The 70,390-nt window shown below is 41.3% G+C and overlaps 2 protein-coding genes and 1 long non-coding RNA gene across 4 annotated transcripts; all 3 read left to right on the forward strand.

Moving 5' to 3' along the window:
• The first annotated feature begins 9,310 nt into the window (after window positions 1–9,310).
• Window positions 9,311–10,265, forward strand: LOC130598673 (uncharacterized). The gene is made up of 2 exons (XR_008972056.1): window positions 9,311–9,454; window positions 9,945–10,265. It is a non-coding gene; the product is annotated as an uncharacterized LOC130598673 (long non-coding RNA).
• A 1,400-nt stretch (window positions 10,266–11,665) lies between these two features.
• Window positions 11,666–24,149, forward strand: SAMD13 (sterile alpha motif domain containing 13). 2 transcript variants are annotated; one of them, XM_057408336.1, is made up of 4 exons: window positions 11,666–11,709; window positions 13,522–13,606; window positions 17,732–17,843; window positions 22,987–24,149. In XM_057408336.1, the coding sequence occupies exons 2-4, from the start codon at window positions 13,554–13,556 to the stop codon at window positions 23,128–23,130; spliced, it is 309 nt and encodes a 102-aa protein (XP_057264319.1). In that variant the 5' UTR covers window positions 11,666–11,709; window positions 13,522–13,553; the 3' UTR covers window positions 23,131–24,149. The 2 variants fall into 2 exon arrangements, with proteins under 2 accessions (XP_057264319.1, XP_057264318.1); XM_057408335.1 differs by lacking the exon at window positions 11,666–11,709 and adding an exon at window positions 12,050–12,099.
• On the forward strand, window positions 17,732–50,949 carry DNASE2B (deoxyribonuclease 2 beta). The gene is made up of 7 exons (XM_057408337.1): window positions 17,732–17,843; window positions 41,277–41,429; window positions 45,118–45,295; window positions 46,542–46,623; window positions 47,694–47,855; window positions 49,386–49,583; window positions 50,118–50,949. The coding sequence occupies exons 1-7, from the start codon at window positions 17,827–17,829 to the stop codon at window positions 50,471–50,473; spliced, it is 1,146 nt and encodes a 381-aa protein (XP_057264320.1). The 5' UTR covers window positions 17,732–17,826; the 3' UTR covers window positions 50,474–50,949.
• Window positions 50,950–70,390: the final 19,441 nt, after the last annotated feature.

The following is a 70,390-nucleotide window of genomic DNA, read 5'->3' on the forward strand; positions in this document are numbered from 1 at the left end:
TGGTCACACAGATATAAGTATTTGGGCTTAATTGTTTTGTATACTCTCACCAACTGACTTAAAAGATACCGCTATCATGTGCTAGCTTTGGGCACTTTTACACATTTAATTCAATGTTAATAATCAGTGGCTCAGCACTTTTTTGGGAGTTGCTTTTAAACTTATTCATCGTAGTTTTATTTGTACACTTGATTCTGGCTGTCTCAGTGACCTGTCTTAAAACAGCACATCTAAACAATTTAAACTAGACTCATATTTTATGATCAATTTACATGCATACAAGGATGAATTGTTTTTAAAGAAAATGAGCTATATTGATACATAGCCATTGTATTTGTTTGAATGCCAATGCAAATACACCACTGGCATTCCCTCCTTTTAATCTGTATGGCACTCCTTTAAGAAAAGCCTTTGTAGACATTTTACAAAAGAATGAGAGACGTACCATCAACATTCTGTATGTTTAGGTTGTTGAGCATTTTTGCACAACGTCATTAGGAGGCTGATACTGAATGCAGTCTTTGTCCACCCATATTTACATATGTGCAAGAAAAGTATAAGATACTTTGCTGTAGCAAATTTTATGTAACAAAGATATATCGTCACATTAATAAATTTAAAGAAATCCTTTGTATGAAAATGTTAAAATCTTTTGTATTTCATTTAGACCAAGGACATGCTGCTGTATGCTAGCTGTATGCGATAAATTCTACAGTAACTTTGTTGTCGTTTATGAACTTTAAAAGATTTTAATAAATGTTGGAGATCACAATTTGATTCTGTTATGATTTTAATTTTCAATCATTACCTTTATAATTCTAGTAAGGATCAGAGTTTTTTTTCTGTTTTGTAAAATACTGTTATCATTCATCTTGCGTGTACAATAAGACAAAAGTCTAGGATTGGTTCTGACCTGTCTGATATCCAGATTAAACTCTACATGGGCATAAGTGGAAAAGTCATCTTAACACCGTGATATTATGCTACTTTTTTAATTTTATGAAAATCCTGTTAGAAAGTAAAATACTTTTCCAATATGGCATAATAGACTTCAGTATGGAAATGAGATTCTATTTTGGAAAAGGAGGGGAAGTGTGCAATTTCCAAGGCATTAGTGAGTACATTTGACAATGTGAGTATTATACAACCCTCTCATTTAAACACAGTCATAAAATATAACTACAGAATATTATGTTACCTGTATTTAATTTGAAAAATCCTTTTCACAATATGGAAAAATTGTATATCTATGACAGTAGAAGCTTGTTAATTTTACACATTTGAGGAATTAAGTGTTGAACTATATGGTATATTTTAATTGTATTCTAGTTGTATGTAACTTTCATTTCCAACATAAAGGATTGTATCTCATTAAGTAAATTGCTTTTTTTATTATCTTGTCAGTTGCATTAAAACCCTTATTTTTAAATCCTTTAAAGTATTTTACTAATTTTTGCAAATAATTAGATGTTTTTAAGTGCTGCAATAGTGTGCAATATAGTAAACATTTATATACAGAAGTGCAAATTAAATTATGTACAACACTTGTGCTGCTTCTTTGTGAATCAGAATATTGTATGATGAGAGTCGTTGCATCTCCCCACACACTGCAAACAGAATTTGAAAATCGGAGGAAAAGGTTATGAAACATACCGTTCATATTAGCTGGGACACATTAAGCTTTACACTGAGGGTTTGGAGAAGATGGTACGGAGAATATGAAAGGCACTGTGAGATCTCAGTGAATTAGACATCATAGACAATCAAAAGTAAGCAAGGTGATCATTAGCAGCAATATTGTTTGTCTTCATATTTTCACCTTCAGACTGGATGCTTTTTATTCAAGATAATTGCCTGGTTTTAAACTGTCTGCAGATCCTGCTGTACAAACTTTGTGCTATGTCTCATTGTGCTGTGAAACAACTGATAGAAGTAAAGACTGTTCATGGTCTTGGCATTGTCTGTCTTGAGGCTTTTTCTGCAAGTGGTGTTCAGAGAGGCTCTGGTACCTGCTCTCTGTAAGGCAGCTCCTCCTCTTCCCGGTTTTGGAGCAGAGCTTCGGCCTTTTTGCCTCTGCTGCTATACGTATGACTACAGACTGTGGTTTTGTGTTCTTCATGGTTTCGTGGTACAAATGCTGTATTACATTTTGAAGACCTTTGTACTTTTTCTAAAGCTGGACTAAGAAACTGTAAAAAGGTTATCTTCTGCTTTTATTACAGCTCCCATGCAAACATGGCATGTAGAGTAGCAGATTTGAGGGTGTCGTTTGAATCTGTTGCTGTTCTTCTTTGCTGCGTGTATGGAGGACTATCCCAGATAAGAATTTGAGAACCATTCCATGAGAAACTGGTAGAAAGACAATTCCATTCTCCAGGTGGGGTGTGTGTAGCTGATCTGGATGTGTATGACAAAAAGTTTTATGACCACCATAGTTTTACAAGTGTGGGTCTTGCACATATTTTAAGAATGTTTTTACTTAAGAGCTAGAGGAGTCAACTGATCTGAGGCTCTGAGGGAGGGATAAAATGAGTGAGGTCAGGTTGGGCAGTGATCACTTGCAGTAAAAGGGTTGGAGCTCCATGAGGATGTTTAAATGTCATATAGGTAGTAAATATTTGTCATCTTACATAGGAACTATGTAAATTGTTGCATTTTTTTAAAAGTATGAGATGGGCATCTCAAGATAGCTTCCCTTAACTTTGCAATTTGATAATGAATAAAGGTTTGATTTAGATCTGAAGTCTAGTGCCATTTTAACCTTTCATTGTTGGGTTGGAGGTGTGTACTACAAAAAAAGGGGTGCCTGCCTGAAGGAACTTGCATGTATTGGCAATGTAATTTATTCTTATAATTTACTACTGAAAAAGATTCCTACCTCAGTGGGATAGCGGCAGCTCGAGGCTTCCGTGAAGTCACTGGCTCATGAGCTCCCAGTGGTCTATTTCAAAGCCAGTAAAATTTCCTTCAGAATCTTTGATCTGGTTGTGCTGTTCCCTCCCTCAGAGAGTCAAATATAAATGTCTTTGCAAAAATGTATATCAAAAAATTGTGTTTATGTGGCTCTTTGCTTAACATTTTAAAAGCAACTTATTTGTGGTGTTCATTTGCATTAGCTGATGTGCAGTGAAGTGTGTAAGAAGGACCCAGAGACAAAATGGCACATTCCTTATTAGTGCTCAGCTTACAAGATCCGGATTTTGAGAGATCACACAGTAGCGATCTAGTATGTAGCTGCAAATTCTGCTGTGTTGAGAAGTAGTTTACCTGAGGGTGAGAGGTCATTGACAAGGCTGAGGTAGAGAAAATAGTTTGCTTAATGTGTGGGCATGGTGGCAGCACGGAAGCTCTTTAGGATGAAAAGTTCTAGTTGGAAGGAATTTGAGGACATAGGTCAGTGATCTGTTCCCACACATACACAACCACAGTAAAAAAATGTTTTTCTTTCCTGGGAGGTAGAGGTTATACGATTATTCGTATTGGAAGCCTTTGCTTCCAAGATGCAGTAGAAGATTGGAAAGGACAACTTTAGGTATATTGACACAAATGGAGCAAGGTCTCGGCAGCCTGGTGTGTAGTGTGGTATATTCAAGTCTGTCCAGTCGATTCCAAAAAAATATACCAGTCATTAGGGCAATGAAAAGTGGGGTGCTGGAAAGGCATAATTAACTTCCTGAAATTCTTCACCACCAAGATAATTTGATTCAATATATTAAAAAAAAAAACAAAAAAAAAAAACAAAACCCAACCAACCAACCGAAACACAAAGAAAACAAAAAAAAAACCCAGCCTAATCCAATCCAACACTTTTTCATTTACGTTTAGTGGCGTATCAATGCTTTAGTCTATGGAGCAATATCACAACAACTGTCTTCCACTGGAAGTATTGTTCTTTACTGTGTATCTGCATTGTTACTTGAATGTGTATACAGATCTCTAAGCAACATTTCAACAAAATGGATGTCCTTTCAATTTCTTTCATCTTTCTATTTAATGTTTGCATAAAGTGGGGATCTAGGCATTAGGACTTCATTAATGATAGGTAACAACTTGGATGAGTAAAACAGTGTAATGCACTCACAGATGTGTTGAGGTTAAGCAATCAATATTCAGTTTTTCATAAATGCCAAGAGTTTTTAAAACAATACCAAAAAAAAAGTGTCCCCAGGAATTATTACCATTATTCTCTTACCATATATATGAGGAAGTATGCATCTGGCAGGCTTGCTTACCAGTGGGAAAAGCTAAGAGAGGAGCTGAGCACGAAGCCTTAGTAAAAACATAATGTACAAGAAACAAGATCCTGGTGGCAGAATCAGTTACATGATATAATGTGTACAATCCAGTGATAAGAGTTTGTTAATGTTAGCATGTTAGTTTGTCAGGAGCATGGTTCTACTTCTATAGATGTTACCTGCTCTGTAGCTTAGGACATAATGCAGGGACTTGGCTTCAGGAGGACATCCGCATCAGGCAGGCACCTCCTGTTCCGAAAGTCCCCATAGCTCATTCATTCTGGAAGGGAATTTCAGACCAGGTCTGGGTTGGCTGCAAGGTACATTTCCTGCCAAGAGAAGTACTGCAGTGACTGCTGGGGGGGAAATAGCCCCTTAAAGTTTCAATATGTATTTTTCATTTTACTTGGGATTTGTACAACCCAAAGCTATGCTTTAGAGCATTCTTAGTATTATGTCTGAAGTTATTAAACTGGTCTTAATTCTGCAGCTACTTATTGACTAACAGAACTCAACTCTGACTTTTCTTGATTTTTCTTTTTTGTTTTCAGTGTTCCAGATTACTACAAAAACCTATACGAGATGAATCACGATTCCACCTTAGCTTCTCTAGAACAAAAAGCTCTCGTTGCATTCTTTTGCCAGTAGATGGCAGAATTTATTTATATGGCATAGAACAGTGTGTGAAAGAAATGTCAGCTCCAGAGCATGGTAAGAGCAAGAGGGGTGGAAGATAAATATTTAAGAGCAGTAGGGAATGAGAAATTCTGACTGTAGTGGTCACATAATCTGTCAGGTGATACATGCAACACCAACAACGAGTATTTGTTCTTTATGTATTAGTAGATTTTGCCTTTAATCCTTGCAGTATTTAAATACTTGCAATATTTTTCTGCTGATTTTCATATCAGCAAAAACAAGGCTTTGACACTAAATTGAACAAAAGCACTGTTTTCATTATATATTGTTGCATGTGCTGTATGAGAATTTCACTAAAATATCTCACTGATAAATCCTGTTTTCATGAGAGGCAAGAATCGGTGGGGCTGTTTAATAGCACACAGTCACATTTCTGTATTATATGCAGTTGAAAGTTCAGAAATACACTGCTTTTAGCCAAAGACTGCCACAAAAAAAAAGAAGAGAAAAGAAATTGAAAAGTGCTTTTAAGCTGGTTCATTGAATATACAGTATTTACAGTAGAGAGAATATAATTTTTTTAGAGTTGGATAAGTCTCTATTAATTGAAGCTACGTTTACAGGCAAAATGCATTTTCTTGAATTATGTGACCACCAGAGCAGTCAAGAGAAGATGAAGTTACAGCCTGTGTGTTCTTGAGAGCACCTCTGATCTCTCTTGAGCCTCATCAACCAATTTAGAGCTGATCAAATTCTTAAAAAGTGAATTTTAACTGTTACAACCTTAATGCACAACTTTTGAATGTCTGTCGTGCCTGACATGTGTGAGCATCTAGTTATATCAAAGGAGAGAGCAGAGAGGGGAAACAGGGCCATCTAATGTGTGTCTGGAACACTTCCCCTGCTGCAACAGTGGGTCCTTTCTTGCAGTCACTAGCAGTTTTGGCAACCACTTGCCAAACAACATGCGTGTCCTTTGATCTTTCATATTTACATAAAAAGCACAGGGTTGCCGTGATTTCTTTTGGCTTTCTCAGTGCCTACAAGCAGATAGAGAGCTCATAAGATCCACACTGGCACAGTGACTGAGATGTGCTGAAAACACCCTTCTCTGGGCCTGTGGTGCTTTCAGTGGGCTGAGGAGCAGCACCCTCCATGGAAGAAATGCCACATTCTGGTCTTCCACAACTGCTATCTGGCAGTTTTACCAGAACTGTAACATTGAAGGAAGATGACAGTATTTACCAGAACGTGTGCTTTACGAATCTTAGAAGTTACTTTACAGATTTTAGAAATCTGGATGTTTCTGAAGCAGGCTAAAACTGCCTGACTCTGGCTAACTCTGCCTGCCTACTGAGTAACTGGTGGAAAAACCTCACAGCCCTGGAAACTCACTGAATGGTCTGCCTGTGCACCTCTGAAATACCATCATTCCCCAAATGGCTGTGGTTAGCAAAGGTGGACACCCTTCAACAGTTTGCCACATCCAGGTGTGGCATAGATCTCTGTGCATGCCCAGAATATTTATTCAAAAGAAAACCATGAAGGAACAGACTAGTTCGGCTGGACTCCTGATACCAAGGTGGGTTTGTGTCTAAGCCTCTGCCTCTCTTTTCTTTATTGAGTGGATACATAGACCTGGATATTTGCAGTCTTGGCTTCTAAGAAAACCTCTTGGGGAGGTAGGTGATTTCCCGGTGGGAAGAAAGCTTCCCAGCAAAGTGGGGAAAACCTAGCAAGCATCAGCATGTTGTGCTTTTTCCTTTGCTTCACTTCATACAACCAAAGCACTGCCTTTCAGATTTTCCATAGATTTAACAGCTATTTCACTGAAATGTCTGAGCCATATTTATATAAAACATTTTTATTAGGCTGGATTCTCTTTTACAATGTTGGTATTTCATGTGAATAATTTTCATAAGCTTCTTGCTGCGTTATCACAAGCTAAGCAAATATGTGGCAGGTACTACTGCTAGTAGGAGCAGAATGAGTTGTGGTTTGTATGATGTTTTTTTCATATAAAGTATAAGCCTTAAAATAACAAGGGTTTAAGTCTGGACAGTAGCTTTATTAAATATGAGCTACTACTAGGATGAGAAGGAGCATAACAAAATAAGTAGGGCAGGAAATTCTCAGTGAAGTGGATATAATTCACATGCAGGAAGATTTATTTAAGCAATTCAGTCTTGCAAAACAGAGGAAGCAAAAGTAGGAAGGTGCCACTGGATTGCATTGCAGTCAGCTGCTGAACACATTCATTTTCAGCCTGGTGTGAAGAGGGTGCAACTCTAGTCATCCTATTGGAAATTCATGAAATTACCAAAAAAAAAAAAAAAAAGGGGTGGGGGTGGATAATGCTTGTTGTGTAAAAAGAACCTCAGCATACTAAAGCAAAGGTTTAACGGAGTCCCCATCAGAACAGAACGGGCTTTGCCATCCCGTTAATTACTGCCTTGTCAGCGAGGCAGAGCAGCGCTCCTCCCCGCCAGGCATGCAGGGAGCTGGGCTGCTGATGCGGCACTGTGCGCCTACAGAGATGTTAACCCGTGCACTGATCCTGAAACAGCGCTTTCACAAAACTTCCTGTGCATCTGTGGACCTCCATTTTAACCTGTGAGGGTGTACCCAGGTTACCATGTGGAGTACACATCCAGGCTGAATGGCTCTTGTGCTCTGACCTAGTATTTAAACACACACTTCAACTTAATTGCCTCAGAAGTGAATGCTGGGTTGGTAAAAGTCACTCTGCTGTGCTCTTGCTAAGGGTTTTCTGCCTTTCCTCTCCCCAGACTTGCTTTACACCAATGCTATCTTTGGCCTTTTGTCCAGGCTTTATGCAGCACTTCAGAGCAACATGGCAATGCTCTACCTTACAGAAAACCCTGGCAGGTCAGACACAACATAGCTTTTTAACAACCTTCCTGGCCAAGGCAGGAATCGAAGAGAGGTGCTTCATTGCTGGACTCTGCGTGCAAACTGAAGTACCTTGCTGGGAACTGTCCCTCATTCTTCTGTCCAATGCCAAAGCAGGGAAGGGAAAGCAGGACAATGGGTATTAAGCTGTTGATACGGTGGAGCAAGGTAAGATGCAAGCTTGAAAGAATATGGACTGGAGTGGAAAAGACCGTAACTAAGGAAAGAGAGTTTTCTGAGAGAAAAGTGTTGGAAAGGTGCAACCTGGATCACTAACAGGGACTTTGCCTCTTTCTGGGTGTACAGTAATTGCCAGGGACTCTGGAAAAGACTCTGTAAGTGTAGTGTGAAGCTAGGAGCTCTTCAGAGCAGACAGGGAAGGTAGAAGTTATTTCTGAGGCCCTACTGCACCTCACAGTGCAGCCCCAAATGTCTGCACCTGGGAGGCAAATGTACACAAAGAGGAAAGGGGAACAAGCTCAGAACACGCAGACCTTATTACAGAGAGGGTCTAAAAGGTCTATGGCCATTCAGACAGCTGAGTCTATATAAGCAAGTAAATACCACAGAAATTGAGAAGTCAATTATTAAATTAAACAATATTACTACAGGAACAAATAGGTCTAAACTGGTCATGTATTTTTCAAGTTGTAAATTGAAAGTTCGTAACCACCAGTAAAGGGGAGGTTGACACAGACTTTCTGCTTGGCAGAGTGGGATGAGATTTCTTACGGGTTCAAAACCAGCGCTACGTGCAGATGTGGTGGTGTGCCGGTTTGTGTGAGGTGGCAGGAGATAAAACTCTGCAGCCTGGAAGGTCCCTTTTTAGTCCTGTATTGCTAGGAAGGAAACAATGCAAAAGGGATTTTTAGACTGGAAATAGCTATAAATTAATTCCGTTTGAGTAGCAAGCATTCATCTTGAACCTGTGTCGCTTCCACATCTATGACAAGAATTACTTAAAACCAGTCTATGCCACGTTTGTTTCCCCTGTCCCCAGTGTTACATTAAGAGGGGTTGATGATTTTTTGGTCACTAATCACGTTTGGATGAAATCTCTCAGCATTTTGCCTATCTCTGGTTTACTCTCTTCCTCGCGGTGAGCAGCATTTCCAATCTGGCCGCCAGGAACCACTACTGATCACTGCCAGCCCCGAAATGTCTCCCTGAGCATCCCGAGGAAAAGCATACCGCCTTCCAGCGCTGTCGCTCAGTCAGCGGAGCAGCTGGTGCTGTGACAGCCGCGCCCCAGGCTCCACACCGGGGGTGCTGTGCCGGGGGAGGGCAGCTTAGCCGGGCTGCCCCTCAGGGACTTCAGCTCCCGGCAGGCCGCGCGGCTGGCAGCGATTGGCAGCGAGGTGCGCGGGCACTGGCGGGGCCGCCGGCCGTTACTGCCGCCTCGCGCCCAAGGCGGGCGTCGCGTGTGCGGCCTGTCCCCCACAGCCGTCTGTGTGCCCGGCGTTGGAACGTTGGGTCACTGACAGGGGAAATACGTGTTTTACACACGGATGCAACCCGTTCTGCTCTGCATAAGCCTAGTTTATGAAGAGGAGCTTTCCTCGCTTCCCTCAACGTGAAACCGCGCAAGCCCTTCGTTGTTTCCACGCTCCACTTGATCCGTGAACGGGTTTAGCCATGATTTTACCCAGGCTGTTGGAACAAGAAAGGTTTAAAGGGCTTTATTTTGCTCTGGGGGACCTGAAATTGCTTACCTGTTGCACAGTTAACAGGGTACTACGCTCTCCTTAGCTACACGTGCAATGCATTTTGTCTTCATGTGTTGCTGTCACTTCCAGGGACAAAAAAATATAATATTTTTCAGTAGAAAACTGGTGTTTTCCAATACCCACCCCCCAGGGTCATCAGTGTCCAGTACCTACTCTGATTTCTGCACATTTCTCCTCGTGTAACAGCAGAAGCTCAGAAACACGTGGAGTTGACCCCTTAATCAATCCTGGTCTTGCTTCGTTCCCTACATGTCCTGGAACTGTTTTTTTTTTTTTTTGCTAGAAGTGGGATGCAAATAGTCAAACAAAAGTCTAATTCACTTTCCTGTTTTGTCTCCCTTCAGGCGTAATCTCCTCTTAATTAAATTACCTTACTCCATTGAATGAAAATACAAACTACTGATCATATCCACATTGAATTTTTCCACAGCCTGTTTTCCTCTCTCTGCTGTTCAAGGTCTTTTAGCCAGAACGCACGCACTGTGTGAGCCTCACTTCAGATACTCCAAGGATTAATTGAAGAACATGATGGAAGGAAGGGGAGAGCGTGAGTAAAATAGCTGGTTTATATTTGTATCCTCAAATGTCAGTTCATTACCAAGTTAGAAACCAGCTGATGCAGAGAACTCATTATGGCTTCATTTAGAATGCTTATTTCTTGAGAGACGAAAAAGAATTCTTACTTGTCCAACACAGATATGCTACGTTCTACAGCACACTTTGGGATGTGAAGTAAAGAGGGTTTTCTTTAGGGTGCAGAATGTTTAATACTCTATTTAACTTGTTCATCTGAATTTATTTAAATTCAAAAGCAGTGAGGATTCCTCCTGCTCTCTGTTCTCAATGCTTGAGTCCCATTATTTGCATAAGTTTTGCGAACTTTGGTTATTTATTTGGCAACATGTAAGTCAGGCAAAATGAAATGGTTGTGGAAGTCACATCTATTGTCCTTTGCACGAAAATGGGCTTTTCCTGTGATTTTAGTGCTTGTAACTGTGTCTGGTTAGCAGTTACTTGACTCAGGTCTCTGCCCATGCGTGTAGCCAGGATGCACTCAGCTGTTTCTGTGAGTGAGACAGATGCAGGGTGCCTGTGCCAGCCCTATGCCTGCCCTGCTGCTCTGTCTGCGGGTGCCAGCTGGGGCACTTGTGGCACAGCGCCGTAACTTGCTCTGCAGAAATCGGCTGAAGTCACCAGCTCATTCCGTATGAATCCCCAGGTAGCTTATAATGTCCTATTGCCTCTTGGTGAACTGCAAGGGTGTCTTTTGACTAGGAGGGAAATTCTGCAAGTAAGACATCCCAAAATTTGTACTAACCCAGGCTGTTAAGGATGGTCAGAAGGTCACAGCCTCTGAGTTGTGGTTGGGACACAGCCCTGGTGTGGAGGGGGTCTGCAAAGCCCATGCATGGGGAATGCAGGGTGGGTTGGCTGGTATTACTTTCTTAATTTCCCTACTGCTGACAGCGTGTCATCCATGTAAAGCTTCTATGCCATTAGAAAACAGCCTGAATCAAGGGAAGTCTGGGAGAAGAAGTTTAAGAATAGTGTAATAAAAAAAGTGCAATGGAATGTGCCAACATTTGTATGAATCTTTGTGGGTGAGATTTCATTGCCAGTGGACCAGACGTAGTCAACTGTTTGCGTACACTTTGAGTTGTACCTCACTGCACAGCAAATCCCGTGGGTATCTGTGGGTCTCCTCGTGAAATAAGGTACGACGTTTATGTGAGTACGAGGTGTAGCTGTCCCTGGGAATCGCCGTCTCCATCTCCCTTTTTCCCCCAGTGCTGCCCTTCGTTGGTGCCCTTTCCTGTCACCCGGCCCCTGCTGATGCTCCAGTTCCAGAGAAAGCCAAGTGTCTGATAGCCACCTCCAAGTTGACGAACTTGTCCTAGAAACGAATTTTACGTAACTTTATCATTTTTTCCCGAGGTCTGGTTGTTCCCATTTCTCACCTTCTGTAAATTTCTTCGGCTCAGTACTGTATCCTTCAAAGAACGTCTGTGGATTTTTTCCCTTTTCCCCCACTCGTACCATTACTTCATACACCCCACTCGGTAGGAGGAGTAGAAATGTTTACACGGAGGTCCCAAGAAACTCAGGTCATGAATCTGGCACTGAGCGCTCCGCTCCGGCCCTGCAGCCGCCCGTGCCAGCAGCCCGCCTGCGCCCTGCCCGCGGCTGCCCCGCAGGTAAGTGCTGCCGGAGGGAAGCCGCTTCCCGGAGGGGTCGGTCGCTGCTCCCATTCCATCAGACTCCCTGGGGTGCCCTCCGCGGACCGGACGCCTGCGAGGAAGGCAGCTGCTGCAGGGCGGCGGGCGGGGGGGACCCCGCGGGCCCCCGGCTGAACGTGGGGAGCTGGGGAGGCGGTGCAGTGCTGCGCCTTTAAAACGGGCGCCATGACGCGGGCGGCGGTTGGTGCGGGCCGTGTGTGGCGGGCACGTCAGGCGGGCCGGGCGCCAGGCGGGGCTGCTGCCCGGTGTCAAACTGAGCCGCCTCAGAGCGCCCCGCTGCCGGCGGGGGGGCGGGAGCCGCGGGCTCCGGAGCAGCCCGTAGCAATGCTTTGGTTTAGTTGCTCGTAGGTAGGTTTTTCTGTCTTACTTCCCCCCACCCCTCACCCCCCCACCCCACCCCCCCCAGCCAAAAATTGACAATGTGGTGCAGTGCTGCCTGGCGAACGGTCTCAGAGATGCTTGTAAAATGGTGAACGCGTGCCACACAGCCCCGGAGGAGCTGGCTCCTCCCGCCGCGGGGAAGGGGAGAGCCCCGGGAGCTCCCCGGTGGCCGCGGGCTCCCTCCGCGGGAGGTGCCGTGCCCCGAGCCCGGGGTGGCCGCGGGTCCTTCGTGGCCGGGGTGAGGGACCTCCCGCAGGCGGACTGGCGTGGTTGTCGTTTTGCAGGCACCTCAGGTGAACCAAGAAGTGTTTCGAGGGAATGCGTTATTTGGTCAGCGGTGCAGGAAGAAGCATCTTTTCGATTAGTTTGTTACTGTTTTGCTGGTACTTTGCCTGCTGCTAGCTGTGTAATAAAGGGTCTTTTTTAATTTATTTTTTTTTAACAGCAATATTAATTGCTACCTTCTGGTTTTGTGAAGTTTTAGTTGAAGAGCATGATTTCCCTATTCTGTACTTCCCAGAGCTCTGTAACATTTCACTGGCATCCATTAATGCTACAGCAAGAGCATCCTGAGCCCTTGGTCAGTTCTTCGGTGCTTTCTGAAATAGAAATGGCTTACTTGAGAACAGAAAGAAAAGGCTTCGGTCATTTCTGCATGTTCTGTGGAGTGGTAGAAAAAGCTGTGTAGCGAAAGTATTCCAACACTCTGCGAGGAGGGAAACTGGATTTTCTCCTGTGTCCTTCGTGTGTTCCTTTCCTTTTCAGAGTCCAGTGTATGGTAGCTGTAGAAGACACTATGTTAGTGAACGAAGGATGGTCTTATGGATAAGATACAGATTTCAGGACTCAGGAATTTGGCACTCAATTCTAAACTCACCTTATGTGTGAAATGGGTGTAAGTCACTTTGTGCTGATCTGTATCCTGGATACCCCATTTGTAGGACAAGGCTATGAATTTCAAAACATCACATCTTATCCTCACTAGGGATAAGATCATACATCTGTTTGGATCCTCTGTATAGCAGGATGACTGAAAGCATAATAAGCTCCCTTGATATCTATCTATATATTGCACATCACTCTACACATATGGGTATAAAGTTTGATAAAATTTTTACCAGTTTCAGGAAGGATCAAATGTAACATTACCTTCCTTGATTTTTCAGGTGTGAAATATTTCTTGTGTTTGAAGCACAGGTGAGCATTTCCTAGTTCATTAGCTATTACCAGGTTTGACAGGCTTCTGAGAAAAACGGTCTTTTGACAGCACCTGTGCTCTCAAGTGGAAACATGGTTGTGTCCTGGTAGAATGCTTGTTCCTGTTACATTATGTTGCTCTTTTCATGCTACCAATAATTAAACACAATTTTTTCTCCCCTTATTGATCAGTTGCTGAAGTAAAAGAAACTTCTATCCTCCCCATGCTAACTGTTGACATGGAAAACAAGGAAAATGGCTCTCTGGAAGTCAAAAAGTAAGTGAATCCATAGTGTTCAGTTTATTTAAACAGCACATGGATTTTGATTGTAGTTTTAATTTGACCTAGTGTGACTGGCAATGATGGGCACCTCCATCTTTGCTTGCTTCAAGCCTTGCCTGTTCTCAATTACTTTTGTTGTATTTCAGCTTCAAAATGTAAGTGCCTTGGGAACTGAATCTACATGATATGTGGAATGGAGAGATGTAGAAGCTAGTAACTTAAGTTGGGGTACCTTTCTCCACTGATTTCTCCTCTCAATCAGAGTCTAAAACAAGTGGTAGCCAGTAATCAGTATTCTACGTCTGCTCACCTGTCTGCTAGTGGCTTTTGTAGAGGCAGTTCCTGAGGGAGAGGTGTGTCCTGTGTGGAAGTCTACTCTCTGTCTCATTCAGAAAGACATATGCCCTTCTCTGCTGACTGCCCAGCATTGCTGAGAAGTAGTAGCAGCAGCAGCGTGTGTCTTTAGTGTCAGTTCTCTTCTGGAAGATGTATTTTAAGCTGTTCACTGGAGAAGGCCTAAACTGGGTTTTTACTTCAGATCTAGGGTGAGAATAAAGCATAGACATGGCGTGCACTGCTCTACAGTTTTCCTTTAACGTGGTAGACTGCAGGCTAAGGGATAGGACCTGTTCTGGAGGCATTTCTGTATCCTCAGAGGTCAGCAATTCTTAAATCAGGGCTAGCAGTTCTCAATTGTGGATGTTATGATCTGAGAAGTGGAGTTCTGTGTTGAAAAATCTGGCCTTGCTGCTTTAAAGTTATAGAAGCTGTGGTAAGATAGATATATGCATATATGGATATATTCAAAGAAAACCCACAAACAAACAACTCCCCCCCCCAAAAAAAAAAAAAACAAAAAACAACACCACAACCAAAACACAAAAACCCCACAGAGAAACAAAACCAAAACAAAATAATAAAAAGAAATCAACAAACCAAAAAACCCAAAACCCAAAGAAGGGTACTGGAGTGAGTTCTTTGTCTTCTCAAACAGCAGCACTATTGCAAAGCTGCACTTCATTCTTCTCTTTCAGATCTCTTTTCCACAAACCTTCCAAGAAAACTTGACAATGCTTTGGCTTCCAGGCACTAGAGTAGTAGTAGTAATAATCACCATCACCATCATCACTTCAAGATCGTGGTAAAACACTTGATTATGACACAGCATCAAAAGATCTGCTGGCAGCCATTAAAATTGGCATACTCCCCCTTCTCCTGAGACACTGCTTACACCACACCAACATAAAATGCATTTTCCTATTCAGTGACTATGAATAAATTGTATCGTGTGTGTGTCCTTCAGAAGCCACCTTCAGTTGGCAGTCTTGCTGCTACAATGAGGACTCTATGGTGGGAGAAGAGAGGAGGCAGTCAGGGCAAGGACAGTTTACATTTAATCATTTCCCCCTAAGGCTTAGGTGATAAGGGTTCAACTACTGCTGGTAAAGTTGGCTTTTTAGATGGGGTTTGTATTTACACTGATCAGGAGCTGTGTTTTCTAAATGAACATTGTATGTGCATCTATCTACAAAGGAAGTACTTGGCACTTTCTTGAAGTGCTTATAAACAGCTTGGCTAAAATCTGTTTGTTCATAGCTATACCCTTGCAAGCCTTGCTGCTTCTGCCACATGATGGCAATAAAGGCACAGGGACAGTGGTGAAAAGCAGTCGAGCCTTATCTTTATTCATTGCCAGTGCATCTAGTATCTTGTTACAAAGCCTAAAATGCCAGTCCTCTTAAGATAATACAGCATCCAGAATGTCTGGCATAAATTGGTGTATGGCTATGCCACGGCTGTTACATGTTCCCTCTTCTTGTCTAAAGAATAGAGCCATGTGCAACAGCAGGGCAAGGAGGAGACAAAGTCTAGAAGCCAAATGAGCATCTGTGTGGGTAGGTGGGTTAAATAAAATCCAGTCTCCAACAGTCTGCCACATGCCTTTGAGTTTTCTGCAGCTGTAGCTGTGGAAATTGGCTCCACTTGAGGTCCAGCATGATGCTATTCCTTGAGGCAGGAACTTGCAATTATTTTCTGTGATTAGTTAACGACTAAGGTAGAGCCCCTGAACTCATTGCAGTTGAGCCTGGAATGAAGCTGGACCAAGCTGTAGTTCCATAATGGTAAAAGAAGAGCTACATGAACAACTAGTATATGTGGGCTGAAATACGAAATTGTGGGAAGGAGAGTTTGAGACCATATTTAGCTGGAAATTAGAGTGTTTCAGGAAGCAAGCAAAATACAATTAGGAGGTATTTTTACAGGTTGAATATTTTATTTGCTATTCAGGAAGAATTAAATTCAGTATCTTTTAGGATTTATTACGTTGTTGGTTTTACTTTTTAAATACTGAGGAGTTGGGGTTTTGTTTGTTTATTTTTAATTTTAAGTAGAAGATGAGTCATTGAAAGTGATAGTCTAGGGGAAAATACAAAGATTTAAATATAATACTTCAAATGCTGCCTTTACAAATATGTATAGGTTTTCTCTGCTGCTTTTCACGTTTTACTTCTTAAGCCTCAGAATGTGCACAACACCAAAAATCTTAATTGAAGATTGATAAAAAAACAAAGTTCAGTTCTGATAAGGTTGCATACTCTCATTTTCAATTTTGCTGAGTATTGCCTTTTTGTGTAATCACAATCTGTGAAGCAATTCATGAAGTCAGTCATTACTTGATGACCAAAAGTAATGGCCCTTTTGCTCATTGCTCTGAGATTTGTATATATTCCATGTGATAAGTGAAAGAAACTGCTTTTAGAAAGCGAAGTGCAGCATTCAGTGTGATATTGAGGTTGCAGTGTGAGTCCCTAGGACCAGAATTTTGTTGACGTGTTGACAGGTACATTCCAAAAGTTCACTGTATTCATGAGTCCTCCTTCCCAGGGCTGAGCTAGTTGTAGAAATTGGGATGTTGTAGAAATAGTGATGGGAGTAGTGTATGTGATTCTGTTCACTTCTTTTCATGGCTGGTTGGAAAAATGGTTGGCTCTTGATTCCCTCAGTTATTTTGCTGAAAGACATAAATCTAGGCAAGACAGAGGTGGTGACAGCTGGAAAAGAAAAATCTGAAGAACGGCATAAAAATGGTGTTAGCAGAGTACAATCTGTGTTTCTTTTCCAGCTGGTGCTGTTGAAAATCGAAGTCCTCTAAGCTTCAGGACCTGAAATGGACAGGATTCTGACATCTGCTCTGGTCTATAAGTTTTCAATTTGTCTACATTAGCATTATGGTTAAGCATGCAGAACAGTGCAGAAACATCTGGCATGGACTTTGCGACTTCTAGTTGAGAAGGAACTTCTTTAACACCTTTCTTTTGACATCTTGCTCTTCATCCTCCTAAATTGCTGTAGGAAAGGCAATCAAGCTGACTGTGTGTTTTTGTTACCAAGAATTTGCAGAAGCACAAAGGTCATCTGAGTTAGGGTGACAGCAGTTTAAGCATCAGAAATGCAGAATAAGGATAGTAATATGAATGACTGGTTGGTTTTGCTACTGTGGAAAGCAGTTGCCTAAGGTCAAGCACAGAAGGAATTCATTCTGACTGTGTTTACAAAAAGTCGATAGATTTGTCCACAGACGAGTCCAAAAACACTTTAGGGAAATTTTCAGTATTGAGCAATTAGTGCAAGTGGTGGTGTCTCTGGTTGGTTGGTATTGTTTTGTTTCGCAAGGTAAAGGTGGTTCCCAGTAGTTTCTGCCCATGTTACAAGGAAGTACAGTCTCATCTGGGAAAAGAATAACATCCACATACTGCAATTCTTTGTAAGTACTTGGTAGCTGAAAGCAAGTCTTGAAAGGCAGGTATTTGGTACCTCAGTCATGATAGTCTTTGTTCTCGAACTGCGAAGATCCTGACTGATTACCTTTGGCTGATGTGAAGATCCATATAGTTTATTCTTTTCTGAAGGGAGAGGTACCTCAGCTGTCCCCAGCATCAGGTCGCTGAAATGGAAGAGAACGGGTGTGGCTGTTCTGTACCAGGGCAGGGGGAGGTGTGTCAAAGGCTACTTTTCCTCGAGGAACAAGGAAGGAGGGAATGTACATGGGGTGTGCACAGAGAAGTAGCAGACACTGCACGCATTTAGTGATTACTTGTCTGGATTTGTACTTTGCAGTTCCATAGAGAATGGGAGACCTCCGGATCCTGCTGACTGGGCTGTTACTGATGTTGTGAATTATTTCAGAACAGCTGGATTTGAAGAACAAGCCAATGCTTTTCAAGAACAGGTAAATCTGTTAGGAAACACCTATTGACTGCCATCAGTTTCTCAAATGGCACATTTTTGTCAGGGACTTGGTTATATATTGTCAAATGGGAGTGGAAATCCCACATTAGTGGAGGGTAAAAATCTATGGGACTATGATCTCTGAGTAATAATATTGTTCAACAAGGTGTGAATAATGGATTGGAGTTTGACTAAGAAAGTCATGTGAAAAGTGATGAATATAAACAAATTTTCTGCCTTGGCCTCAGTCTTCTTGTACAACCCACTCAGTTTCACTATCTTGTTATTTAAAATGTGAGTGGTAATTCCCATCTTTCTTAGTGTATTGTGTAGATACACTTATGACTATTTATACGATCTGGAACACCTAAGAAGCAAGTAGCTTTTGAAAACCTAGGGTAACAAAGGGGCTGCTGGGTTGCATTGAACTTAACAGTGCAAGCAAACAGGAAAGGACAAGTTGGTAGTAACGGGGAATAATCTTTTTAGGCACTGGAACAGCATGTTTTTCTGAGAAAGAGGCTGGATCTTTGTTTCTGGTCCTTGTAACTGCTGGTGCTAATGGATGGCTTCTTTTGGTAGATTTGATGAGCAAAGAATTTTAATAGTTATATGGCCCCTTGCAACTCACCTGTCAGCATGCTGTTAAGGTGTATTACTGTGTGGAATAGGGAAGTTGGTTTACTTGTCCTACAGCTCACCTGCCCCATAGAGAAGAAACTTAACATCTCTAGATTGTCGGTTCAGCACCTTCGCTGGTAAGTCTGTAGGTTTGTGTGCAACTACCAGGAAATTATTTAAACAACACCTGTATCTAGCTATCAAAATAGATGTCTTGACCTTCCAAGGCACTGATCTAGTACAAGTTGTGGGCAGCTTTGTAGGGAAACTGTAAATCTAATGTGAAATGCCATTACTGTTGGTCAGGTTAATCGTGCCAACCTTCAGCACCTGGACAGTGAAGTCCCACGAGATTGGAATTAATGACTATAACAGTATCTAAATTTACCTCTTTGTTCTTGCAGGTCAAAAGCCTGGTGTTGAGTAGTTCTTTTGCAGGGTGCAGAGAGAGACTGTTTCTGCAAGTGCTACAATATTTTCAGAATTTGAAGATGGGTAAATAGGCAAAAAAATTGTTTAAGTATATCCATTCCAAAATACCAGCATCCTTGTCTCCTCCACTGCCCTGGAAATGTGGTTGGAAAAAACACACAGGCGGTGTAATTACAACCTCTGGGAGTTTTTTCCTTATAGTGGCAGATACCTCTGACTTTCATCAAATAACCTCTCTGCACCTCAGCTGGCTTGTCAATAATACTGCAGTATTACTACTCACCTAACAGCAGCAAGGTGAGACTAACTCATGAGGTCTGGCAAAGCAATTTGCAACAGTCTGCTGGAAAGCAGCATAGAAGTAGAGTGTAAAAGTTTTATTAGTATTCTGCAGTGAGGGCAAGCGGCTTCAAGAGGATAGCTGAAGTAAGCTGCTTTTTAGCAATGTGTTGCCAGGGCTCTGCTAGGGTAGCCATGGGCAGAAATGTGGCTGTGATTCCACTACTAACTTCACTTTATGCAAAGCCTTAGAGAGGGAGGCTAAAAGCTGCCATCAGGATGCAACCAGGAGATGTGGGGCAGACACTTACAGCAGATTTTATTGCCACATCCTTCCCTCACCATTCCCTTTGCAGCATGAGGAGCAGCAGGTACCTGGTCCTCCATGCCAGCTCTGCCAGCCCATTCCTTGTCTGCACCAGGAACAGTTCCAGGAATAATCCTGTTCCTAACCTCTTACTGGTGGTCGTGTTCACTTTCTTTTATGTTGTACACTAGTCACTGACTTTGTGTGCTTATGGCATTTGTTATCAAAATCCCCCAGGCCTTCCAGGTATGGCAGTGCTATCAGGTTCACTTTGAACCCTTAGCTGTTCTCAGTCTGTATAGTTACCAGGCATGCAGCTGAAGCTCTGTCCATTTTCATTTTAGTGCATTTCTACTGCAGCTTGCCTGGGTCCCAGAAACCCAAGTTAACTCGATCTGCTACTGCGCTGAATATGTACTAGAAGGGGAATGAGGTTGTAAATGGTAAAGTATTCTGTTTCACCTACAACAATGGGAAATTTTTTTTCACTGGTCTGCTTCAGTAGGGGTAGCACAATGGTTTCCTTACAAAACATCCATAGCTCAGAATGTAATAATGAGATCTGTTACTATGTTCAGCTTTTGCACAACAGTAACCGAGTCCACACTTTCTTTTGATGAATCTGAATGCATCTGGACTCACCCAAAGCAAGTGGCTCAAAGAATTTTTAAGACTGGATTTTTTTTCTCACGTTTTAAAGAAAAGGAGAAATCATTTTAAGTATTGCAGAATGTTTTATTAAAACTGTATTGTAAGTGCTGGTAAGAAGTGATGATTGTATGATGATTATACATTATTCCTTGGAATTTCACTGTTGTCATCAAGTCAAAAGAGCTCACTGATGAAAACAGATTCAACTGAAATATGTTGCCCAGTAACAAAAAAACCCATAACATCAGAAAGCAAATCAGAGAAGTCAAGAAGTTAGAGGCACACGATAACCAAAGAGGAAGGCAGAGCAGATACGGGATAAGGGTGTGAACACCTTCAGATAACTGCTGCCTCTTAGTACATGGCTAAGCTAGAAGCCCTGGGAGCCCATGGGGCTGTGGCTCACTCAAAAATTGAAGCTGTTTGCCATGTCTTGAGACACGCTAGTGCTATGCCTGACTTTTATTGTTGTCCAAGTGGCTTTTAGCCATTAGTATTATGATAGCCAGATAAGCCCAAGAAACCCAGTGTTAGTTTGATGGCCTCACTGCAATGCCTTACCAGAAGGGGAACTAGAGTTTGATGCTAGCTTGTGTCCACTGCTGCTTTCTAGCAGAGCTGTGGCATGGAGGAGCAAGTGAGCATGCTGGCTGCTCTGCTTTCATGTTATCTGTACTGTGAAACCTTGCAGTTCTCAGACACTTGGAGAAAGAGCAGAAATAATGCTGGGAGAATTTGAAGCAAAACTGGTCCTCTGGTCATTTACTGAAGATAATATGCTATTGCTGCTGAGGTTATCCTGGCACAATGGAAAATTACTGTTAGCTCTATTTGTGCAGAGAGGTCCCTCTACAGATGACATTAAAAAGGCATAACAAAAGCTGGCATTGAAGTTGCATCCTGAAAAAGTCCAGAAAATAGAGAATTAGCAGAGAAGAAATTTGGAGAAGTCACCAAAACATACAAAAGCTTACCTGGCACCAAAAACTGGACTAACAAATGTACAGAAGCAGGTTTAAGTGGAAAACTAAAAAGAAGTGGAAGAGCTTACAATACACACAAAGATATCATTCATTTCTATGCATATATGTTTAGAGAATCAGTTTTCTATTCATTTAAAGTTACCAACATTTCTAGAATCCATGGGGAGCCATGTGGAAGAAGAAGGGAAAGGAGTCAATGGTTTTTTCCTGTTCTTGGAGTTTGTCCAGTTGCAGGTACTGGATTTAATTCATTTGGAGGCAGTTCTTCCTCCATAGCATTGTTGAACAACAACAGAAAAGGCAACTTCAGGATAGGTCACAGCAATGAGCAAAACACTCGCTGGTGTAAAAATTCCCACAAAAACTATTGTGATGAATGGAAAAGAGAGGATAGAAACTGGTTTTAACTGTCATCATTCTCAGCAGTAACTGGAAAGAGGCACCTGATATAATTGGGTAAAAAGTTACTGGAAAATTTTGGAACTATTTTTACACTGTGCTCCCCTGATGGACCAGCAGTCATCATTTAAAGAAATTCCTACAGCTGACCTTTGGGTATGTTGTGGTTTGCCCATGTATTTTGTACCTACAATCATAAGAGAGATAAGAATGGACAAATTCATGCTGAAATCTAATAACTCTAATGTAAATCTTCCTCCTTTTATGTTGAGTTGTAATCAAGGATGGGATCTCTGACATTTCCAAGACAACAGTTAGTACTCCAAAGATGCTGCAGTGGGATAAATTGATGTGTGATGTTTATAATATTTATAAAAATACAAAATTTTGGCAATACATTGTCACGGACAGCAACAATGTATGCAAGCATTTGAACTGGTTGTTGGCTTTTGATAACAAATTTAATAGTTGTGGTTATTTTGTTCTTTTTCTTTTTTTTTAATTAAAAAAAGAATGCAACAGCAGAGTCAAGTTCAGTCCTTATAGCAGGAGAATGCCATAAAGCTATATACTGCTTTGGGCTAGGACAGCCCTAGGAGGTCTTGCTGTGTTGTGAGACACCAGTCAATGCATTAGCTGTTGCTCCTGTTTCCTGAGTAGTGCATTGTGATTGAACTGTAAAGATGTGTAAAGAAAAGAATGGTCCCATGTCTAAAACAGACATGGGAGTTGAAAGGTGTAGATTCTTTCTCTTTTGACCTTTGAGAAATCATTTACAGGTAGTTTTCAAATATACAACAAGGTTTTGAAGTAAAAAAACCAAACCCTAAAGCCTACAGGATTCTAATCTACATAGGTTAGAAAGGCAAGGTTTGAGGAAAAAACAAACAAAACACCACAAAACAATCAATCAAAGAAGTTCCCTCCCATTGTTGAGTTCCACAGTAGTCTAAATAGTAAATAGTAAAAGTAGTTCTAAAATTTCTGATTGCAGGAGTCTTCTCCTCCCTTCACCACAGGGCACATGGGAAGGTTGGCCTTTTAAAAAAGGCATCTGAAGTTATTAGCAGATACTGACTAGCCCAAACTTGCCTATTGCTGTCAGTGGTAATTCTCCTGGAATGCACTTTATAAGCTGCTTTCTTGAGAGTGTCCTTCTCTTAATGGCGACAGTTAGGCGATCTGCACATGTACCTGTTAATTTGAAATAGATTTACACAGACGGAATTTTGAAATAAAGCTTATTTGGGTTTTGTGCTTGACTACACAGTATTTATGCTTTAGTCAGCACAAGTAAGCACTTGAAAAGCCGATAGCAGAATTTAGCAGCTATAAACACAGTTTAAGGAAAATAAAAGCTACTATTTTTTTTCTCATTGATCCTCTGTAGTAGTCCTCCATTTGTTGCATGACTGTTCTCATCTGTTAGATTTGTACGTTTGTCTTTATAAACTCTTTAATTCTTCTTATAGGAAATTGATGGCAAATCATTACTCTTGATGACAAGAAATGATGTACTGACTGGACTTTCATTAAAACTGGGGCCTGCGCTGAAAATCTATGAATATCACGTTAAACCTCTACAGACACAACATCTAAAGAACAACTCTTTATAGCAAATTATCTAACTGGGGTCATGTTGTGCCTCAAACAACAAATAAGCAATTTGGTTTCATGTGGTGGAACTTTGTAAAGAGAAAATATATCTATTAAGAATTTAAACCAAATTATTATATATATCCTATTGGATAGAGTTGGCAATATACTATATACTGAGTCTGAACTGAGAGAAGTGGTGTGTATTTTTTACGTAGTACATAATGATTTTCTCTTTTAGGAAGTGTCAATGAACATGTTGAAATAGTTACATCACTGTATCCAGAACAAAAGAGAGGTATGTCAATCTCATTTTTGAGCCAGACATGTTCTTGATTTCACGAATTAAAATACCAAAAAACCCCAAACCCAAATAAAGTTTACATGCATCTTTGGGAGAGAGAAACCAATTAAGGTAGGTTTTGGTTTATACTAAAAACCTACTAAAAATATTGCTACTTGTAATTTTAGGATGGGACTGACACTTGCCAAGTCACCCTTTTTTGCAGAGGGTCCTATTTTGACCTTATTAAGGTTTACTCGTGCTGCAATGTTTAGAGCTGTGTATACAACTAACATAACCCCTTCGATAGCAGAAGGTGTTGCCAACAGGTGAAACTGGGTTGTGTATTTTTTGCTGTCCTTTAAATTTTCAGCTTGTTTTCACCTGGTTTTAATAGTAGTTCTATGTAAAGTATAGTTGTTTTTTAAAAGTTTGTGTTGCTTTGCAAAACAAAACAAAAAAGCTTTGTTTTATTCCTTTTTCTAATTTATGATAAGTTGTTTTTTAACATTATGCAGAAATTTGTAAAAAGAGTAAAATTCTGCACATTTCTAATATTGTCTGTCATTGGTGGTGTAATGGTTGATTTTTTTTAATGCTTTATTTAACAGTTTGTATACTTGTTTTAAAACTGAAGGAAGCTGTCTCATCACCATACATCTCTGTTAAAAGAGAGTCTTGTTCAATCTGTTTGTACCAGTTCCCTATTTGATAGGTTGCTTGCTATATCCCAATAAAGCATTGCTTATGTTTGGATTCAGTTTACTTTACAGATCTTTTACTTTCTCTGATTCTTTGTTGTGGTATATTTGAGCTCCTGGTTTTCTCCATTTTCACATTAAAAAGGTACCAAAACCAACTTAATATTCTATGTTCTTGTGATTACTTTTAATACCACCTACCAAAATATTTAAAAACAGAATTATTTTTGCTTTTTCTTATCTAGTGTTATATACTGCTGAAGGAGAAGCCCTGGTCACAGTTCACCAGTAGCATATGTGCTTCTCTTACCACATTCTAGAGCCATCAGTGGTGTAGAGGTGCTGTGCTGGCCCTAGTAGAGTAGGGTGATTTGCCTTAAAACGCCTGAGAGATGGCCAGCCCATGGTTTATCTGTGTCTGGGCTCACCATCTTCTGGGGCCATGAAAGCTTTGTGATGACCCCAGAAGCTGGGATGTGAGGTTGCATCAGTGAGGCTTAGCAAAGGAACCGGGAAGTAGGAAATAAGCAGGAGAGTGGTGAAAGTGGAGATGGTGTGGGAGGAAATAGTAAGGGGGTGCAACTGAGAAGGAAGAAGGTAAAAAGAGAGTGGTGCTTTCTGCCAAGTAGGAGCAGGATTCAGGAAGAGGAAGGAGAAGCTACTTTAATCTCCTGCCTAGGCGGGGGCCCTGCCTTTGTTTCTGACTTGGCCAGGCACAGGGTGTGATTGTTGATGCTGCAGTGCTAAAAGAGTTGCTTTTGGTTTTTAGAGTTGAGATTTGAGAAGTGGTAAAGCCATGTTAATAGGTATGCTGTACCTATTAACTTTTACTTAGGTAAAGCTCACATTATATGGTATAATGCATAAAGTATGCACAGCAGCATGCTTTCTTGTATACTTTTTGTACAATATATTTATTTGGAATTTGAGACACATGATAGGAGATGGGAATGTATTCACCATTTCTGTTTCTGTCCTTCATATTGTGCTCACTTCGAGTATTGTCTGAATTCTGCTTATGATTTTATTTGTATTTTGACAGTGTCCGGACATACCTACTGGAAGTAGGGATCTTCCGAAATATCTTAATAGAGATTTCAGTATGTTTATGAAAAGGATTATGTGAACTAGCTATGTGTCACAGTCTGGAGATGCCTACCAGCCCTTTTTTTTTGTAGGATTACTGTTGCAGGTGAATACATAGTGCTATGTTACTGAAAGATGAATTGAGTATTCGCTTTTTCTCCATATGCATGCTTGGTGTGGGATTAACACATTTCATGGATCTGTGGATGACATAAAATTAAAACATACTTATTCCATGAGTGAGTAAAATCTCTACTGTAGCTGCAAGAGCACATTTGGTGATTACTGAGCACTGTTTGTTCATTTAATATGTTTTAATGAACAAATGAGCTGCAGAGACATCCAGGTTGTATTTCCCTTTTGATCAGCTCCACTTACTGGTTTGTACAAGTAGAGACCTAATGGAAGTCTTGCTGCAAAATGTGAAAAGGAATTTGGAGGAGGTTGCTCAGAACCGTAACAATTACTTTTTTTAATGTCCCTGATCCATATTGTAGTTTCCTGCTGTTCTCTGAGCTTTCTAATGCTGCTGCTCACTTTGTGCAGGTGACTGTTCTGATTTTGTCAGTTACGTTCTCCTTGCTTTTTTCTGTGAGAATAAAAATCTTTTAAAAAGAGACTGGTGGCTTTGAGAGAGGAAGTCAAAGCCAGATTATTTTTAGCTCCCAATTCTCTTGCAGAAAACACAGCTGCTGTTGAGATGAGGAAGTGACTGATGGGCATTACTGGATACCCTGTCGATACTGCACTTCTGCAGTCACAGAGTTTGCAAGAATACACTTTATAACATGCCCTTAATGTGCCTACAGATAGGAGAGATCCTCCTCCTTAAAAGACCTCTCTGCTTTGGGTGGCAGTTAAGCTGCCACTGCCCAACTGCTCAGTTGATAGTGGGTGTGAGAGTGAGGATGGTCTCAGTGCTGCAGGTCTCTTCGCTGTCACGCTGAACCAGCAGTTTAGAGAGTGGCCTCCTTCTCTTAGAGGCAGTTTTAAAGGAGCAGAATAACATTCAGCTTCCCTGCTCTGCTGCGGGTCAGCACAAGAACAGAGACACGTGCTACAGCCAAGGTCCTCCTAATTCCCTTTCCCTCTTCTTACCCTTTTCATAATACCACTAGTGCACATTTATCAGAATCGTTCACAGCACTTTTAAAAATGATTTGAAATCAGTACAGATTTTTTTTTTTGTATGATGGTTGCGAAATATATATTAGTACTGTTCATCAGCTCTGATGTTCACTGTCCTCTCAAGCTGTGGATACACAATGCATAACATGTTCTCTTTGCATCTAAATATAGTACCAGGTACCACACGTAAAGCACATACAAGCCTCCATATGTATGGAGGCTGTGGCTGTGTCTATCCACCAAGGTCACTTTCTCAAGCCAGAGAAAACGGGTCTGTCTGCTTGCTGGTATTTCCCCTCCCTCTGTATTACTTTAAAACAGTTTGCTCTTATGTGATGCACTTGTTCAACCTGTAGAAAAAATTCTTTGCTTTTATAATTCTAGGACAAGACTCTGCATCTGTAGCAAAGGGAGCGGCTCCCCAAGGGTCACTCCTGGTTAGAAATGGTCAAGGCAAAATGTCACATTAAGTTCTCACTATCAGTGATTACTCACTAAATGAACTCTTCTGTCTTTTCACTGCTTTTTTCAACAGATTCAAGTTCTACCAAGTCCTTTACTACTTCCTCTTTTTAAAAATGAGCATTTAATTGGCCAGTTATCTTCAGCACTCCTCTTTTCACTGTCACACTTCAATTACAATCACAGTAAATTGAGAAGCAGAGGGTCTTCCTGCGAGTCTGGGGGAAGCTACAAATGTATTTTTCTTTTTTTTTTTAATGGCAATATTATCTAAAATTTGAAGGCTGAGTCTGAGCAGGACCAGAAAAAACATTATCTCACTTTCTCCACTCTGGTTCTTTGCTTCCAAGTCAGAACAGCAGTTCCTTCCTTTCCAGGAAGGAGTTTTGGTCTCAAAGTCAGGTACGAAATTGACTGCAAATTTGCTTGTCAACAATGTAACTAACCCTCACTGTCTCAGCAGACAGTGGGATGAATTGAGCAGCACAGAGAAAGTCTGTTCTGCTCTCTCATCTTCACCTCTGGGACAATTTACACAGGCAATGGATTGGCTTCTGCTTCCTCCAACAGAACAAGAGGACTTGACTGGTGCTGGGGAATGTCAGCCAGGAGAGCCCATCCATGTCCCATTCTGTCACACCAAAGGCCTCCATACACCTTCACCTCTGCGTTGCTCAGTTTTGACAGCAGCTTCCCCTAGGGGTAGTGCAGATGGCAGTGGCTGTCATCAGCCCGCAAAGGCAGTCTTCCCTTGGAGTAATAGGCAGACTGATTTAATACATAACTTTAATTCCTATTGGGAAGGCTGACTTCTTTTCAATATGATAATGTAACAAGTTCATTAAATTCTTTTTTGCTTAGCCCCTATAATTCGGGAATTGTTTGATTTAGTGATGCTCCTTTGGATCCCAGATACGTATTCAACTTACTCCCAGAATAACTATGTGGTAGATGCTGTAAATCTGGGGGGTGGAACTGTAGCCTAAAACACCTGGAGAGCCCAAGGGGAGCACCATGAAGACTCTAAGTGGCCCTTGGTTTCCATGTGAGAGTTCCACTGCTTCTGAAGGCTGCTGGTGAGTACAGGAGACCGCTGTTGTATTTATATGCTGCACTTGTGAGCATCTTCTTTAAAGGAGCAGTCAGCAGTTGTAACTGCTGTATCATCAGCTGATCTGCTGATAAAGCAACAACAAATGTCTTGGCATTGGCAGGCCTGCACTCATCTCAGGATGTTCTCTTCATCTTTCCAGATGATTGCTATAATCCAGCTGCCCCTCTATGAACACTGCAGCACTCGCTACACTGAGGAATGCCCTGACTTTGTAGCAGCTAAATCGTATCAAAAAAGGGAGGGAAGGCTCATCATTTGCACTGATGTCTGATTCAAGAGTAACATTGCTTTATCTTGTACTGGTGGAGTGCCGCAGGAGGAAGGAAGTAAAGAGTAAGGAACTTGTAGCTGAGTCTGTTCCCCAGCTGGTGGCCAAACCACAGGGAGAAGCGTGGAAGTGGGCGTGCGCATGGGTGTAGCAGTCCTGTTTCACAAGGATACTCCTCTTCTTCCTCCCTTCTGTATAAATACTACATGCCTTTTTGCCTGAGCTTCTCTACTTGGAAACACGGCAGGAGTACAAGGCCATTAAAACTTGAGCTCGTGACTTTTCCAGTCAGGTGTAGATGTTAATATGGGAATTCATGCCTAATGTCACTCTTGAAGGGTGGCAGAAGCCACCTTTAGTACTTGTGTACTCTGGGTTCTGTTGCTATGCTTCCCTCTGCACCAAAGTTTTCTCTACTCCCCTTATTTTTCTACTTTTTTGTCCCTCTGGTATTGTTTGGTTTGGGTTTTTGTTTCCAGCTGTGAAGTAGCCAGATGGGAGAGATACTGGCTAGATATATGGGAGAGATGTCCTCACTGATTTATTAATTTTTTTTTAATTATTATTTTATTTTCTGCGACTTTGATTTGTCTGATATTTTTTACTATGAGTGTATTTCCCCCCCTTTTTTTCCTCCCCCTCATCTTTGTGCTTATCTTCTAGTGTCTCTCTCTCTTCTGTTACCTTATGTTCCACTTCTAGGCTGGCTCTCCTGTGCACGTCCATCCATTGGGGCCTGGGCTACAAATGCTCATCCCCACAGGGAAGCACTTACTTGCAGCAATACCTGACCTGCTATGGTCAGCTAACAGGACTGAATGATTATGTTTGCTTCTGCCACAGAAGTCCATGAAGTACTCCTCCAGCTCTCTCTGGCAGGCACCTATAGGGTATGTGCCCCTTTCCTGGTTCTGTCCATCACTTGTTTTTTTGTGAGCCTGGCAGAGTTGAACTGCTTTCCTGGGGTGTAATTTGGTATGAACCTTGAGGAGGATGTAGCAGGCTTCAACTCAATGCAGTGGAGAGTTTGTAAGTCTGTAATAAATTTATGTAACAACTAACACCATCTTGTGTTGTTTCTTATTTGATTGCTATAGATTGGTCCTACATCATCAGATCTAGTAAGTGCAATTTATAATGTCTTTTCTAATTTATATGTATACCTTCTAATATGTATGTGTATATGGGACCAGCTTGCTATGAATGGTAAGGATCAATCTCAGAAAACAGTTTATATCGTAATTATAGCTGAGATGTGAGTTTACATTTTTGATCCTATATCTGGAGACATTTAATAGGTTTCCTTTTTAGGTACAGCTGTGCACTTTCAGGAAGAAAATAGCTGGCTGTTGTATGCACACAAATTGCAGAATTCTAACTTCAGAATTATTTATTTGGGGATTTCTAGCCAGAAAGGGATTTTTTTGGTCCCTTCAAAGGTTTAAATGTGGTTGGAAAACAGGTAGCCTGAATATATGTATAGAGTAATACAGCCAGTGAAGACAGATCACTTGTACTGACCCTGACAGTGATACTTTATCTCTGTTTAAAAAACTGGCTAATGAGTTTAGCTAGTGCATTTTATCTGTGTGATATTGGTTGGTTTTGGAGCATGGTCAGCAACTGAGAAGGATAGCTGTTGGACTGTCGTGGGCAGCTATCAGAATTGAACAGAAACAGGATGTGAAAGAATCAGACGCTAAAATGATTGTTTGCATACATGAAACACCATATTTCTTGGTAGAAGGCTCCAGGCCCTAGAAACTACTGGGATGTAGCCCAGGACCAGCAAAGTTCATGTTATCAGCAAGAAGTTGTATTTAAATGCTAATTCTGTGATCTGCTAGCTGCTGCTTATTTTCATCAAGTATGATTTCACCAGCAAAGCATCACTGCTGCCTCTGAGTAGAACACAGTAAACAACTTGAACAGCTCCTCAGGACAGGAACTGAAACAAAAAATATCTTTCAATTAAAATAATGCAAGTCCGTTGTGGAGACTGAATCTAATGAAGCCAGTGGAAACTTGGTCAGGTTTCAGGCCCAGATAAGTCTGGCTAAGTCCCATTTCTGAGAATTATTTATGCTATTTTTATGTGAATCTAATTGCATATGAAAAATTTGGCCTTCTTCCGATTGCTTAAGTACTTTCTTTAGAAGCAGTCTGCCCACGTAAGTGACTCGAGTTTTCAGTGCTGCATGGAGCTGTGCTGAAATGCCTTTACAGACTTGATGAAAATCTGCATGTCTGTAAAGGTTTACAGAAACCACATTGCATGAGTGTCCATGTGTGCTTGTTGCCACAGGAAAGTCTGAACAAACAAGTACTTGCTGCATTGTGTCCTTGTTCTGCCAGGAAGGTTAGTCCACTGTTACCTTACAAGCCCACAAATGAAGCACAAATAGTAACAAAGGAAACTTTCTGCCTAATACAATAAATTTCTCATAAGGTAGAGAGGAAGTGCATTGTGAAGATCTGCCTTGTTTAGAAAGAGGTAAATGCCAGAATATTCAGTAAGATCCTTTTTCATCTCTTTTTCCATCTACTGATAGTGAATTGTCATTTGGAACAGGACTGGTCACTTTTTGAGGTAAAACTGGCTGAACTAAAACATATTTCTTTACTTACAGTGTTTGCATTTCTATATAGGTAGTAAATGGTTTCATTTCTTATTTGGTAAATAGTCAAATACTAGTTTGTTCTTTTGATGTTGCTCTTTATTTGCCCTTAAAAGATACATTAATAAATTACAAGCACTTGAAAATGGCAGAAGTAGCAAGACATTAGCCCGCAAGTACAACACAACACAATCTAACGAGGTATGAAAGAATGTCCCTGGCAAAAGCTGAAAGTGTTGCAAATAAAACTTTTGGAATTTCCTAGTGACCAGAGAGCAGCATATCTGGGAGAGCCTCACTTTGTAATGTCATTTGTCCTGTTGTTTTTCAGGAGAGATCTCAGGCTTGTGAGCAGTGTCTTCCCTTTGCATCTGGTATGTCTTGCTCACCAAAGCAAGTTCCTATCTTACAAAGCACCTCAAAATGTCACACAGTGCAGGACATGCTCCTCATTTTCAGTGCCTGTGAATTTAATGATTGTACCCAGAGGAATGTTGCAGGTTTGCCAAACTGAGAAAGCACAAAAACAACTGAATTGTGGTTTTCAAAAGTAACTGGGCAATTCCCATTGGATTTGCACTTTGTCACATGGAATCTGTGAAAATGACACTCAGAAAATGAGAACAGTGTCTTGAAGCTGTCAGAAGTTCTGTTTCAAATATGGTAGCCTCAGTTTGCAAGATGAGAACTGTTGGCTGTATAGTTTTATCTCTATGTTCAAAGTTATCACCTGGCATAACTAAAGTAAGATACGCATTGTCTGTCTGTCTAGCTTTCTTCCTACCCCTCCCAAAAGTAATAGGGTTACTTAGGTTGATTCCTGCCTGCTCAGAAGTCATGAGTCATATCAGATTTAGGAAAACTATTTAATTAGATAGCCCAAAACCTCAAACACCTCAGGGATTAATATGAAAGTAGTTATATAGTAACTGTGTAGTCTGATGAGTAGCAGCAGGGGCCATGCAGTCAGAATACATGCAGAGAAATTAGTCAACAGCTGTTACTATTCACACCTCAAAGGAGATACGAGAGAGACTTTCATTTCTTTTCCTTTTTGTTTTTTTTTTTTTCTTCATTTCCTTCACAAAGAAATCAGTGTCTGATTCCCTGTGCAGTTACAGGGTCAGAACCTCAGCCCTGTAGAGCAGTGTGGCATTAAAGGGTCATGACAGGTTACGTCAATGAAACATCTGCTCTTGTGCCTGTATATTCATTTTACTAAAGGATCATTAATAAATAGAATATACAGAGTTGCTGATTTTACATGACAAAACCATGTTATAGACATTATCAAGTTAATTGTTTCATTAAGAGGTCTGGGAATAGCTGGTTTAAAAATTAATTTACTGTAATGTTTCCAGCTGGGATTTCCAAAAGAGCATAGGGGATTTTAATCTGCAGATCACACTGAGATTCAGGGACAGACTTTGATTTCTGAATTCCCGAGGGTCCTTCAGAAATCCTAATCTCAGGAGTTCATAGTGGGAAAATTAGTCAGCAATGGAAGCAGCCAATATGAAGTATATGTTGATAGGAAAGCCATACTACTAAGTTTATCAGGAAGGTGTGAGTGTAGTCAAGAACTTTAGTTTCTTTGGGCAGCTGCCAGTCCAAACAGATTTTGCCTTTCATCTTTTAGCATATGGACTTGTGCTTCTAAGAATGTCTTCCTGCCAAGTGTGCAAGCGCAGGAGCCATAAGGAGTTTCCACTGGAACCAGAACCTGAGGGAGACAAGCACAAAGAAAGAAGTCATTTCTGAGACAGGGATGTGCCAACAACATCACAGCAGAAACTACAGCTGTTCACCAATTCATAAAATCATGTCCAGGCCCTTTCCTTCTCTTACGAACATCAATGGTAGATGTTGTTATCTCAAGATAAAGTGGATCTATAATGTCCACCTGAAAGACAGCAAGGGTAGGACAGCAAAATCACAAGACTTAGGGAGGGTGACTAGAGCGTAAACACTATAGACCACTGATGCAAAATGGAATAACCCAGTTTCTCTCTGTCACACAAGGATAACATAACAGACTTTCAGCTGGGCTTGGCTGTCAGCTAGAGCAGCTGTGGAAGGAGAAGCAAATGTATCTCATCCCCTACATCTCTGACCCTCTGCCTGATCACAGGCTGATACCTTGTCCAGTGTTGGACCAATCTGCTTTGGCTCCTAACAGCTACAAAAACATCCCTTCACTGCTCCTGTAGAATGCTGATCTTCAGTCACTCGGTTAGCCTATGGTCTAGCTAATCTGCTTGTAACCCCACTGCACCAAGGATGTTCCCTGGCAGCTCAGTGCTGCCAGTGGAGCAGGAAGGGCCATAGTGGGCTGTCTTTTCACACTACCTGGCTATGTGAAAGGATGCCGTGATGCGTTCTGCTTGGTTAAAACTGCACAGGTTGATATTATAACCAAAAGTCAAAGCGCTGGTGAAAACAGGAATGATTTTTTTCAGATGGTAGTCTCTGTTACAGATCCCTTTGATAGACAAAGCATTCCACTGTACTCCTTTAGCTTTTCTCAACAACACAGAAAGGCAGTTATCTTTCCTGTGTAATCAGTGTAAATCTCTTTCAGAAGTAAGGTGCAGCTTTCACTGGGCTGGGAGAGAAAATTTGCTCCTTTTAACCCTGTTCTATGCAGAACTGCTGCTATGCCTTAAGGCTGAGTATTTCTAGAGTCCAGACAAGTTGTGCTTGCAGCATTTACTTACTTCTTTGTCATTGGTCAAGCCTAGATTCTTCATGTCTACAACATTATAAAAAGTGTTGTTCAAGACGACTTCTATGACTTGTACCTGAAACCAAGGCAATACATGAGACAATGAGTTAGGGCACCTTTCTAGCCAACAGTCTGCTGGTATTTTCACTCACTGTAAAAAAAAGCAATGCAAACACTCCCTCCCCACCCCATGTATGGGGTCTATGGAATGCGTACACAATGCTGTAGCACTCCTTTCACTTTTACTTATGTCCTGCCAAGCACTGAGTGATATGTTCTCCCCCATTGTGTTCACAGCTGGGGAGCAGCATGGGAACTTCTCAGTGTGTTCACGTTTTTTTCAGACCATCTAGCTGTACCACCAAACAATTTCCAGTCTTACCTAGAACTGCCAGAGGAAATACTAGCCTCATTTTGGTCTTCTCAAGTGGTCTGGTTAACATTCATTAAAGTAAAACATCAGCAAGAGGAATGAAAATACCTGTGGTACTTTGCAAAGGACGTGCATCTGGATGCAGTTGACAGTTTTCTGGTAAGAGGGTGAATATTCCCCACAGTCAGGTGGCCCAGCAAACGCTTCAAGGATACATTCACGGATTTTATTCCTAGAGGTAACACAGGTTCTTACAAAACCTCATATCAGCTGTCTGTTTAGATCCATAATGCTTTACTGTGGGTTTGCTGTTGTCCTTGTTGTTGGTTTTTTTAACATTTATTTTCTCTCTCTGTTCTGACGAATACATAGCACATGGAGTTTTATGGAAGAACAATTTCTGTGTCCTGTCATCTCCCCCCCCCCCCCCCCCGAGTTCCTCTCCCCTAGCTCTATAGTTCACTGAAAGTATTTAACAAATTAGTTGTTTGTTCCCCTGAAGTGCTCTGTATTGAACACTGAACTGTCCATTTAAATACTCTCTGTTGGTGAGCCATCAAAGAGAGGAGCACCCCCAAAGGGTGTCTCTCCCCCCCTGTACAAGTGATAACACTTCCACTGAGATCTGGGGTGTTGGCTGGTGCACAGCAACTGCAGTTCTCGCCCTTACAGCTGCTGTATTGTATAGAGGGACTTTGGGATCATAGGTCAGGTAATAAACATTATTTAATATGATGCATACCATATGCAGTCAAAGTCAAAGTCCTTGCATTCGCCATATGACCATTTGCAGAAGAGCTCTCCACATAAAATCCTGTCATTTCTTTCAGGAAGTGTAGTGTATTCATTCTTACAGAAGCCTTCAAATCCAGACTGTGTTGTCTTCATAAGTTTCAGGTCTTTAATTCCAGCAAAAACAACCAGAGGACCTGTGACCCAAAAACATGAGACAGTATGAGCTCCTTTTCAGGCAGTGAGAAAGAAACCTCTGTGTGCTTACTTATGAAGCTGTCTTTTCAGGACCTACTCATGTGCTCCTCTTGCAAGCCTAACTACTTTTAAAAATTACTTTCTGCACACAGATGTTAGCAGAGAGGTAAGAAACAAAACAGAAACTACTGCAATCAGAGTTCAATCTAGAAAACAGAAAACCCCTGAGCTGTAGTCAAGGAGAGCTGAGGACATCCCCTATCTCACCTCCTTGACATGCTTTGGGTTGGCTGTTACTGATCTGTTCAGGGGCTACTAATTGCTCTAAAGGGAAACTAAATAGGCTACTAGTGCTGCAGTGTACAGAAAAGATGTGGTGAGCCTTTTCTAACAACACAGACAAGCATAGAAAACTCACAGTGCAAAGACTTGGAGCCTCTGGCAGAAAGTCTGTTGTGAGTTTTGCATCCATAAGAACGAGAGGGCAAGGAGCCAATGCGAATCCTGCTGTTCAGCTAATTAGCAGGACCTGCCACCTATACAGATGCCACCCACAGGTTCAAACTGACTGGTTTTTCTTGCAGCCACTATTTATAAAATGTGCTGTTGTGGATCACTGCTGCATGAGTGGAGTATCATCTTCTGAAGACCAAGCAGTCAAAAAGTTGTGCTCTGAACTTTTTCTTCTGACAACCCTTTTGGCTGGCAGCTAAACAGTTTCACGTGGTCAGGTGTTTGGTGCACACCAAACTGATGATAGCTGAAAATTTCACTGACCAGAGCTGCCAAAAAAATGCAGATTCAGAAAAGAGAGACCTTGAGGCATGCAGGCTTGTTCAGAGCCTGAACAGATAGTCAGTGTCAGAAGCCCAGGGTGCTGTTTCTGTGCTGCTCTTGGTGCTCACACTACCTAGTTAAAAATTAATCCTTGAATATATGTGATGCATAGTAATCCTGCCTTGGACTAGGAAGACTGAGAGACTTGGTCTTGAAATTGTGTCTTTGCAGGATTTATACTGAAAATAATTCCATTGTGATCTCTAAATGACATGATTGTTTAGAGGTTTGGGTTTTTTTAAACTGCTCTGTCACTGGATGTTGTCAAAACTGCTTTTTGTGTATTTTTTCTCTTGTTTTTTTTAATGAGTCCAAGGAGATATATCCATAATTTTGGCTACACCCCCCTGCTGTTTACTAAAACTTTAATAAAATCTAAAGAAGAGACTGTCCTTGGACAGGATATTTTGGGGTTTGTCCAGATCTTGATGAATTCATTGCTTGGGTGTAAGATTGTAATGCAAAGGTATTAATGTATTGTAGATTCTGTCAGTGAACCTGGAGACATATTTATCTCCTATTCAAATCCATGGCCTTGTTAGAAAAAGCTACTTGTGATGAATGATTTACTGAAAGGCAGGCTGGCTGGCTGTGTAGCAATCACCCTGAAACTTGCACTGAAGAATATAATGCATAGACAAAGCTTCCAAGGTGAACAGCTCGTGCTGTGCTTTCAGCATTTTTTGCGCTGTGTCTTCAGGTGCCAAATGTTGACTCTGTTAAGTTACTTATGATGTTTTCAGTTTCTAAGAAACTCTGAGCCTTTCATCAGCAGATATAATGGCAAAAAAAGATAAGCCTGTAATTCTATTAAGTCTCACTGGGTTTCTTTTAATGATGAGAAAAGTGTTAAAAGAGGATTAACAGAAATAAATTTCTTTGCCTGGCTGATAGGTGCATAGGAGGATGCTAAAGATAGAGAAGGTTCTCTTATGAGAAAAATAAAACAGATTTGAAATCTTCTCTTCGGTTATTGTTCACCTAGGCAGGGAATCCTAGAGAAACAGCTAGAGGGCTACATGAAGGGAAGGCCAAGAAGGAAATGTGGTTTCTTCAGTAAGCCTTACAGGCTTGTTTTGTTTGTGTAAAACCTGAAATTGAAGAATTTCATGCTGGATTTTCAAGATGATGAAAAATTCATTTCAATCTGTACATTAAGAGCAGCAGCTTTTCAGGAAAGCATAAACTCTCCTTTATTTTTTAAATTCAGGTTTCCTTCTTACCATTTCCCAGAAACCAGTTTATACTATTAAGGCTGCCAAAAATACAGCAGTAGTTAACATAGCTAGTGTTAGGCTAAGAGACACTGGAGACATGTACGGGCTCTCTCTTCTCTTTCAGTAGGAACACAGGGATAGCACTCAAATGTGCCTCTCAGGACTTGTGTCCTGTCTGCCAGAAACTGGTCTCACCACTGGTCCTAACCTTGACACATTGGAAAACAGAGAGAGAGGGTAGGATGGGAAATAGTCCAAGTTACACTAGGGCAGTAATAGATAGGTACCGAACTAATGTCTAAATCCTCTAAACCCACTGTGTGAAATGATGTAGTGGTCTCAGTTCATTTCCTAGTAGTCTGAAAGGTGGGTTAAAAGAAACACTAACACAGTGAGATTAAATTTACTTTCATGTTGAGTCATAGCAAAAAGAGAGGATTTTTATACTCCCTTTGGAATGCCAATTTATGGACAGTTGAGCTTGAAAGCCTGTGTCTTTTAAGTATCATAAAACCATTAGTGAAGCCAAATGGTGCTTTGTTGATGCATGGCATACAAAACTAGTAAGTGCACTCTGAAGTATTTTCATGTGAAAAACTGTTTGCATGTAGACCTGAGTGCTCACCGTGTTCAAGCCAATCTGGTTCACAGCAATGAAACTGCATCTTGCTTAGAAATAAAACCAAGGCATGTTGACAGGGTTTCAAAAATAAGTGCAAACTAGGCAACTGACCTACAGTGTGAGGTTTCATGATGCATTCTCTGTAGGATAACAATAATAGTGAGACTGCAAAATATAGTATAATGTAAAAAGTAAGCAGACTATTCTCAGAATGCTATTAAACCCTGTCACAGCATATAGCACTTCTGCTGGATGTGCTGTTGAGCATTATTTGTTTAGGATATATATACACAAATATGAGCTACATTAGCTTTTCAGCCATGCCTCAGAGGTCAAGGACTGCCAAATTAGACTATAAAGGTATTCTTTGTTTTAGACCTCTGGAACAGTTTACTGTGCTGTAAGCCCTGTAACACCTTTAGCTATCTCTAAAACATTTTCACATCTCATTGGCAGAAATATTTACAGTAGGAGAAACTGCAAATTCTTTTCTCACCATTTCGGCACTGCTCAGCCTCACAAAAGCGGATCCCGTTAGGAACATGTATGAATGAGTGGATGTGGGGAACACCATTCTGCAAGATAAGAATTTACACTGTAATTTACATTTAAGTAAAAGTGCAGTAAATGCTATCTTAACTTGAAAACAAGAACGAAGAGAGTGATGAATGGCTTCAGAATAGCAAATGGAATGTATTGGTATTTTAGATACCTCTTCTAGACGTTGCCATGGTACTTCTTGAACGTAGGTTTTGACGTACGCCACTTGGCAAAATGTTGTCATGAAGTGTTGGCAGATATCTATAGCGAATTGTTCTAAAGTTGCTATCTAAGACAAAAACCAGAATTATTAAAAAGAAGCAATTACCTCGTGTATGAGAGCAGATTGTTCTGATTGTTACAAATATTTGGGAAGGATGGGTGTTGGTAAAAATACAGATTTCTCTCATTTTTGGTGTTGTACACTGTGCCTAGTCGTTTGATCAGCTTGCAGCGCACACTGCAAATAACAACTAGAGTCGTGTCAAAAATCTCCCATTCTATGGTATAACAATCTGCAGTCCTTGGAAAAACTGCTAGAGAAGCCTTCTGCTTTGAGGATACAATGCTGAAATAATCATAGCAATATTCTGATTAAGCTTTGCAGGCTAAAGGTGAGATTTCATTACTGAGACAGACAATTTACGCTACAGATTATCTTTATGATAGATGCAATTGGGGGAGGTAAGTACACATTTAACAGAATTAAGAAGACTCACACATACATTGAGACCTTCTGTTTAAAATGCTATATGGGGATAGTGCAGTATTATATGCTATTAAATTTAAAAAGATGGGTCCTCTACAACAAATCTACAAAAACTACTGCTAGTTCTGTGAGAAAATAAAAAGCTTTGGAAAACTAAGGAGGAGTCCACAGGATAAAGACTGGAGGAGGAAAAATTTTCTCCCAAATCACTGAAAGTCTCTAGCGCTGATCTGACATGTTAGTGGCAGGGAGATCCTTTTGTTGTATTTAGAAAGTAAAAGGTTATTATAACAAACACTTCCAAATGAAGTCATAAGAAACAGCAAGGTTAGTTAAAAAATAAAAAATACCCCATTTTTCTTGGCCAACACAAGGACAATATTCTTTATGGTGTCTGTAGGTATCACAGCAGAGTTGTTTCCATCCAGGTACTCATGACAAGAAGTCAGCCGGAGATGTGTGCACACTTCCACTTCTTTAACAAAGTGCTTCTTCCCTTCTCTATGAAGGCGAAGGAACTTAATTGTGTTCTTGCCATATTCACAGTTGAGGACTTCTACATCCTTGATCTACAGAGAAAATATATCACAGTTGTAATGGAATTTGACGGAAGCCTGAGTTATACTCAGTCAATGAAACAAACGATGTTTATGGCCTTTATTTCTGTGGTTACCTGAGATAATGGAAATATCTTCATTATAAATTGCAAAGTCCTGATGGGAATCAAAAACGCTTTTGAAAGCTATTATTATGTTAGTAGCAGCTGTGATAGAGATTTAAAAGTATGGGGGACAGATCATATGCCATGAGTAACAGTAAACTGGTCTGTCTTGTTCATTATCTTTGCGTTAGTCCTGTCTGCATAGACCTTCACTGAGTTTCCCCTCTGTCATCTCTTTCTGAGTCCCACATGTCCCAGTGCACTCAGTTACCGCAGGTGCAGCAGTGCAGAGGGCAGGCAGCGTTCACACCCGTGACCCCACAGGCAGTCTGCCAGGCCAAGCCTGCACCTCTGCATACATTTCCTGATGTTCCCTGGCACCAAGAACAAACTGTCACCACCTCTGGCTCCCAGCTCTTCCAGCTGCTGTCAGGCTCTGCATGTGCAATGTGCTCAGCCCTCCCTATTTTCATGCAGGGGCCAGCAAAGTTTGGTCAGTGACCCGCATGGCAGAGCCCCCCATTAGCAGGCAGAGCCCAGCATGCACTCCATGGCCCTAGGGCTGCCCCACATCATGCACCTTGGATGCACTGAGGCTGAGTGGAAGCAGTGAGTACCAAAGCAATTCTTCTGTGAGGGGGGGAGAGGTGAGCAGGTGTAAATCCCAAAGAGAAAATGGAGGCAGCTGTCACGTGCTTGGAATGTAGCGTGTTTTGTTAACTCCTCTGTGCACGCTGCAATTCCCAAGAGCAAGAAGAAAATACAGGCTGAGCTCATCTGGTTGAAAGCATTTCCTCACAGCACAGTTCTGATCTACAAAAGGGATCAGAAGCCAGTCTGAACAGCGAAATTCAGGTCTTGACCAACGTCTCCAAAATCCTGGCTTTCTGAGATCGCTTATGTTTGACTGTGTTTGTGCTAAGCCCTGTTCAGGTTTACCCTGCTGCTGTCAAACACACCCCATTTACACATCTATTACAGTGTTGGAGAGGCTATACTAGAAAGGAGATAAAATACTGCAGAGGTTGTGAGGATTTCTGATATGCTAAAATATCCAGAACTTACTGCACTAGATTTTCGCTAAGGCTGAAATATCCCATACTTGGTATCAACATCTTTTAATGTAAATCATCACCTTTTAATGTAAGCATAACGAGGAGGGAGAAAGAATACTTTACACAACAAAATATAAATCGAAGCTTTTTATGTGTGAGTTGCTAAAAGCTTATCAGATGTAAAATTGCTCAATTCAAGCATGTTTGCTCCTAAGAGACAGGCTAATGCACTTAGAAGATAATTTAAAAACCCATATTAACTAATTGAAAGCAAATTGCTGTGGCTCAGAGCATTTCTCTGCCTGCCAGTCCCTGCGGGCTCAGTCCCCACGGGCAGATGAAGGCCCCCAGAGCAGAGCACAGCTCAGCGCTTCACCAGAAACCATCTTTAAGGAAGGGTACAAAGCTGCGCTGGCTTCAAGGGCTGGTGCAGTCGCAGTGAGATGGTTTTGTTTTGCTTGTCTGAACACTGAGTTCTTTTCAGACTGTTGTAAAAAATTCATACTTCAGCCTTGCAGCAATGAAAGGAAAACAAAAAGGGTTTCCCTATCTGCGGCTTTGCTTTTTTTTTTTTTTAACAGAATACCGTAAATACTCTAAATAGTCAGAATAGCACCTCCTAAAATACGGGGGGAAGTTTCCTCAAAAACGTAACTTGACAATCCTTATTCTGCTATTTTATTGCCCATGAGCAGTTTCCAGTGCCTCATGGGAGCCCTGGCCCCACTGCCAGGACCTGGAAGCCTGACGTCCCGGCTGGCTCTGCTGTCCCGGGGTGTATTGGTTTCATTGCACAGCATCAGCTGACAGTTAATGCAACGCAGCTTCTCCTTTTAGAGCCTACCCAGTGCTCGCCCTGTGCAGCCGAGAAACCAAAATGCCCGCGAGATCTGCGTGGTGTCCCCATGCTTTGCTAGTGCTTCTCTGTTCCGCGCCCCTGTGGGCAGCTGAGATCTCCTGCAGGAATGAAAATGGGGAGGCAGTTGATTGGTAAGTAAATACCAGGCAGGGGAGAAACATTGGGTGAGTAAACAACACCTGAGATTACACCACTTGGAGTAGGTGGATCACTGGGAAGTAATGCATAGCAATCAGTGGTTTAATCCTGTTTGCCTGTGAGTGGTAGCTGAACTTTTCATTTGGAAAACCTAGGATAAGTTATTGAGATGTGATTTTGTTTCAGTGAACCAGCCACCGTACTGGTTTATGACTAACTGCAGAGTAATCACTGCTTTACACGGTGTTCTTGTCTCATCCGCAAAGGGAGTGTAACCTCTGAACGGGTGCCAAAGCTGCGCTCGCTGGCGGCAGCCCCTCACGTGTATCTCGCCCTTAGCCGTGTTGCTCCTACATGAAGAGCAGTGTGGAAGGACTTGTCCCCTTGCTGCCATAGCTGAGCCACCCCAGGAGGGATGTGAGGTGGGGACAGCAGTGTGGGAAAGCACCGTCTGCACCGTGATGCACCGTTCCCTGCCCCCAGAGCCACTGCCACGTTGGAACTGGTACCACCCCACTGCCAGCAGCAAGCCTGAGTTTGGGTTTTAAATGATTAACTGGATTAATATGCTTTGAAGATGAAAGACGCAAAGTATAATTACATGATATCCAGCAGAGGTTTAGAAAGTGAAATAAAGGCTCTTAAAAAAAAGAGCACAGAATCCTCACAGAGATAAATATCAACCGATGTCAAAAGTATCTCTCATGGAACAATGGTTAGTTTGGCTATAAATGATAAAAAAGTAGGTGCTATTCTCACGCACCCCTCCCCTTGCACACACAGCTAACTGCAGGGAAGGCAGGAGCTCCTCCTGGCGCAGCCAGGCTACTCAGGCGGGAGCATCAAGCAGGCTGTGCTCTGGATTGGCATAACATCAAATGTGAGGGTCTGGTCAATCCTTCTGACTTGTCACCCTTTCCAAGGCCCTTCTGGATGGTGTGAGTTTTCAGGAACTGTTATTTAGTGCAGCTATTCAACAGCTTTAATGTATGAGGAATTTCATTTCTCCACAAACTGCAATTATTCCTTGCAGAATGCGTCTGTTTGTGCTAAAGGTAGAAAAAAAAATCCAAGCCCAGACCAAAACACAAACAAACCAACCCTATTTACCATTCATTCCTTAAACACGTTTTTTGTACCCAAATTTTTTGAGAAATTCTTTGAAAACCGTGGCTAGGAGTAATTCACTGTGCCTCTGTCTAAACACCAGCAATGTGGGATCCATTCCAGGTGGGAACTGGGGGATCTGCCCAGCCAAAACTGTGTTCCCTTCTGACAAATTTAACAAGAAGGATAGGAGATTTCCTTTCCAATGTGCCATGAACGAATGAAAGAGGAACTTGCCTGTCTGCAGTGGTCGTCCTACTTTATTGACAAGAAATAGTCACCTTTTGCCTGACTCTGGATTTCGTTGCTATGAAGCTGATAGGAGAAGCAGAACTGAAACTGCTAAGAAATGCTTCCTCTTAACCAAAAGACGTCAATGCTCTTTCAAACAAACATGGCACTGCAGGTTTTATATCCAGTTAGCAAGAGCTTTATGTGAGTTCCTACTCTCCAGTGGTTTCATCCTGCAGCATTCCATAATTACTCAGTATTCATGCACCCTTCCATTTGCCACTGAACCAGAGGAATCACTTGCCCTATCTGAACTGATCCCATCTGTGCTCCCCAGCCATGCCCGTAGTGCTGGTGCTGGCAAAAGTCTCCCCTGTGTTTTCATTCCCCTCAGGATCTCATCCCACCACCTTCACTGCACCTCACGCAGGAGCTACCAGAGCAAACAGCCATAAGATCAGCTAAGGAGTGCACAGAGTCGTTCCTTTATTCATCCAAACTCACTGTGTTGTGTGGGAAGCTTTCCATGTGCATAAAAGCCAAAACTCTGCTTTCTGAGAAATGCTGAGTCAAGCACGGAAGCCACAGATGCATGCTCTTTGGGCTTTTGGGGGGAAAGGGGATGGAGAGAAGTAGTAAAGATGTGGTCAGAAGTAAAGATGTGATTATTTGGAGCAAGTTAGTGTTCAGTCACAAGCAAACAATGTGACAATGCTAATTGGGTATAAGCAGATTTGCCTTCTTTTGGTCCTCATGAAAATAACTTTCACTCTGCTCCTACCAGTGCCTAAGCTCTAGAGAAACTTTTGTGCACAAACAGCAGTGAAGACTTTTATACGACTTTAATTGCTAATACTGGCTTTCTGGAAAGGTCCAAACCATGTAACCACTGGGAACTGGCAAGTAATTTACTGATAGCTCAACTGCTAGCATTTCCATGAGCATACCTGCTAACATGGGTTTGCCAGATGCAAGGCTCTAAACGTCTGAAAGCATAAATCTTCCAATACAGTTCAAAGCAGTTTGGAAAGGCTTCAGATACTAATGCTTGGATCAGCTCATACTATTGTAGCTATTGCTGTTCCTCTCCTTTCTGAATCTTCACTTCAAATACAGGAATTGTTGTGGATCCTTGTACGTGTAAAGTTGTCCCCAGCCTTACTATCCAAATAATTTTATTCTCTTCTCTGTGATCTGTTATCAGCAACAATTTCTTCTGAGATATTTAAGGAACATCACTCAGTCACTGGCAGTGCAGGTGGATTACCAGGATCACCAGTGGTGTGTTTCTCCCCTGCCTATACATGCATGTTTCCCACCGATCGAATGTTCCTCTAGCAAAATGCTTTCCTGCCACTTCTTACCTGCTTTCAGAGCTGCCTTTCTGGACCAGCTCGAGACTGTAACTACACTGGGCAAGGCTTACTCCTCCTGCTATACTTGAAAGGTTAAGCGCAGTCAGGCTGCATTTTTAGTAAATAGTATAGGATTAAAAATAATGATACTCAGTTCTTACAATGACGTAAATAACAAATTACTCAAGTATGGCACTCAAAGAAAGGGTCTCAATTATTTATATTGCAATTAATCCCATGGACTTACACACTGGGAAAACCTGTTTACTTCATCAGGGACATTAGTATGAGCTGAGCCATTTGGTGACAATATTGAGTACTCAATATTTTGAGAATATGTATATATTCAAATAATAATCTTTGAGAAAAGAGTTGTCCTTCTGGCTAATGGTTTGCAAATAGTCTGCGACAGTTCAGGATGGTGAGAGTCTGTTATGAAAAGCAGGATTGGAATAACATGGCTTTATAATTATTTTATGGGTTTAATATGCAGTTTTATAATTCTAATGCACAATTTTATTTCACTTAGAGTTATATTTATGTAATATTAAATTTTAGGAGGTGTCCAGGTTGACCATGAGAATGTCAGGCTGAGTCTGGGACCTGACGTTCTTCACCAGAACCAGGAGTAGCAGGGATTTGATGGCTAAATGGGACTCCAAACCAGGGCTACCTCAAATTCTTTCAGGGTACCAACAGCAGTTCTGGCCACAGCAACAGCAGTTTGGTGCCGAATCAGCCTCCTTTGCTCGCTAAGAAGCAGAACAAATTTGTCCGCAGCAGTTGCGGTTGAACTGCTGCTGGTTCCTGCACTGGGTCACCACCTTGAGCTGAGACATCCATGCTGCATGCTGGTGGCACTGGTACCCCTCCAGCATAGGCACCCCCAGAATCACCCTTCTCTTAAATCCTCAGGAGGGGAGGAGGTGTTGATTTACACATTCAAACAGGATGGTTGTAAAATAACAACTGCTCTTCACTGTTGCAGGTTTGCTCTTTACAAGTTGCCAAAACATGTCAAAGGAGAGATACCCATGCTGGGGCTGGAATACATGTACATGGATGCCCTGGCTCCACAGTGGCAGCTCGGTAAATACCTTGTCAACATGACACAAGGCGCTCTGGGGCAAACACTGAAGCAGCTGTATGAGACGTATGAATCCCAGGCAAGTTACGTTTAATTACCATTTTGTTGGGATGCTCACTTGATATTACACGCAAATGAAATTAAACCAGCCAAAATAAGCACACAGAGGTATGGCCAGACCTGACAGACTAGATCTACTACAACACGTCAAGGGAAGCGTCTTGGCAGCTGGGAGGTTATTTGCAGTTTTGGCTGCAATTATAAATTGTTTTCAGACTCCTAATTTCTGGTCAAAGTGTTGCCCATCAAAAAAATTAGCATCGGTGCATAGTCCCAGTGGCTGCTTCTCTACAGTCCACACTGAGCAACATCTGAGCTGTGAGCTGGCTCTGAACTCAGACCAGGGCCAGTGGTGACTGTTACACTTGTCCTAAGCCCTCCCATGTATGTGTTTCATGCTCTGTCACAAGTCTGGGCTTTGATTTTCCCCCTGAAACCACTGTGATGCTTCAGCAGTGATAGGCTGCTTGTTAGGCCTTTGCTTTCTTTTACACTCACAGTCAGACACCTCATTTATATTTGTGTGAAGCGATTATAAAATACAACAAGATCTGCCTATAGTTATTTTTTTAGCACCTACATAGTACTCTTTGGAGCTGGGTGTGTCTTTGCGTATCAGCTGCGGGTTAGTGGTAGTGTGTCATGAATTTGTATGTAGAAGAGACTCCCCAGTGTCAGCCAAATATTGACAAACCAGTCAACTGTCCTGTTCCAGGCCTTGCTATAATTGTCATAAACTGTTCACAAACTCAAAGTACATCAGGAGGGGGAGCGTGTCCCAACTCCTTCGAAGTTCTCTATTCAGGGGGAATAAGGTGTGGCTGTATGCCAGTATTTTGCGAAAAGCAGTAGTTGCTTGTTCTTCACAAGAACACTTGTCAGTCTGTCGTTCCTTGGCAAACATTTTCACCAAATCTGGTTGCTAAATCAGAGAGGCACAAAAAAAAAGGGAGGAACTTCTTTGTGAGTGCCAAATAATCCCATTTAATTTGTCTTAGTGAGCCTGTCTGACCTCTTGAGGAAGATCTACTGCAATGACTGAGAGAACTTCCAACTTACATTAACCGGGACCCTAATGCTGAGTCTCCAGGTTTATTTTACTCTAACTTCTGCAGAGACTGTGTCAGCTGAATTGGGAGAAAGATCAGGCTCAGGATGTTCACACAGAGAAGTCCTGAATTCATCCTTCTGTTCCCAGCAGATGTTCACTTAAAAGCCTTCCTTTTACTCAATGTCGTGTTTCAGAAATGTGTGTTTTCCTGCAGAAGAACAGCACTGCGTATGTGATATACAACGATGAGGTCCCTCGATCAGACTCTGATAGGTGGAAAAGAGGACATACCAAAGGTACAGGGAGAGTCCCAAGCTATTATTTTCTCCTTTCTAAAGCTGCAGATAACATCTACTTGTCTGTTTGTCTATCTGCATATCTAAAATTTCTGCCTGTAGCAAAACTGGAGAATGGTTTCCATGATGTATGGTTAGTTACATAGTTATATATGCTGTGACTTCTGTTTTGGTTTTGCTATGCCTGTGCTGTGTTGAGGGTTTACGGACCCTTTGTTTTCAAGAGCTGAAACTCATATAGCTCCTCCCAGTGAGTACAAATCGCACTGTCCTGAGCCTAATGGCAGCAGCACTACAAGGTGTGAAGGGAAAGGCACCCTAAATATAACCCCCTTGTTGTGGTTTAAGCCAAACAAACCCAGGACACCCCTCCACACTTTCTCTTTCAGGGTCAAAAAACTGCTGCCAAGATCATGGAAGCACTAAAGTATGCAGTATAAGTAAAGCAAGTCTTTAAATAAGCATAAACTTTAGTGGAGGTCTAATTGTTTACTTGAGGAAGCAGATGGGGTTTGCCCATCCTGGCTTCAGGATTAACACATTTTGCAGGGCTGTATGTTCAGATTGCAACAGTGGGGACAACTCAGAAGCTGCGCTCCTTCCCAGAGCACCCTGCTGCAGGGGAGGCATTGCCCATCTCTCTGCTACTGCCCCATGGAAGAGGATTTGGTCTAGAAAGGAAGACACGGTGTTGATGGAGTCTCCTTCCCCTTATGCAGTGAATCTATGAAGGGAAGGAAAATGAGCAGTGGTGAAAGCGTCACAGCCACTAAATCAACAGACTTTTTGAAAACAAAATTTTAGGCAGAGAAAGAGAAGGGTTTTGAAAAGATTTCTATTTCAAAAGGAACATGGTGGTAGTTTGAGTTTGGCTACGTAAGAGAGAATTAATGTAATTTTAATACAATATTAGTTCTCCTTTAATCCATTAATCCAGAGCCAGTTTACTGTAGACATAAATGCACTAAGGTATGGTGTCTGCAGCAGCAAATCCAAAGTAGGACACAGCTCTACTGTCTCAGGGCTTTTTCCTCCTTAACTCATTTACAATAACCTTTTTTTTTTGACAGGATTTCTGCTCTTGGACAAATCACAAGGATGCTGGGTGATTCACAGTGTGCCCCTGTTTCCTCCCATCCCTGAAGATGGTTATGGGTATCCAGCTACTGGGGAGATCTATGGACAGACAGCCATCTGTATAACCTTCAAATATGACCAGTTCACTGAAATAGGTCTGAAAAGCTTCCTCCTGAGAAAGCCTTTGTCCCACCACACCTCTCTGACTGCTTTCCTTGAGGCTTTGCCTCAAAAATTGCTTGTTCTTGTCCTTCACGGTCAGATTGGGAAACCAAAGTGGGCCCTTACAAACAGTGTTCTTGGCTTCAGTCATGTTTATCTAATGATTTCCTCTGTGAATGTGGGAAATTCACTCTTTGACTCCATCTCCCCATGGGAACTATTGGGGTAATAATAGTCACAAATGCTTATTGAGTCCACACACACAAAATACTTTGGAAATATAAAGTAGGATGATTAATCACTTTGAACAGTAATAGCTCGTTCAGCTGCAACTGTCTGCGGTTCTAAAAATGTAATGCAACCACTGCTTGAGCTGGAGGCTTGACTTGTCAGGAGTTATGAATATGGAACAAATATCACCCAAGATTTCTCCAGGTACTTTTTGCCACATAAAATACCAATAGTATAAATAAATAATTAAAACCAATATATATCTATGTATAAAAAAGCCAATAAACGCAAACCCCAAAATTCGTACCTGTAGAATTCAGAACAATCTGATAGTGGTCTCTGGTACTGAAATCCTTAAAAGGGACTATCAACAGGCATTACAAAAGGTCATACTGGCTTGTTCCTTAATGCTTTTCACACTGTTTCTCACTCTTTCCTCAGTTACAAACTTCAAATGGTATTAATGAAACATGTACAGTGTGCAAATTGCCAGGCTGGCCACACCTCAGAGCTATCAAAACCAGGTTCCTGTTTGTGGAAGTGCATCTATGCATGTGTTTATGGAAAGAGGACAAGAAAATGAGATGCAAACACTAGTGCTTTTCCTGCTCCATCCTCCCAGCTTCTGGCAGTCTGTGATTCAGGGATTTCTTCAGCCAGAAGGACTGGAAAGTTTTTACTGGTCTTCCATGAACTCATCATAATGAGCCCATTTGTTCCTTTGCTCTTTATGACATCCATGACAAGGACGTTCTGCAGTTAAACTGAGCTCTGTACAGCAGAGTACATTTCTTCTGCAAATTCAATCCAGATGCTGAAAGTCAAGCTCTGTTCTCCCTAAAACCAGACTAGAGCACTTGGCAGCCCTTCTGTTTGCATGTGGCTTGGCAACAAACTGACTGCAAACTACTCCTGTAAATGCAGACAGGCTTGGATTTACTCATGCCGTCTGAGCCTTTTGTGATTGCTCGAAGATAGCCTGGGTGGAGGTGGCAGTGGACAGAGATCCACACTTAACAGTTTTGCTCAGAATAATGAGGTGTAAGTGGAAAAACCTGAGCGTACTCCCCTAGACAGTCTACGTGCTGCAGGGCCAGTCAGAATAGAAAGCAATCAATGTGACTTTGGTGGCTAAACCAAGATACTTTGATACTTGAACTCTTCCCAGAGACAGGCTGTGAAGATTAAGAAGGATTTAGGTTTCCTTTCCAAGGCAGAACTTTACTCTCTTGATTGCTTCGCTTTAACCCATTTAATTCTTCAAGTGTTTTATTTATTTGTGTTTTTCTTAGACCAACAGATGCTGAGTTATAATCCAGGAATCTACAGCTGCTCCATCCCTAACATCTTTCAAGCTGATCTCCCAAATCTGCAGAAACTCTGTGCAGGGTCCAGGCTGCCCTCTGTCCCCTTGCGCCACCTCTCCAAACTCCAGTCAGCTCAGGGGGAAACCTTTCTCCACTTTGCAAAGTCACATTTGTTCATAGACGGTAAGAGAACCTGTTGCTCTACCTATCATGCATTCTTAATTGAGAAATTAATTGAGCAATTAATATATTCTTTGTCAATTAGTATTGTCTTTGAGGGGAAAAACCCCTTCAGCTTCAGAAATAAACGTAACAAAGGGCAAGGAATTGTGTCCCATCATGATATTCTCTCAGGCCCACAAAGCAAAAAGCTCCCTGGTCCTTCAAATGCCTTAAGGTATTCAACAATGGGTTTTCAGAAAAAGTATTTCCTCTTATTCAATAATAACAACAGAGAGGTTTGATCACCTGCTTCTTGTTATGAAGAAGGCTTGATTATTTTCTTTTTCCTTCTTTTTGCTGCTGATTGTTTGTAACAGCTTTTCCAGGATAAGGAGAAAAAGTAGAAATGAATTTCTGAAACTGAAGTCAAAATAAGGGGAGGGGGCAAAATCCCCCCTCTAGCTCACTTTATGCAAACCAGGCCAATTTAGGTGATACTTTTCAGTCCCCTCTTAAAGGAACAGGAAAGACTAATTTCCCTGTGTTATTCCGCAGATATCTACGTGGCCTGGATGGCTCAGGAACTGAAGACTGATTTGTTGGCTGAATTCTGGCAGCATTCTGGCCAAAAACTTCCTTCAAATTGCTCTCTTGACTATCATGTGTACAACATAAACCTAATCGGGATGCCATTGAATTTCACCTTTTATTCCATTAACGATCATTCTAAATGGGCTGTTTCAAGGGAATACAAAGATCAGTGGACCTGCATTGGAGACTTAAACCGGGCTGCTGAGCAAGCTTGGAGAAGTGGTGGGTTCATCTGTATGCAGAACGAGCACATCTACAAAGCCTTCAGGCATCTGATAATCCACTACGACAGTTGCACTGGTACTTCCACAGTGATGTAACAAACCATTCCTCCCAAACAGCACAGCCCCTCATTACATAGAAGGTGTAGGAAATGTCTCCCTTAAACTATATTCTTCCTCTGAAAAATGGCCCTGTGAGTTGCCAGACGTGTTGGACCTTCACCTTGTTAGCTGTAAAAGCAATCAGTTTGCAGGTAAATTATGGCTGTTTTCCTCTGGGTGCTGCACCAGCAGCACACTCTGTGCTGTCCCCAGCTCCTCCTGCCATCAGCACTGGGCTGGGACACTGCCACACAAGCATGCACCAAAGCACATCGCTATGAGTGACCATGCACAGGCGTCCCCAGGGGAACTTGTGGGTGATGGTGGATATGGGATGGGAGGAACAACAGGAACCTGTCTCACTCACTAGGTTGTTATGGATGGGCAGTTAACAAGAGAAAAGTACCCCAAAATGCTTCAGAATCGCCCCATATTCCGGGCACTGCTGAGATCAGCATTTCTGCTCAGTTTGAGCTGACTCTCTTAAAGAGCTGGCAGACTTGAATACATGCAGGGAGATGAGTGTGTGGACAGGAAGGCTTCATTTTTACATGATTAATTTTTAGAGGGGAAATGAGCTTTAAATCATTTGTAACCAATAGCTTGGGAGCATTTATAGTGCTTTTATTCATGTACAGCAATCCTATAAACAAATATAGATGCCCAAAATATGAATAAGCAAAATAAATTAAGAGTGAAAATGGTCTGTTTACAGCCTCCCTCTTCCATTTTTATAGTGATTTGTGGTTGGTTACAAAGTTTTATGGCTGCCAAAGGAAAAAAAAAGGATAATTAGGAAAAAATTAAAAAAAAAAGAGCAGAAAATATTAGAAGGAAGATGTTATTTCATCTACATTTTCCCACTACAGCAAAGGTTAATGGCTGTTAATTTTCAGCCCTTCCAGTCTCAGCCTTAGGAGCTGAAGTTTACATGTACTTTGCTATGAAGACAAAGCTAATCCTGATACACTTTTGGGTTCAAATTTCAAATGTGTATCTGTGTTTAGTATAATTCTAAATACATTTATAGGGTTATATCTCACTTGTATTTTTAATTCCTGAATTGCTAACAAAAACTCCAGTCTCGAGAGCTGGCTGTCCTACTAGTATTTCTGGTTTACTGTGTTCATAGTCCATATCACTGATTCTCCACAACAGTGTCTTAGAAGGAAGCAGATTAACAAGAAATGCCCCACAACCACAAGCTGGCACTGGAGATTTTCTTCCCTTTCCACCATGAAAACATCAACCGAACCACAAAGTGTACAAAGTAGCAAACAAATCAATTTCAGAAAACATTTGTGCATACTTCCTGAGGAAATAAAAATAACGTATGTGGCCTTAATATATGTGTTTAATGAGGAGAACAGATTTCATATTTAGTCATCTGAATCAAAGGCAAACCCAGCTCTCACAGCTCAGTGAAAATAACATAGGTAGCTTGGATATTCTTCACAAACCAGCTCTCTTTCCTGCATATGACCAAGCACCATTTGATAAATAATTTGCTTGATAATGTTTTCCCTCTGATGCTTGTCAAGTTGTTTTGTATACACACTTTTCATTATTTTCCTAGCTGTGGTCAAGCAACACACCTATCTGTGGCAGTGAAAACTGCCAGTGACACCGAGCACCGAGCCCTGGGATGGTAAGGCATCACTCAGATAAGCCAAGATGAAATTCCTTTCTTGTGCCCACCTTTTCTTGGCAGACACTAACCTGACCTACCGGTCTGAACTCTTGTATCTTACCCATAGCTTTGCATACGTGTGACTTCGGTGCACGAGAACAGCAAGAAATCCTGCACTGAAGACGGTGCTGCTGACGTTTACCATGGTGCACCTGAGGGCACCTGCACCTGTGACACAACCTGTATTTCTTATGGGAGATGTTCAGCCTCAGTGTTTGGGTCACCGAGTTCAATAGCAAAAAGTCTCTATCAACCAGCTGTCACAACAGTGTTGCCACAGCCCGGCTAGAAGTCAACAGTCCTTAGACTTTACATGATTGCTATCCTTAATAATTTGATCCAATGAGAGCTGTCATAAACCTAACAAGGCTACTTACAGCATTCCCCTTTCATCGTACCCAAGATTGGTAGCCTCCATTTTAGCTGTTACTGAGAAGGCATAAACAGCAGTGGAAAGAGGGAGGGAAACAGTTGTACCATACATTACAAGCACCTAAATAGCCAGGTTGTGGCTGTGTAATGGACAGTACACACTTACTTCAGTGGTGTAACAATAAAAAGGCTGCAGTGCCGGTTCTCTCATTTTTTGACTGTAAACAGCTTTAATTTAGTCTTGCTTTCATTGTGTAACTTCTATATTTGCATATCCTGGCATTCCTACTACACACATTATGTAACATGGGCAGACTCACTGTTTCCCACAAGAGGCTGAGAATTGACAAGCTAAGCCATACGGAGGGTTTGTAACTTTTGGGCTTACTGTGCAAAGGCAAGACCAGAAACCACTTACTCAACCTTGTACGCCCTCACAGCGTGCACTGTGATCAATTGTTGGTGTGAAATACTAATTTTTGCATATTTTATATATATATGTAGGTTTTAATTTAAAAAATTGCTGTTCTTTTTTAAAATGCCATATGCTCAAGAAGTATCTGCTTGTCCCAGTGCCTCTGTGCTGCCTTTGCTGCCCACGGCGACCCTTTTGATCGGACAGACCCTCTCCTGCAAAAGGGGACATCTGGCACCGCTCTGTGATTTCAGGGGGACCTGCCCAGCAGAGCTGATTCTGCAAAAGCAGAAGTCTTCTTGGACCCTGGTATGGAGAGGGGATAAACCTGGTCTCTCATCTGGATACCCAGAGTGTCTTCTCGTCAGTGTGCAGGTATGGCTATTCTGACCCTTGGGCTGCGTTCTAGTTAGACTAAATGAGAGCATGTATTATACATGAAAATTGTTTGCTGAGGCAGTAGGAGAGGCCGAAGCAGACATTATTAATCTACTAAACATTACTGTACTGCAGCCAAGTTTGTAGCAAACACAACAGTAGGGATTGTTGTTTGGTAGAAATTGCCTTGTAATCACTTCCACAAGCCGAGACTCAGTCCCAGCAGGCCCGACAAGTTCGCAAGGGGCAGGAAATGCAAATACAGCCTCTCGAAATACATGCCTGCCACTCACTCACCCACTGGGCGTCTCCTACCCTCAGCACAGCCACTGTCATCACAGAGAGAGGGCAGAACCCTGTCTCCTGTCACTGCTCAACCCCCCCGCCGATGATTGTTCTATAAACCCATGTATCCCCGAGGATGCTTCTGTAACACTGGGAATTGTGGATCGTTAGGCTAGTGGTTTGCTGTGTTGCTAAAGTGCAATTTTACACAGACTTGATACAAGAAGTCAGAGGATTAGACATGGCCTCACTGGAGGAAAAGCACAAAAAAGAAAAAAAGATAAAATTTGAAAGCATAAGAACGTAAACTGTGTAAAGTTTAACTCCAGAGCAGTTACAGTACTGGAAAACAGGCAGAGGCATTGCAATCTGAGCCCACTTCAACGGGCAGCGTTTAAGGTGGGGTTGGTTCTGATGTCTCCACAATGACTGAAAATCTAGAGAGCCCTCCTGGTGGGAGCGGTGAGCAAGGGACTGGAGAATTTCTCAAGGACACGAGGGGCTCCATGCCAGCCCCCCGCCAGCAAGGCCAGGGAAGCTCTGAGAGAAACCTCCCTGACTGAGCTGGGAACCTTTACTTCTCCAAGGCACGGAGCCTGGCACTCGGAGTTGTCATGGAGCTCTGCAGGTGTATGTCTGAACAAAGTCTGCTCCAGAGCGTGCTAGGTTGCACTTTTAGAAGTACACAAGTCCTGCAAAGCCCAGCAGGTTTTGGTTGATTCCCTGTCAGTAGTGCCCATTCTTCCAGGCATCCTTACAGACCACAGCCCCCTCCCCTCTCAGCACACTGCGTGCAGTTTTCTGCTCCCACAAAGGGAAGCTTGCAGCGAACACACCTAATGCAAGCGCCTGTGTCAAACAGGGCTTCCTCTGCTTGCCTGCGGCAGGAAGGGAGAGGGTTATTTTTGCAAACACATATGGGCCTCTCTCATCTCTCTCTCCTGTTTAAATATATACACTCCTGACAGTAATGAAACACTCAGGAACATCACTGTGAGAATTTGTTTTAATGTATCAAAGCATCCTTGCTGTTATTAGCATAGTCACCTAATTATCCCCAGAGAAACATACGCCCATATGTTAACGCCCATAAATCATTGTGTGGATCTCTTTTATACCTTTATTTTCAGTCTCTGGGAAGATAAATCACTGGGTACTTAGCATAGTAATTGCTTCAGAACATATGAGCTGCCTATGCCCTGGGTAAAATACTCGGGACACAGAGTGGTGCTGGCAGTGTCTTCTGAAAGCTCACCATAACCCAAAGCCTAACTGTGCTCAGAGTGTGATGCAAGAATATGATGTGACAATTTAATTTCATAAGAGATTTCTTAAAAAGACAGGAATTTAAAGATGGGAGTGGGGATGAACACAAATACATGCTAGGCAAAACACGGAAAAAACCCTCATTTAGCATGGAATAAATTCTGCATAGCACAAGGCAGAAAGCCTGATCTGAAATGTCAAGCTAGGATATCAATATCAGTGTTTCCTAGATACCCTGACAGCCTAAGTATTTTAGCCGTATCTGACACATCTCTATTGATATTGGAGATACCAGATTAAAGGCTTAATTTGCTGAATTTTCGCATAATCCTCATGAATTTGGTGAGAATACAGTAACAGAAGCTGCATATGAACTCAGAATTCAGTTGTAGCACTTTCAGATCTTTGCCTTGGGCAGGAGCTAGCTCATAATATGTTCATTGTATACTTATCTTTATGTTTTGAGCTGATTTATCCCAGTATGGAGTATGCTATTCTATGCATGTTTGATATGTTCATTTTACTCAAACTATTGAATACAGAACATTAGGACACTTGGAAAGACTGTATCTTGCTTTTTATAAAAAGCTGCGTTACACTTCCACTGGAGTGATTTTTAGTAAATCCTCCTGATTTTATTTTTTATCAGTTGAGTTTGTTTGCCATTTCTACACAAGGTATTCTGGCGATTACTCTGATTCTCCTGTAAGAGGGATAAAAAGAAGGAACATTCTTCCCCTCCTCTGATCACTTTGCAGCTTAGGAACTGCAAACTAATATTCAGATAATCAAAGCTCTGCCGGAGCAGAGCATATTATTTGATGTTGCCTGCTCGAGTGCTGACAATTGCTACAAGCAGTTCACTGTAGTACACTTGTACTAGCGTTGCCTAATTTATTAATCATAGAAATTTTGTAAGCAAATTAGCTACACAGTTGTGCATCATCATACAATAACCCAAAAATCTGTCTTCACATGTATTAATCCCCGCAATTAAACATGTCATATTACAGCAGTAAAGGGTTTTCCCATTACATTCCAAAACCTGCCAAAAAGTCACTAACAGCCATTATCAGTAAGTGTTTTCTTTTTGTTCCTTACTTCTGGCTTTGTAAAGTGTGGGAGTATTTAGGTCCAAGGCTGTTTTGTGCCTGTCTTTTTTTCTGGTTTCGTTTTTGGGCTAAGTGTCTGTCAGACAACAATCAGTATTTCTCTTGCTGTAGTGCAATCTAAACAAGTGTTTTTGCGCTAGGATGAGTATGCCCATCACCACTATCCACCACTTCATGCTGAGAACTCAAAATGCCCATTTCAGGAAGTTTCCTTCTCTGCTCTCAGTGACTTCATTTCACATACTGACCATGTAAATCCTAGGCATTGTGCAAAATGGAATCTGCAACTTTTCCTCTCTTGTTTTCTAACTACTCCAAATATTTATTTCATGTAAGTCAAGGTGAGAATGAGGGGCTGACAATTTTGCATGGGACATTTTGCAAAGGAAGACCATTGAAGAAATGCTGCACAGCAAATAGGGACAATTAGTGCAGTTCTGTTCCCAGCTGCTCACCAACCTGCCTTTTTATTGCCACAAGACTTGAAGAACCAGGGAAACAGGAGCAAAGACAGAACTGGAGCAGGAGAAATGGAGAAGAGGGAACAATACATCTGAATGTGAGTGAGAAGAAAAAAGCAAGGGAAGAGCAAAAGGAGAATTAGGATGGGCAACACCAGGAAGGAAAGAGACCTGCAGTTTGGTGACAGAGAACCATTAGGAGTTAACTGTGCAGAAATACAGTTAATAGGATGTTTCATTTACTATGATAATTATTTAACATTAATCCATGTTACAGATATAGTCTCCATAGGCTATGCCTCAGAGAGATAAAAATGAAAGGCATAAGTGGCTTAGTCAAGTATTAAAAAACCAGCACCTGACGAGAAAGTCACTACATGCCTATGTACAAGCCTACAAGAGGTGGGGCAAACCAAAGTCAGAAGCATTTAATATGTAAAAGTAGGTGGGAGAAATTCATAAGCTAAGCTAACTAGTTTGAACCACACATATTTGAACATTAGCTTTTAAAAAAGGGAGCTACTATTAAGGTTTAAAGTCAATACAAAAATACAATGGAAAAAAGACATGCAAAATATCCACAAGCGTAACTGCAGATCATTTCACTACAAATGATGACGCTAAAGCTAGCTTCATTCATTCTTGTGGCATTGAGAGAACTGGAGGCAAAAAAAGTAAGTACAGATACAAAAGAACCAACATAAACAGTGCTAAGCAAATTGATGCCTTTAACAGTTTGCTGTCAAGATTATTACTACAGACATACCTGCAACATAAGGCCTTTTATTCTTTGGTAAAAATCAATCTTAGCTTAGAAACCTCCCCAGTTTTATACCATTTTTGGTTTCTTCTCTGATCCAGCACTAAGCAAATCACCACTGGTCTAACATAGTTGTTTCTAACTGCACTGAGTCAAAATCAGCAAGCATTCCTAAATACTACTTACCGTCACTTGGCTCATGGTGGCCTGCTGTTTTGTCACCTCCAGGTCTTGGATCCCACAGAGGAGTAATGGCAGTATAGAAGCTGTAGCTCTATAAAAAGTGTCATCTTAATATCAGAGGAGGAGCTAGGCATAAGGGGTTGGCTTCAGAAATGTAAATATTTCATAATTAGTTTAGTAACCTGGCTTTTGTTCCCCCCTCCAGGCAAAGCTTTAATAAAGGAATAGGTCTTCTGCAACAAAGGAAACAACAGCAAAAATAGAGACAAGGACACAGCCTAACCCCATTAATATCAGTGGGAATTTGCCTTCATCTTCAGTGGGAATTTGCCTTCATCTTCAGTGGGAACAGAACTTCAAAGACATTGGAATCACCCATGAAACCTGAAGGATAAAATCAGAACCTTTCGTGGTCTATGACACAAACTGCATTTAGAGGATGGTAGTGTAGTCCCGACACTGTCAAAATGTCCCCAGCAGGAGTTCCACCTCCTTGGCTTGGCCACAGCCTTGTCCCTGGTGCTCCGGTGTAGCTGTTAGGACGGACATCAGAGCAGCTACATGTGTGGGCAGTTTCTTTGGCAGAAGAACCTCTCTGAAGCAGGACCATGCAGGAGCTGGGCAGAGAGGAACTTCCTCACAGTGAACACTGTCTCTTTTGCTGTTCATGGCTTTATTTTCAGTGCCCAAATAAGGAAGAAGTTATATCCCTTTTATAGGTGTCATTTTACATATCAGTTACTTAAGATGTTCTTTTGAAGCCTGTCTCTGGCAGAATGAGGACTGAATGCTGTGTCTCCCCAGTCCTGTCTTGTGTTACTGTCTTCTCCAGGGAGATTCAAGATCTTACTCGAGGACTAAGAACATGTCCTGGGTGCACTCTGCCTGCTAAGTGCTGTGAAAAACGAACATGGTAAAGCGAAGATGAGGGAACTCATTCACAAGCATCTCTGCAGGTCTTGTTTTGGTACTGCAAAGTAGAAATTCTGCTAACAGCGTTAGTAGTTCCCCTCTCTTCCCTTTGGATGACCCCTTATGCTTCTTCCAATCCTCAGATTGCATAATAAAACACACTATCAAGTCACTGTATGACAATGTACATAAGGTACAACATGGAGAGGTTGTTACACTCTTTAAGGGTAAAGTCCATCTGCCCCACAAACACCCAGCTCCTCAGAGTCCTATTTTAGCTCCTTAAAGAAAAGTCCCCCTCTGTTCTTCCTAACTGATCACCAAGATCAGTCTGACAGCACAGACTCTTTCAAATAAACCAAACTCCAAACCATGGTAGGTGTTTTGGGGAAATGTTCTGTGGGAGTGTGTACCCCAGCTAAGGCTTTCTCAGTAACTTCAGATTATATTCCATTGGGATCCACACCACTGGTGCACTGCAGGTCATGTCAAGAAGAAAACTACAAACATTTTCAGAAAAGCCCCTTTAAAAGAAATACGTTTACTATGCTAATATGTCTGTGTACTACATGGCAGTGATTTTCAGTCCCTGGCTGTAGAGAGGTCTATGGGCAACCTTGAAGAAAACCACAAAATACAAGTTCACACATATTTTCTATATGTTAAACTTAAGGAAGCCTGTGCCTGTATTGGAAAACTATAGGAAAATTTCAAAGCCTGTGCTTTTTGCAAGTCAGACCTGTATTTTATGTCAAAAGATACAACTGGGGACTTGGGTTGTTGGGTTTTGGTTTTTTGGTTTGTTTTTTTTTTTGAGAGAGAGAGAGTGAGAACTGCTCAGGATCTTGCAGGAACAGAGAATTTAGGGTTTCAATATTTTCTTCAATAAAACACGGTATTTCTTTAACGCTAAATTCCTTTGGTGTCTAGTGGCCTCATTTTTAACAACCAGCGTGCATACAATCAGTCTAAGAAATGAGGAATGAGGTGTGTGGTTTGGCTGCTTTGAAAATCATATAATAATGCTATTTGTGGGCTTAGCTAAAATGACTGACAGCTAGACAGATAGTGCAATAAAGGTGAAACACAGCATTGCAGATAAGAAACTAATCTTAATTTCCTGGCCCCCGTCTTGTCTGGGTATATGAGCCCAGCGCATCGTGCGATCAAGTGACACTCTTCAACATAATGCTCCTGAGCACAACCGAGTTGATTAGATTAGTTAAACCAATGTGGCAAGGGCAAAGTGAAACCGAGTAGCTTTATGGCCCTTACCACGTATACCATCAGCACAGTATCTTTCCTAACCAAGGGAAATTTTGAAGGGTAACAGCATCTGAAGTAAGCTTAGTGTAATTTAAACGCAGTATTGTATGAAGCATGACAACGAGATCAGCTGAGTAAAAAACTAGAAAAGCTGAACTCTGGACAGTTACGAATGCACTGCACGCAGCAATACGTGTTTGTGCAAAGTATTCAGGAAAAGAGAAATACGTTTCTTCTAAGAGGATGTAGGTGTGGCTACCGCAGTGTTCCAAAGAGATTAAAACAAATCCTGTTGATGCTGTGTTCTTGTGTTTGAAGTAGTAATTAGAGTCTGGCGTCAAGTCTGAATGATAACTATTACTTTCTTCACGCAGGTTTTCTAAGCTTGAGAGACCAGTTTTCAAAAGCTCTCTAGCAAAGCAATTATGTAACCAGTGTTACGCCATCCGGAGAAACTGTTAAAGGATGGCCAGAAATACTGAAGGTGAGTCTTGGTTTTCCAGTACCTTCCCAGGACTGGGCTTTCAAAAGGAAAGTCAGCTTTTTCTGGCAGCAATATCTCATAATTACAACTGGAAATTATGCAATTGGCAAGGTCTCGACAGCCCTGCAAATCGGACCTAATTCATTCAAAGGCTTAAGCCTTTACAATGTAGACACTTTTTGCCAATATTCTCTATTCTAACTCATGGTTTTGTTATTAAAGGAAAAAAAAGCAACCTAGGCTATTTTTTTTTTTGATTGCTGATACAGTTTGTATCTGTTACTGCTTCGGATTTTGTGGTTTGGGTACTCCCAGAAGGAGGTTGTCAAGGCAGATGCCCCAGAGTCTGCCAAATGACTGGCTTTCTATGCAGCTCAGCCATCAGCCTCCATTGCAGAGATTACATGCCCCAGCTTACTTCACCATAACTACATCTACATTTTGTGGTTTGTTTGTTTGTTTCTTCTTTAGGCATATTAAAAACAACTCTTGGCCTGAACAGAAAGCACTTTTACCAGAACAGATATTTGGATTCCTTTATTCCAAACTCCCATAGCACTGTGTCCCAGATGGCTTAATGCTGAAAAAGTCTTGTATATGGATGTATGAGCATGCTATATATAAAGAGAAACTTATAACTGAAGAGATCCAGTAATGTAAAATAAAGCATTTCAAAATGAGGGAATACAGAACTACATTTGTCTGCGCAACTTTGACTTGGCTATCCTTTACAACTGGAACATCTTCCATGTTGTGTACAAAATCTACAGATAATGGGTAGGGGTTTTGCTGGGGTTTAATCCTTTTTATTAAGTGTAAGTCTTCAGGCATTATTTATTGCTCATTAGCAGCTCTGTCCCAAGAGCTCATTCTGTCATGGGAGTTTTATATGTTTAGCTCCCTGAAGCGTTATGGTTCTCATGTTTGGTCTAGGATGTGTAGTAGTGGTACAAGTAAGATGTATGCCTATGGGTGGAGGAATAAATAGTATTTACCAGTAACAGACTCAAACAGTTCATTTCCTTCCTTCTGCGGGTTCCTTTCTGGTATACTGTAGCAAGTTCTGCTCCTAAACAATTTTTTCTGACTTTAATATATTATTAGTCACAAGATTATCCTGGCTTCATGCTAAGCCTTTACCTAGTAACAAAGCTTTTCTTAAAACCTGTTGAAATGCTTTTCAACCCAAGTACATAGGTTGGTTTCTGCTACACAGTCCTCTGCTAGTACTATACATATGTATATGTCTTTTCCAAATCACAGTAGCTCAGTTTGAGAATACACTGGAATATCCAGTAGCACTGAAGTTTTAAGTGGTGACTGTTAAAAAATCTTGGAAATGTAAGAAGTATTTAAAGGCCAGATGGTTCAGGAAGCTAACAGGAGATTAACTGGCAACAAAATGTGGGACAACAAAAAGAAAGAAGAGGGTTATCTTCTGCAGCTTGCTTTTTTAAATAAGAAAAATGAAACAATTTGTGAATGTAAACATGAGTGCAAATCACTTTTCAAAGAGTTTTGAACTGCAGAAAGTTGTGGAGTGCCTGCCTCTTCCTGAAGTAGGATAATACCTAGAAACACAACCACTATATGGGGGTACCAGACTGACATCTTGCCTGAAGCAACAAAATTATCTTATTTAGTATCTGCCAGCAGGCAAAATGAAATGAAAGATCTTGAGCCCAAAGGAAAGCAAATTGTTGTGTCCCCAAAAGTAAAGACTGCTTCCTCATGAGGTGGTACTAAGGACAGGCTGCTTTCCATGCAAAGCTGGCAGAGTGTGCAGAGAAACAACAGCATGGCCAGTGGATGTGGCTCATCCTTGTCAGGGTGACAGCCTGTTCCCAGAACTACCAAGCAAAATACAGATGAATGAACAAGTGAGAACAAAATTTTAAGTATCAGCCTCAGCCTGTATAAAACCCTAGAAAATGATACATTTAGTTGTAAAAAAACATCTGGAATGACATGCTAAAAATCCTCAGTGGAGACCTGCAAAGAGACTACAATCATCTGAGCAGTACATTCTAGTTAAGTTTTTAAAAGTACAACAGAACTTGGTCTTGATTAACACCTTGTGTGCAGTTTTGTTTGGATCTCCAGCAATGCCATTGCTCCATCTCTCAATGATTCTGTGGTTAGCATCGTATCAACAATATCAACCCTGCAGGTGGTGTAACAAGATAATGATGCAATCCTTAGGGATGAAGGTGGAGGTGCTGGTAGGATGACAAAGTCCCACAACCCAGATACAGTAAGAAATAATTGAGATCAGGTAAGGCTGCAGTCAAACATGAAACATTAAAAATGCTGTTCGTTAACAATCTCAGAAGCCATTAAAATGAATTTATATAAATTATTTAATTAACAAACTAGAAATACTGAAGTGACCTGTGTGATCTGCTAGTCTGATGTCCTGAGTAATGGAAAGCAGATTTCCCTGAACCAGTTCCTGTTTGAACTAGATTGTATCATTTTAAGGGGGAAACATCACATCTTGATATAAATATCATCAGCAAAGTTACCATAACTATTGGTAACCCTCTCAATGGTGACTTTTGGGTAGCTACAAATTAAGATTGCATGTCTTGGATCTTTGTCTGCCAAAGGTAAGCCATGTGTTTTGAAATGGATATTTAGTACATAGAAGGGTATGTAAAAGGCCTCCATTAACTTTCTCTTTGATAAGGTAAATAGGTGGAAATCCTTGAGGAGAGTATCCTAATCCTTTCATCATGTCTTATGTCTATTCTATGAAATCCCTCTAATTTTTCATCACTCTTTTTGAATTTAGGACATGAAGCCCATCTACAGCATCCCACTTTACCGTGCATCACTGCCAGCTATGGAAGTATGAACCTCTTTGTTCTTTCTCAGTATTTACTGGCTTGGGCAATCAAGAGCTAAATTCCCTATTCTAGTCACCACGTCAGAGAAGTAACGACTATGGTCTCCAACTCCAACTCCAGTCCCAGGAGAGGACTCCCTGTGAGATTTGCTGGGCCATTGTTCTTCTTTCTAGAATATAAATTATGCTTATATATCCATAAAAGGCAAAAATGCTTTCACACTAATTCTGCAGAAGAATAAGGCACAAAGGGACTTACAGGAAGTTATCATGAAGTATTTGTGAAGAAGGAATCTGAGAACAGGACAGGTCTCCTGAGTCCTGTACTGGCACTAGTACTGCACATTTACATCTGAAGTAGGATTGCGGAGGCAAATGGGATGCATTGTCAGCTGGTGGATACAATCCCAATATCAGACTGAACGCTATAATTTCTTTCCAGATTTGAAACTCTTCTGGTGAAACAAAAAAAATAGGGCTTGAACCATTTAGTCTAACTCTCTCCTGCAAAGGTAATCATTTGTACCTTCCCTTTCATAGGTAATCCCTCACAAACTTCGGAAACAAAGTATTTTCCCAGCAGGAGGAAAATATGATCAAATGGAAAATATAGACAAAGGAAAATAGTATCTTAAGTAATTCTTCCTTGTAATTTTGTACACTAACTTGTACTGAATTGGTGCTTTTGATTCTGTCCTCTTTCTCCTACTTCAGGAACAGCGATATCTTTTGGCATCAGTCTGTGTTGGGTAGAGCACCAAAATTGCTGAACTCTGTAGACCAAATAAAAGACTCTACTAAAAAGTATAACTCAAAACCGGATTTCATGATGATTTTAATTTCTCCAATCAGTTCAGCCATGTGCACCAGACATGATTGCTCTGATGAATTTCTGCTGTAAAATGCTGAAATCTAGGCCAGAGCTAGGAATAGTTCTTGGGAAGCTCTCTGGATTTCCTGGAGGGCAAGGTGTGACTCTATATGTGGGAGGTAAACGCGAGTGATCTTCTGTTACTAGTAATTAGGTACTGCTTCAGTTTCATTAGTAAGAGCTACATATGCATACTGGAAAAAAGAGTTTACCTGACATTGGATTATTATATGTTGCCGGCTAAGTGTCTTGCAGTGCTCATTAGCTTTGTTATTTTGTGATTAGCTCTTACAAACATCCAAAAGCTTGTTCATATTTTATCAACACATAAAAAAAATTCTGCCACTTAGAGTTTATATATAAAAGAGAAGGAAATCTCCTGGTAAATCTCAAAATTATGCCAGCGATCTGTCTAATATTTTGGAACTGCTTCTTGCATTAGTGTGTGTTTTTATTAGCTTTAGTGATTTTGCTTTTGATGTTGGTTATAAACACTACCAAATACAAAAGTATGCTTTCCAGAAAGTGAACACCCAGCATGGAAATATCAGTCCTAAAAATTCTGATAACCCAGTGAGGAAAGGAAACAGAATCTCATGAGGGAAAAGGTTCTGTGTAGCCTTAAATAAAAGAGATACTGCAATTTTCCAGTGATTATTTATCAAAACTTAGCAATACAAACATGAAAAAACACCCTGTAATGGAGCTTAAAATGTCTGTTACATTGAATTATTTTAAAAATCCATTCATTTCAGTGTCTAACCACATACTATTTGAGTATTATGGCAGATATTCTGAAATTCTTATAAAGCATTTTAAAGGTTTGGGGTTTTTCTCCATTTTGATGTTTCATAGCATCACAGGTTTCCAAGTGAGAAGAAAGCCTCCTGATTCTCCAGCCTGACCTTTTGCACAATACAGGTGACAATTGGATCAAGTGATGTCTATATAATTTCTGTAAGAGCCAGAACACTTCCTTTGGAAAAATCCACCTTCTTGATCTAAAGATTTCAGGTAACAAGGAATACTTCACAGGCCTATTTTTTTTAATTTTTTTTTTTTTTTTTTTTTTTTTATTTTTTTTTTATTCCAGTGTAGTTAGTTTTTTGTTGGTTTTAGTTTTGTTTTTTTTTTTAATTAAAAAAAAAGTCTCTTGACTCAGCTTTCAAGTGCTACATCTTTTAAAGGTTTGTCTGTTAAAGTGAAGATTTCTGTGATTACAATGATGCTCTTTATTTATATAATTCCAGGCGAGTTAGCTCTTATGTGATTAATTGATGGACTAAAGAGATTAAGCTTTTTAAGTCTCTTCTATAAGGAGGGTTTCAAGATCCCAAATCAACCATATAGTTCTGCTTAACAAGATCTGCAATTTTTGTCTCGGTATCAGGCCAAGACATACTGCTCCACCGACAAAATCTCTGTTGCTACAGTGCGCTCCCCACATTTATCCACAAGGATTGCATTTCCATGTGCTCTTAATTGCTTTTCTGTATCCCTACTCTTCATACAGTTCTCCATCAGATAACTGATCTACATTTTTCTTTCCTAGAAATATTAGCCTGCAATTAACTATATTTAAATGCACATCATTCAAATTAGCTCACCTTACCAAAGATTCTGGCAACAATGTGGAACAAATCCTCATCATGCATCACTGCACAACTTCTGTTTCTAATGCAAATATTATCTTACAAAACTGTAAACTAACTAATATTAGCCATTTTTAAATACTTCTGACTTCTTAACAATGCCAAGTAGAAAATGATCCTATTTTAAAATGTAAAGTATCTACTAAGAGCTAAAGATTAATATAGCCAGACACTGAAATGAATTAAAATAGAAGTCTATTTCAGCAATATACTTTCCTTAATTGTTGATAATGTGTGTTGATACCATAGAGTTAAAAGTGATAGGCAAGGGGAACAACAGTTTCATTTCAGGTATTTTATTCTGTAACAAATTAGTTACCTTGTTTCTATAGTAACAACTACAAATTACATTGCAATGATTTTGAACGGGGAGAAAATTCTTAGGGCAAGCAGAAAAAGAAGCAAAATTGTTTGCTGTACCAAGTTCTATTTATTACAGTGAAAATATTCTACTACAGCACAAGTATGACTTAATATGAAATAACAGCAAGTCAATAAATAAAAGCACAATGTGGCATATTCTGAAAAATATCTGGATAGAAATGAGTCATATTCTAATGCTGGATAAACCCTTTCTCCTTCAGTACATGAAGGAATGTTTTATTAAGGTAGCCCAAGCGATGTGTAATTCCCACCACCAAAAAGATACTATCATTACTTCCTACAAAGAGGACCACACCCCTCAAGAAACTCAAGTTCTTCCATACCCACAAAGCTGATGAAATGTTGCCATTGACTGCCTTCCCTTTTACAGGACAATTCTTAGGAAAAGATAGTGATCTCCAAAAGCAGCAACATCGATTCAGCAGAATACCATGTTGGAAGCACTAGATGCTTCTTCAGTACTTTGCCATGGGTAGCTATAGCATAAACTGCTCAAAAGGTCTAAATGAATCAAATTACAATTTTCTCATTTATAGAATGGGGAAGTATTTCACCTTTCTGTACAAGGCACCTGAAGCTCTACCAAACTATCTTTTCCAATTTTTTTTTTTTTTTGCTTACAGACGACTGCATTATCTAGTAGTTTTAATGTAATAACTAACCAGAAGTGCTGACGGACTTGTAGTAAATTAAGCATCCAGTATTCATCAAGCTGATCTGCCCAGATTAGGATAATGGCCAGCTACGCCATCTTGATAGGTCCTGTGGGAATAAATTATTGTAATGTTGGTTATAACTACGCAGTTAAGATTTGTGTCGACATCCACAGAGCAGCTGCAAAGTAATTTTTTAAACTTTAAACAGTTTTAAAACTGGACACTTACATGCAGCAGACACTGGAATTTAAAATCATAGAATCATAGAATAGTTAGGGTTGGAAAGAACCTTAAGATCATCTAGTTCCAACACCCCTGCCATGGGCAGGGACACCTCACACTAAACAGTGCCACCCAAGGCTCTGCCCAACCTGGCCTTGAACACCACCAGGGATGGAGCATTCACAACTTCCCTGGGCAACCCATTCCAGTGCCTCACCACCCTCACAGTAAAGAATTTCTTCCTTATATCCAATCTAAACTTCACCTGTTTTAACACCTTACGCCTTGTCCTATCACTACAGTCCCTAGTGAAGAGTCTCTCACCAGCATTCCTATAGCCCCCTTCAGATACTGGAAGGCTGCTATGAGGTCTCCATGCAGCCTTCTCTTCTCCAGGCTGAACAGCCCAAACTTTCTCAGCCTGTCTTCATACAGGAGGTGCTCCTGTCCCCTGATCCTCCTCATGGCCCTCCTCTGGACTTGTTCCAACAGTTCCATGTCCTTTTCATGTTGAGGACACCAGCACTGCACACAATACTCCAGGTGAAGTCTCACAAGAGCAGAGTAGAGGGGCAGGATCACCTCCTTCGACCTGCTGGTCATGCTCCTTTTGATGCAGCCCAGGATACAGTTGGCTTTCCGGGCTGTGAGCGCACGCTGCCGGCTCACGTTCAGTTTCTCATCAACCAACGCCCCTAAGTCTTTCTCCATGGGGCTGCTCTGAATCTCTTCTCTGCCCAACCTGTAGCTGTGCCTGGGATTGCTCTGACCCAGGTGTAGGACCTTGCACTTGGCATGGTTAAACCTCATGAGGTTGGCATCAGCCCACCTCACAAGCGTGTCAAGGTCCCTCTGGATGGCATTCCTTCCCTCCAGCGTATCGACCAAACCACACAGCTTGGTGTCATCGGCAAACTTGCTGAGGGTGCACTCAATCCCACTGTCCATGTCACCAACAAAGATGTTGAACAAGATCGGTCCCAATACGAATCCCTGAGGGACATCACTCGTTACTGGTCTCCATGGTATGGTTTCCATAATTTTTAAAGAATACATTTGCAAGACTTATTTTTTTTTAAGAATATCACATAAAATACTTTTTTTTTTACATGTTCTCCTTTGCTTCATTTTTTGATTATTTAAGTTTTTCTCTCTCAGGCTTCTGAAAGCTTTGCTTCTTTTTCTTTCTCACATGCACATACATGCACACTCTGAGATTTGGACACAGACCACTTGAATGCATCAGTAATCACTGCCTTTTGCATTTTATAGCACAAGGGTTACACTAAGCTTGCAACTTCAAGGAGGGCAGGATGGAGAAGTCAGGGACTGTCAGCCTCACCTCCATCCCCAGGATGATTGTAGAGCAAATCTTCCTGGAAGACATTTCCAGGCACCTGAGGGACACAAAGGCGATTGAGAACAGCTGGTGTAGGGTGGCTTTACCAAGGGCCACTCTTTGATGGGAAGTCTGACTCAGCAGAGGTGTTTACCTTGACTTCAGGAAGGCCTTCAGAATGGTGTCCTACAGTACCCTTACAGTCAAACTGGTGAAATATGGAGTGGAAAAATATTACACAAGCTGGATGGATAATCAGCTGCCCTGTGGAGTACAATGGGTGTCGATCAGCAGTGCAAAGTCCAACAAAAAGATGGCTGGTTACTACTGGTGCTCCTCAGAGACCCATGCAGGGGCCACAACTCTTCATATCCTCACTAAGGACCTAGATGAGATAACAGAGTGTGCTCTCAGTCCTGGTGTGATACCTGCTGGGGGAGGGAGTATTAATACTCCATAAATTAAAGCTGCTATTCAGAGGGGCCTGCTTTTTTTTTACCACTGTTGGCTTTCTTAAACCTAGGACTTTATACACTGTAAAGATCTGTAAAAACCACAGAGATCATAAAGAAATTCTGAAGACTGAGGGCATTACAGAATGAAAACTGACTAACAAAATTTCATTTGTTCTCCTTACTCTCCTGTAGTTTAACAATAATTACTTTAGAGATGCACAGTAAGTCTGCAATCCTCATTTGCTGGGTGCTGAACTTGAGATATCTGGCATCTGATATCTAGAATGATCCTGAATGTGGTGAAGTTAATTGTGAACCTAATTGAACACAGTTGTGGTTTGAACATATGGCGTTAAATATTCTCGCAATATCCAGCTTTGCATGTCTTACACTGGGCATTCTAAAGTCATAGATACCTTTGATAAATTTTGTTTTGACAAACTTGTTTAAATTTAATTTTCCCATCTGCAAATTGACATAATACACTCTTTCCAATAAGCACCTTAATGTCTGTAGACAGCTCAGATATTAAAAGAAGAGTAACCCAGAAAAGCATATGAAATAATTAATTTTTGTGCTACAGGATGAGGACAGGCACTGAGAGAACATAGTAAGGTCTAGTTTTCATCATGAAATGCTAAATAATACCCAACCTTACTGAGCATGATCCCCATTTTATCCATTGGAGAGATTGCCTTAGGTGACTGAAAATATTGAAATTAAAGGCTGTAAACAAGATCCACTGAGGAATGCAAGCCCATAAGTTCCAAATATATGATCTTGGAAACTACCCACACAGTTCCTGCATAGGCACCTTGTAATTTTACTTTGCTCCCCTACATAATGTTCCCCTGGAGAAATAGCTTTGGGTATGCCTCAGTGTGGACAGAGCTAAGCAGTTTAGCATTTACTTCATGATTATGCCTTTAGCTGGATAAACAAGAGACTTTTCTACAGCAGAGATCCTGGATGGCTAGGTACAGTAACACGTGAGAAGCATCACAGAACCAGACTCCCTGCAAAACATAACACAGGCTTTCTCTCGGTGATGGTATAGGTGTCCATTTTTTTTATGGCAGCATACTGTGGTGGGCCCATGTTCAACTATTTCCTCGGCTAAACAGATGTGGGCTCAAACAGATTCCCTTGCCACATGGAGTGTCTCCCACCACCAGGGTGGTGAGACCACACTACCTTTTCTTCACTGGGCAAAAAACAAGAGAGCAGCAGGACAGAGGTGTAAAAGGAATCAGATTCTTCAGCCCAGTGATGAAGGCACACACCTGGAGACTGAACCTGGTTACAATCCATTCTCTACAGCTTGTTTTTGCTTTGCTGCATAACTGTTTAAAGTAAACTACAGGGAGAGGATTGAAACCTAGCTAGGAATCCAACAGTCCTTCCTCTAAGACACTGACCCAACCACTGGATATTTGGTCTAGTGTTTTCAGCATCTTACTCTGTATGCAACAATAGCTTCAGTTGGAAGAATGAGCACAGTTCTCACCTCTGAAAAACCTGCAGGCCTGTGGTTTGATTGTACTGAAAGGAAAGACGTTGAGTGTCAATCTCCAGAGGCTAGAAAGTCTTCTGTATCAAATGTGAATAACTTTTGAACTGCCAGTTAAGGAAAGCTACTATCACTAATTTTTAATCGCTACACAGTCAATGTGGTTAGACAGTCCCTGGGGATGCTTACAGAGAGAGGCTGCAAGCAAGAGTGCAGAGAACATCTATTTTGAGGGCCTAGTAAGGCTCTGACACAATCAAAGCTGTACTAACCGCTCTGCAGTCTCAAGGCTGAGGTGCTTACAGGCATAACAAAAGCCAGACCTTTGGGGTAGAACTTACCTACACAGGACCATGAAAGGATGGGAGAGCTAGCTGTGAATGCAAGAATAAG

Source organism: Pezoporus wallicus, unplaced genomic scaffold (genome assembly GCF_028554395.1).
Source record: "Pezoporus wallicus isolate ANWC-B61680 ecotype Strahan unplaced genomic scaffold, APGP_CSIRO_Pwel_v1 contig_4238, whole genome shotgun sequence".
NCBI classification, from domain to species: domain Eukaryota; kingdom Metazoa; phylum Chordata; class Aves; order Psittaciformes; family Psittacidae; genus Pezoporus; species Pezoporus wallicus.

Excerpts from the sequence above, each read along its gene's own strand:
- SAMD13 (XM_057408336.1), top strand. The coding sequence starts at position 13,554 with ATGCTAACTGTTGACATGGAAAACAAGGAAAATGGCTCTCTGGAAGTC. Across the intron at positions 13,607-17,731 it reads GGCTCTCTGGAAGTCAAAAA|TTCCATAGAGAATGGGAGAC; the intron begins GTAAGTGAATCC and ends TGTACTTTGCAG. Across the intron at positions 17,844-22,986 it reads CCAATGCTTTTCAAGAACAG|GAAATTGATGGCAAATCATT; the intron begins GTAAATCTGTTA and ends TTCTTCTTATAG.
- DNASE2B (XM_057408337.1), top strand. Across the intron at positions 45,296-46,541 it reads ATGAGACGTATGAATCCCAG|AAGAACAGCACTGCGTATGT; the intron begins GCAAGTTACGTT and ends GTTTTCCTGCAG. Across the intron at positions 47,856-49,385 it reads TGACCAGTTCACTGAAATAG|ACCAACAGATGCTGAGTTAT; the intron begins GTCTGAAAAGCT and ends TGTTTTTCTTAG.